The 71926-nt window shown below is 40.1% G+C and overlaps 1 protein-coding gene across 2 annotated transcripts; it reads left to right on the top strand.

The window, feature by feature from the left end:
* The first annotated feature begins 1035 nt into the window (after positions 1 to 1035).
* On the top strand, positions 1036 to 51522 carry TBC1D4 (TBC1 domain family member 4). 2 transcript variants are annotated; one of them, XM_061445265.1, is made up of 20 exons: positions 1036 to 1183; positions 6736 to 7338; positions 8679 to 8768; positions 12342 to 12446; positions 15006 to 15138; positions 16855 to 16946; positions 17691 to 17801; positions 18434 to 18553; positions 22301 to 22375; positions 23352 to 23578; positions 25372 to 25521; positions 33864 to 34024; positions 34947 to 35156; positions 39237 to 39395; positions 40249 to 40407; positions 40862 to 41106; positions 43901 to 44060; positions 46305 to 46474; positions 48830 to 49006; positions 49283 to 51522. In XM_061445265.1, the coding sequence occupies exons 1-20, from the start codon at positions 1148 to 1150 to the stop codon at positions 49508 to 49510; spliced, it is 3411 nt and encodes a 1136-aa protein (XP_061301249.1). In that variant the 5' UTR covers positions 1036 to 1147; the 3' UTR covers positions 49511 to 51522. The 2 variants fall into 2 exon arrangements, with proteins under 2 accessions (XP_061301249.1, XP_061301250.1); XM_061445266.1 differs by lacking the exon at positions 25372 to 25521 and having other exon boundaries at positions 1038 to 1183.
* The last annotated feature ends 20404 nt before the right edge of the window (positions 51523 to 71926 follow it).

The following is a 71926-nucleotide window of genomic DNA, read 5'->3' on the forward strand; positions in this document are numbered from 1 at the left end:
GCTCAGACTAGCAGCAGAATGAAGTTGATGGCAGGTGCTTATTACTGCCTGCTGTGAACCAGACTTTGTGTTTTCTAAACTGTGTTTTTAGAAGTACGCTAAGTGCAGGTGGGTTGTAGAAATGCTTAGCAGTTCAGTTGCTATTCTTTTCCCTTTGTGATAGCATTTCTCTTGGCTACAAATCCTCCTGATTTCTGTACAACTGAAGGTGGTCAGTATTCCTGCAGCACTAAGTCAGCTGATGGAGAAAAATTCTTATGTTCCAGTTTGTAAATATCTCCAGCATAAACAGTCAACAAACTGTTTGTGTGACTGCATAAATTGTATCACTGTGGGCTGGTCTTTCATCTCTTTATTGGAAAGATGCATTTTTAATGATGAAGACTGTTGAGTGGAGCACTGTCACCAGTGTGTGAAGCAGCAGACTGCTGTAGATTTAGAAGTATAAAAGGTTTGGATGATCAGTACTGTACTAGCTGCATGGCAGTAAAAATGTTTATAGCAGTTAAAAAAAAAACAATATTTTCCCTCTCCCACCCTTCTTTCTGGTTGAGAACAGTTATTGGTATCTGTGCTTGGGCTGGCATTTGAGTGTGTTTTTCTGTAAGATAAGAACTTTGCCTCGGTGTCGAGTGCCTGATACGTAACAGGATGTGATATGTGACTTATTTTGTCTCCGTTGTTTGTCACTGCTGTGGCTGTTAATATCTAAGCAGTCTTGTGGATATACAGCTGGATGCTAAATGAAAGGAGTCATGTCCAATTGCTCCTAATTTTGTCTCACATTGGGCTGGTTTCTAACTGGTAGATGTCAGATTCTTCTAGTAATCAGCAAGGAGCAGGGAGTTGATTTCTGGACAGCATCCTGTTCCTCTGTTGTTTGTTTTTAAGTATCCATAGCTGGATCATGAGTGGGTCTCGTTATTCAAACCCAAGGCAGCGTGGGAGCTTCCAGCCTGAAGTCGGGAAATACTTGGCTCCTGAAGTATAACGGTTTCTGTGATATCATGAGCTGACCCTGAAGAAATGCTACACCACCACCAGCCCTTTGTGAAAAGGGGATCTTTCTGCACTTGCTTATCCCAGGAATCTGTTTCTGAGTCCTCATGTTCATGACACTGAAGTTTGGTGACTGTTTTGCTTGGACATGCCTGTGCTTCTGAACTGGAAATCACACGAGAAGGTACTGACTGCTCCTAACGTGCATGTGGAGTTCATTCATCTCACGTCTGTGTGGTGGAAGGAGTCTGACACTGCACCTTGCATGGTGAATGAGTGAGAGGGTCTGAGCTTCTTACTTGCTTTCAAAATAATGGCCTTGCTAGAGCTGCTGCCATTAAGTAGCCAGATTTGTCAGGCTTGTTTGTTCGATTAGTTCTTCACAATCATGCTAATATTTATAAGCCTTATAATATGAAGAGGGACTTTGCTTTGTTAATAAATTCCAGACTGAAATTTTCCATGTGGAAGCTAGAAACAAAGTAACAAGAGCTACAGCTTCTCTGCATAGTAAAATTATGTCCACCTGTGGAAATAATGATATACAGCAAGTGAATTTCGTTCTTTGCTGCAAGTTCTAAGTCTGGGTTAAACTTGAAAGCAGTGCTTGGTAATTACCACAGGAGCATTTGAATGCTATCCTTCCAGCAAAAAGGGGAGCTCCACCTTTGTTCACTGGAGGCTGTTGTAAATTCAGAGGGAAGTTTTGGGTTTTTTTTGAATGCTTCAACTTCTGTCACTTCTATTAAAGAAAGTGTGGAGTATCACCATGGAGATACTCTGCCTACTCTAGAGTTGTGACAAACTGTTCTGGTGTTACACTGCAGCATGCGTAATTTAGTAGGCTTGATAGCCTCTCTGTTTTGGAACTTCAGGATACTGGCGATAAACACCTCACAACTGAAGTTTTTGGGGGGGGGGGGGTTAAGGCGGGGTTAATAAAGTTGGAATTAATTATAACAAAAAACTTGTTGCATGATATGGGAAAACCTGAGAAGAAAGCTTTCATTTGGTGCTACTTATTTTCCTCTAGTCCTCCTTGGTTTCTCGCTTTGGTTTTAGTCAAGTCAGATGAAAGAGCTTGGATTAGTTACATCAGTTAAACTGATGTTTCCAGTGTCAGAATACATTTCTATGTTGAACACAGTGAAGTTTCTTGATGTGTGGTAAACGGTTCTTGGCAGTACTATTCACATGGATAATGTACTATTTATGGACGAGGAAGGTGTTTGCTATTATGTATTGACCCTGTTCTAGGTCCAGTCATAAAAGGACAGTACTGGATGGAGCCTGTGAACTGCGGAGCTGGAATTAACAGATCTAGGGTATTAATATATCTGTCTTTGAGCCAGGGCTAAGTGCTGCAGCCTTATTCTACACAAGCTGGCCAAGTGGATGATATAGAGCAGTAGCTCAGAAGGTGTACAGCCAAGATCTTGGAGGAGGAGGGGCAAAGGGAGTGTGCAAATGGAATAGCTTGGGGGACTATTTTGCTAATATTGATGCTGTCATTAGTTTCAGCTTATCAAATGTCTGCTGCTTGTAGAAAACGGAGGTTGTGACAGAATAACACCTGTCATGATTTACATCTGACATTGTATATTCAGAGCTGTATCTTACTGTACGTAGTGCAGAACTTGACCAGTGCCATCTTTTCTGGTTTGAGTACAGCTCTCTTTACTTATTGAGTCACCACATATTGAATGAGATTTAATTGGGTGAAGAATGATTCATACAATCTTAGGCTACTCAAATATGAACAATAAACTTGATTTGGATTCCCAAGTGTTGGTTTGGGTTTCTTGGTGGTTTTTGTTGGGTTGGTTTTTTTTTCCCTTTAATTAGACTTATTCCATTTTCCCTGGAATGAAGTAGTGCCTCTTTAATATCATGGTGGAGCTCTTCTTACTTGCCACTTAATTCACAGTATTGGTTGGTTGGTTTTGTTAGTGTAGTTTTGGGGGGAGTGAGTTAGAAGGGGGTTGGGGTTTTTGGTTTTTTTTTGGGGTGGCTTGTTCCTCCCCTGGTTATGTTCCCCCCAGGTTTTGGAGTGTTCCTCACAGTGAGGCGAAACAGTAATATCACACATCTAGTCTTGTACTTACAGTATCCACTGTCTATCCTTGTCTTTTGCATTTGTGGGAAGTTTGATACAGAACACGAAGAAGGAGCTGCTCTTCTGAGTTGTCTTGGCTTTATTCAGAGATTTAGGAGTTCCTATGAGCGCTGTTTCAAGGATCTTAAAATTCACATGTCACTGTTGCCTCCTGACAGGCATGTACAGTCCTTGACATCCTGGAGGGGAAAAAAGCTCACCTGAAGCTCTCACATTAATTTTGTTTGGTATCAATTTATTAATACCTGACAGACTTCAGCATGCATAATGATGCTGGTGTACTAGAGAAAGCATTGTGTGCTGTATTAATGTGAAAACACATTAATAAGTTTTGACTGTTTCAGGAGTCTGTCTTCTTAATATTACTTAACTGTTTTCTAAAACTGGTTAAGGAACTTCATCCTGTCCGTTCAGTATTTTAAATTTCCATTGTGCTTACTGTCTGGTCTAACTTTGCCCCACACTTTCAACATTAACAGCTAATATCCAAATCTAAAAAAAGTTACACAACTTTGATGATGAAACTTTTGTGACTGGGGTTTCTTGATATACGGAGGAGCAAAATGTCAAAACCCAAGGATATATGCCAAAGAAATACGTAAAACCACATTGGGATGGTTGCTATGCTTGAGAATTGTGTAACTTTTCCTGTGTCTTGCATGTCAGGAAAATATAGTTCAAACTGTTGTTGAGACTCCACTTGATCCCAGTTATGGATGAAGATGGTGAGGTCTAACAGTACAAGCTGGCACATTGTCAATCACTGGGCACACCATCACTGGTATACAGATATTCCTGTACACCAAAGACCAATAAAGCCTTGTGTATGACTAATTGCCAAGCAATGTTAGTATCTGTCTTGCATCTTATACTTGAGGCTATTTTACACACCATACTATCTAGAGGATCCATGAAAAAGCTAACAAGCATCTGGAACTGGTTCTGAACTGACTGATGTTTCTTATCAATTGTGATATCCCTGTATTACATTGTTTTCTTCTCTATGTGTGTGTAAGAAAATTATTCATAACCACAGAGATTAAATGGTTCTCAGTTTTTCAACTTGATTTGTCATTTTCATTCTGTGGATAGGTAGAACAACAGGAAAAATGAATACTGATGAGGGTGTAAAAAAAAATTATAATACAGCCTGTAAAAGAGGCTACCTAAACAAAGCAGGGAACATAAGGATTGGTTGGGCAGTATGAGCTGAAACCTCTGCTCTTATGTTAGGATCCTTCTGGGCTGAAGTGAAAATACTGTAGTGGTTTATGTGGGAGGTAGAAGCAAAAGCTGCGCAGGGATTGTGAAATAGTAATTGTGGCTCAAATAGTAGTGTCTGAAAAGCATGCAGAGTCTGGAAAAGATGAAAATCAAGTGATAAACAGCAGGGTGGTGGGCTGTGAGGTTTTCTTGTATGGAGTTGCAATTACTTAAAACTGTACGTATGTTTGTGGGGGAGATCTGTGACAGAGGAGGGGATGGGTAGGGAATCCTGTTGCGGTATACTTGATAGTGTCTTTTCTCTAGACTGTTTGGAGATCTGCTGGCGGGGGTATAGGATGTGTTAAGAGGCTATTGGGCATTATTGAAAAGATTTAAGATTTCCTTCGCTAGTATTTCATCTTAGACATGCGTGGCAGAACCCAGTTATTGGCAGGGAAGTGATAGTACACTTTTTAAAAAATCCAAATTAAACAGCTGACATTGTTTATTCTAACTGATTACATGTAGAATTTGTGCATTATAAATAGAATTTTTGTATGTCACTGTACTTCAAATAGAAATGTAACTGGATTGTTCTGCAGCAGGTTCTGGATCTAAAAAGGGAAATCTCAGTTAAAACACAGCTAGCTTGTGAATTTTGCTAAGATAGAGAGCTAAGGAGTTTAAAATCTAGAGCTTCTTTAGCACAGACCATAGAAAGAATAAGAGGACTGATCATTGGGGAAAGAGCTGCATCTTGGGATATGAACCAACATTATAAAGTAAGTGAGAATTATCCATGTTCAGCTGAGCTGGAATGGCTGGGAGGAAACTCACTGCGGGTGGTCGTAGGGCAGCAGCCTGGTAGCGAGAATGAGTGGAGATTAAATACACTCTGCTGTCTGTGTCCTATCAAGACTAACTGTTAGCCTCTCTGAAAACTGAGCTGATGATGACATCTATAGGGATGAAAGCCAAACGGTCAGTAGATCTTAGGGTAATTGAACTTCATTTTTCAGTAAATGTACTATAAGCAGATTTGAGCTGAATGCCCAGTGGATGAGGAGGGTATAACAAGAGATGGGGATTAAGATGAGGTAATTTTCCACTGTGACATGCAAAAGTATTGGTATATGAGATCACTGCCTCATTAGCAAGTTTCAGCTGGTATCATGTGACTGAAAGTAAGAGATACTGTAGGGATCATGGATTATTTACTAAAGTGTGGCTTCGGTGTTATCTTTTCTTAATAGAAAAATACTTTGAAACAAATTATCAAATACAGATATGGTTGGAAGCTGTATGGAATACAGAAGTTGTTGATTGATTGCATTGGATTCAGCGAGTGTTGAGTTTCTCTTACAAAAAACATCAGATAGTTATTCTCTCTGGATCTCGTTGTTGCTAATAACTTCACCAATGCATGTAATGTGATGTCATTCATTATCCTTCCAGAGAAGATGAAACCTGGTGAGAAAGGGGTTTGGTTAAACAGAGGTAGGTACTGTCAAAAGAGCAACTGGAATTACTCTGATCTGCAGTCAATAAAGTTGGTAAAGGAAGGCAAAATATGTTGTTTAGTGAAGGCAAAATGAAAAAGGAGCTCACATATTAAGTATGTTAATACTGAAGGTTGACCCTCCCAAGTTGATTGGGATAAAATGGAGGAAGAACCACATAGCCTTAAAAGACAGGGCTGAAATCATGAGTTTCTACTGGAGGTGTGCAGTTTGACCTTACAGGGTGTAATAGGAATATGTAGGTAAGACTGATGGAGGACAGCAGAGATTTGGGTGTGCTGCTACACTGCATGATGACCAAGACAGTAGGGAAGTGAACTGTGTCAGTAGGGTAGATGGGGTGAGGTTTTTGTAGCAGATAATAAATGAAGCTAATTCAGTTATACGTGGTCCTTTGGTATAATTTCCGTATGCTTGCTGCCTGTATTCCAGAACTGTCAATTGAAACTGGTGGGATTGCTGATCTCTCTTTCACAGAACTGTTTCCACAGCTAAGAATGGAATATCTGGCTCTGCAAAAGAAATCCAAAGAAATAGCGATGACTCTGTGCAAAATACGTCAGCAAGAGATGCTGATGTGGGAAGAGGGCTACACAAAAGAGAAGGCAGTCTCAGCTGGGAACATTTATCAGTAGACCTTCTGGTAATTTAAAACCCTGTGTTCTGAAACAGGTTCTAGTAAAGAATTAAGGAATCATTTGCTTTGCTTCCCATGCATAAATTTTCTATACAGAATTTAGAATTTACTATTTTTATATTTTCAGCCAAGAAACTAGTGGTAGCCGACTGAAGAAGTAACTTGTGTGAATATTTACAGTAAGAAATGTTTGATGTATCACTGCGTGTGCTATCTTACTTGTGGCTGCTAACCAGACTTCTGGTATTGTCCTTTAGGTTCCCGATGTCATCAGCAGCATAAGACAAGTCTCCAAAGCAGCACTGAAAGAAGATGCCAAGCCAAGTAAGGATAGTGAGGATGCCTTCTATGACTCTCAAAAATTTGAGGTCTTATACTGTGGAAAGGTCACAGTGGCTCACAAGAAAGCTCCCTCCTCACTAATTGATGACTGCATTGAGAAATTCAGCCTTCATGAGCGCCAGCGCCTGAAACTGTTAAACGAGCAGCGAAATAACGAGTCAAGTTTGGACTTACCCCTGTGTGAAGGAAATGCTCCAGCTTCTCCATTGGGTAGCCCATTTGAGGAGCTGGACAGCCCAAATAACACTGGAGGGCATGCTGTGATGTTTACAGTCGGCAGCCAGACCAGCTTGGCCAACCTGGCCAGCACTCGTGGCTCCTTTCCAGAGCGAATTTTAGAGGACTCTGGCTTTGATGAGCAGCAAGAGTTTCGCTCCCGGTGCAGCAGTGTCACTGCAGTTATGCAAAGAAGGGTTCATGACGCAAACTTGAAAACACAGCCACGCAGGAGACACGCAAGTGCACCCAGTCATGTTCAGCCTTCCGATTCTGAGAAGAACAGGACAATGCTGTTCCAGGTGTGTACTCGGATGCACAATTTTATGTTGGTTTTGCACTTTATCCTTCCCCATGCAGTTTGAAGCTGAGACAGGTTTTGTGAGATAAGTAATAGGGCTTCAGTATGGTCTCATGATTAGTCATAAATATGTATCTGTTCATAAATGCTTGGAACACAAGTAGCTCCACTTTCTTAAGGAAGTCGCCTCGACTCATGATCTCAGGTAAACTTTAAGAAAAAATAATTACATATGAAGTAATTATTTAGAGGAGCAGAATGTCTAGTGAAAGAATTATTTTATGTGCAGTTCTGGTTTGTCTGTACTGGTGAGATCTAAGATATACGTGAAAAAAGTGAGTATACTCAGAAAGAGAATCAATGAAGACTTTCATGCGGACAAATCCTCTTTTTTTGTCCCATTAGAAAGAAGCTCACAACTTCACATAAGGCTTTCACAGCCTTATGTTTGAGCCAGCCCCTTTATGGTACTGTTCATCTTGTCTTTCTCAGATGAGTACTCAATGTCTATTCCCAGAAGCTTTCTTCCCTCAGACCTCATGGTTATTTCTTCTCTTGCCTGAAGTACATTTGACATCATCAGAGCTTCTATTGAGAAAACAAAAGGACACTTGAAGGAGGTGACCCATAAAAGAGAAGATCTTTGGACCTTAAAATAATGGGGCTAAATGCCTGGATTTTGTCTTCTCATTTGTTTTAAAGATCATTCTTGCCTTTTAGTCTTTTGGAAAAATGCTAACTGAAGTGAAAATGCATTGCCCTTTTGAAAGCCACAGATATCACTAGTAATGAAAAGGATTTAGCTGAGAAACTCCCTGAAGTCTATGGAACAAGTTCCATATGCCTGAGAAACAGTTTGGGAAAGCTGAAAGATAGCTTGCTGCAGAAACTACTCTTTTTCATCCAGAATTGATACAAAACCAAAAGATCAGGATAGTTTCTCAGCTGATCTATGGTATAGTTAAAAAAAAAAAATTATCTTAAAATTCTGTTTTTTATTGCAAGTTTTACTCTAGCCACATTGTTTAGTAAAGGTTTTAGTATTGTCTGTCAAATATATGATCTTTGGACCAAACTAACTCCAAAAGAAAAGAGGGGCAGGGAAGCTGTCTTCTTTCCGAGCCTCTTTCCTATTCAGCTGGTCTTGCTGAAATATTCTTACTCAACACAGGATGAATTATGGCACCCTCATTCCTACTGAGTAAGCTGTTGTGCCAAAGGTACTCTTATGTAAACAAGAAATGGTTAGATTTGTGACATTTTTGCTGCTGTTAGTGTTGTGCCTCCAAGGTAGTGATATATTAAACTTATTTTTCTCCCCTCCTTACCCCTCCTCCCTAGGTTGGAAGGTTTGAAGTTAACCTCATCAGTCCAGACACCAAATCTGTTGTGCTTGAAAAGAATTTTAAAGATATCTCCTCATGTTCTCAGGTAAGCATTAATATAAAGCAACGTATAGATCATCAGGAGAAAAGCAGTTTATTTGTTCGTCAGCTGGATTGTCTTGCTGGTCTATACATAGCTGAAGAAAAAGAAATTCGGAATTCTTTTTCAGCATTCTTTGCTGTTTTCCTTTATTCAGCCTCAAAGGCCATTTTTAAACAGTTTATCCTACCTAAATTACTCTGAATGAAAGTAAATTGCTGTAAAAGAGATAAAGAGGGGGTAAGGATTTTGAGCAATTGTGACTAATGTATCTAGAAATCCTGCATGAAGTTTGATGCATCAGCTTATCTGGGGAGTACAGCTGAAAGAAATTGTGAAACTGTGATTGCTTCATGAACACTTGCAGCAGACTTGAAGTACTGATTTACATTTACAAGAGTATGAGTTATTATTCAGATCAGGGCTTTCACTCATCTGGTAGCAGTTTCAAGTAGATACTGCACAAAAATAACTCTCTGTCATTCCCCAGAAGCTTAAGTACAGAAAAGATGTATGCAAAATAACCAGTCTGAGCTGTGGTAGTGGCAGCTTTGATCATTGGTCAGAAAACAACGTATAAACTATTCTGCTTTGGGAGGGCATTGAATATGATTTTGGAAGTAGTTTAATCTCCATTTAGGATGTCCTGAGTATGCTGTTTCTGAGCAGCTAAGCTCCTGAAAGTCTCTGTAATGAAAGGAGGGAAGCATTGGACCAGCCCTCCAGAAAAACAGCAGTTCAGTTGCATCCTTTCTTCTGGAGAATATGGCAATAGGTGAACCTAGCTATGTTAAGTAATAAATAGATGTGTCTTGCAAAGTTAAAACCCAGGGCTGAGGGATTCATCATTCTGTCATCTTGTTCAGCAGCTTTTACTTTGGGCACTTTCTCTTTTGAGGTCTTGCCTTACTACCTTTTTTCATTCACCATGCACATACATCACTTCAGGCCTCCTTAAACATTGTTATTCTAGTTTAAAATACTCCTCCTGGCATGCTATAAACCTGTATTTCACCCCTCAGTGCTTTCATTTTAATGCTGATAGCAAATCTGCTCTTGCATGACTATGGTGTCAGTGCTAATACAAAGTAAGAAGTGGTCAGTTCTTGTAACTCAAGTGGAGTCTTGAGCTACCAACTAAAGGTCTAGGCCCTTAAGCTGACTCTGCTGTTTAACTACAATTTGTATTATTCCCGGTAGAGAAAAAAGGCAAATGCAAGTATAGAATGGGACAGTATAATCCAACAATGATGTATTAACAGCTTTATAATAAATACAGATCAAAGAGATTCTTAAAATAGTGGTATGGAAAACAAAATTTGCAGACAGCCTGAGTCTTCTCCCATTTGGTGTCCTGAACTGAATAAAATTGACACTTCAGCTTTACATGCTGAGCTCCTGGGTTGCATATCCATATTGGTAATAGTCAACAAAACAGTCCTAAGCAGGTACAGCCTTTGTTCTGCTGAATTTAAAGTGAGGTGGAGACCAGCAAGACCATGGCAGACCTTCAAGCCCTGACTTTTCTTCAGTAAAATAACTGTGTACAGTACATGGTGTTAGGTAATGCTGTGTGTTGGGCTTCGGGGGTGGAGTTTTTCACTCCACCTCTTCACTTTCATTTGAAGCAAAGCTTTTGTTATTCTGCACACTTGAATAAATCAAACAGGCACTAACAATACTGCAGGGGGGTTGGTTTATTTTTTTCTTAATGCAAAACGGCTACTTTAGAGAAGTTGTTTTGTTGTTGTTTTTTTTTTAATATATTCAATAGAAATGAAACATTAATTCGTTCCAGAGTAAGGATTTGATTGCATAAGCCTCATCAGTACTTCTTTTAAGAACTTGGTGCTAGCCACAGGGCTTCTCTGTTATGGATTATAGAGCAGTGATTTACTGCGTATTGTGAGACTGCAACTTAGGAATGTTTGTTCTTGTAAGCTTTACAAACAATGAAAAGGAGATGTTCTGTTCAGCTAGCATTCTGGATTCTTTTAGTTTGGTCTAATAAAGGTATTTTTATTCTATAGCTTAAGAATGGTTGATCTGTTGCATTCAATTCATTATCTACACTCCATGTAATTGTCAAAGCCGCAACTGTAATTGATGATAAACCCTGTGTGTGCTGTCTAAGCTCAGGTGTCAAGCAGCTGTACAGGTTTTCTTGCTGCAGCCTTGCTGACCTTGAAGGAACCCTGAACAAAAAAGCACTTTGCTTTTTTGGCATGCCAAGTCCAGCCACCCTCTGAAAGAAATGTGGTGGAGTTAATTGAGGAACATACTGTGTTACTTACACTTCAGTAGTGCAAGTAGCACGTCCATCTCCCCCTCAAATGTTCCACAGAGACTGAGAAGTCAGACAGGAGTAGACTTGTTCAGGCAGTGTCAGCAGCGAGGGAACTGCCATCTCACTGAACCACCTTTATTAAATATGGCTTCCTTACAAAACAGAGGGAACAGTTCACTGTTCTATAGATCAACATTTGTGTATACAACTGTACTTTTTTGAAGACTCCTGTCACAGGAAAACTATTCAGTTAAGTCAGGATTAGAGTGGACTATGGTAAACAAATGAAATTTATGCCATCTTGGATGCTGTCTGCATCTTTGTTTTGTTTAAGTAGCATAAATGTGACTTTTGGAATTTTGTTTTTAAAAACTACAGCATGCCATGACAATATGTTCAGTCTGTCACGTACTGCATTACCAGTTTTGTCTAGAGTGTTTTCTGTAGTGACAAACAAGTTGTTTTGCCTCCTCCCTGGTACAGGTGTTTTCTTTGGAGATGGATCCAAGCAACCAAGTTTCTGTTGTATTTGAACTTGAGGGATTAGGCTTTCTTTTGGAGAAAATCTGCTATTCCCATACTCAGATGATAAAAACATTGGCAAAAGCTTTAACAATAGTGAGTCATGTTCCATGAATTGGGACTGGGATTATAATGCTTCTTAGGAAGCAGCTCTCTTTGATCTTCTCAGTGCTGTTTTTAGCAAGGCAACGTTCCCTGTCAAGCAGTTAGACTAGGATCTTGAAAGAAAACATCAGTAGTAATGTGTAGTAAGTCTTGAAACTTCTGGTATGTTAGTCTCAAAGAATTTATCTAAGAATTTGGTTGGAATTCTGCATGTCACCACTCCTTCCCTGCTCTTTTTGGTGTAGTCCTAATTTGTATTCCAGGAAGACAAAGATCTGTTGCTACTTTGACACTGCTGCAGTCCCATATTTTAGCGTGGGCTCATTACATCAAGTTTTTACTGTAGAGGCCATTCCAAATACAGTCTAGGACTCTTTAGTTCACTTCCCTGAAAATCCAGTTGTCTTAATGGAAGACATTCAGGCCCAGGTGTATTGGCATATAACTTTTATTTTGATTGTGGAAAGAGTTTTATGTAACTTTTAAATATGAAGAGCAATTTTAAGGATAACTGTTGTAAAATACATAATTAGGAGTATGCATTTTTAATTTCTCAAGTTTTTCTGTTGGTAAGTGTTGGAGTCTGATAACTATTTTTAGGATCACGTTGGAAACTAAAACTATTTATAAAATAGTCCACTAATGCTGTTTTTAAACTCTTTCAGGGTATAAAACACGTCGATCACTTTGGTTTCATTTGCCGGGAATCTGTTGAAGCTGGGTTAAACCAGTATGTTTGCTATGTGTTCCAGTGTGCAAGTGAGTCTCTGGTAAGTATTTATTAATGATCCTAACCTTTCTGTCGGAGAATGTCTGAGGTATTTCCTAAATGTCTGTTATTCTGTCTGTTATTCTGCTGTGTAAGATGAGCCTCAGTGGTTACGTCTTCTCAGGTGTGAGACCTCAGTTGTGAATGTGGAAATACGCAATAGGAAATGCATACTTTCTGCTGATACGTAGCCATATCCCGCTACTCTGCTGATGCATATATCAATAACAAATAGGAAAAGATCCAGATGGATGGGTTCACACATGCAGACTGACAGCATGTTTGGTCTCTGTATTTGATTGTAACTCTTGCATTTCTAATTGTCGAGACACTTGGTTCTCCATTAAACATGTAATGTATTGAATCAGGAACAAAGCTGATGACAAAACCCAAACATCCTTTTCAGAGTAGGGTTTAAACTACTGGCTGATCTTGTATGTGGCTTTAGCCTGCATGTGGCTTTAGCCTGCATGTGGCTTTAGCATATTTCCTGTAGCGTTTTGTTCCTCAGGAGAAGAAAATAGCAGCATCTGATCAGAGAAGAAGAAAACCGTAATATGTGTGGGTGTGTACAACAGTAAAATAGTCCATTGGATATTTGATAAAGGATGTATCAAGCAGTTGAAGTTCCAGGTGCCAGTGACTTAGTTGCTACAGACAGTTTAATAATGTGAGACACAGGAGATTTTGGCTACTACATTTTTACTTTAAAGCACTGACACTTTAAAAGAAGTTGGTTTCTGTTCTGAAAAATGTTTGTTCCTGATGGCTGTGCTAACTGCTGCTCACTTTTTTCAGCTAAACTTAAAAATCACTCTTCTAGCTAGCTGAAAGCATAATTTGTTGATCCATTGACTAGCTTGAGAGTGAATAGTATTAGATCGATAAAAGTTAAAGCAGCTGACAGCCTTGGGTATGCAATGGTAGCTGCGGCTGCACTTTTATCAAAATGGGAGCTTATTATGAAATCAGCCCAGTCTTTGTACTACCAGAAAATGTTACATCTGACCTATTGATAAATCTGACCATGCAAAATTGAAAGACTTTTAATGTGGTGTATAAAGAAACCATGTTTTTATGAACCTCTTTACATATTTTAGTATTGATATGTGTAGGTATGCCCAGTTTGCAATGTAAAATAAACATTCCTGAGCTATTTTAAGATGCAGTCTCTTGGACTCCAGCAGCAGTTTGGCTGTGGCAGGGCAGAGCTGTAAAACCTAATGCTTTCCGGATTCTGTGCTGCCAAGCAGGCTATATTGGTAGGCTTGTGTATATTTGCTTTGAACCTCGCTACAGTTTGTGCCACAGTTCTTACGATTTTAGGGTAGTCATAATCCATATGCTTAGCACTGTTCTGTGGATCTTTCATTTGAGAGGCATTGTTGCCAACTTCAAAAACATCTCAAGCCTGTATTGCAGGATGGGTATTCGCTGCTCAGTGCCCTGCTTTGTTGGTGAGAAGAGGGAGCACCCAGAAATTACTGGTAGTGCTTAAAACTGTGGATTTTTAAGAAAAACAATCAAACAAAATAAAACTCAAACCCAAACCAAATAACTAAACTTATTGACACAAACTGATTCAAATTTATGTATTCAGGTCCCTGTGCCCCCTGTCCCTGGATGCCAGACCCTCAAAAAAGTCTGTAGGTTTTCAGTGTTCGACTGCATAATTCTGTTGTTAAATATTTCAGCTTTCTTCTTCCTCTTATAAAGCAAAGCAACAGGAAAGAGCAAGGAGCAAATATTCTGAAGTAGAATATTGTTTTCTTTCCTAAGATTGTCATCAAACTGTTGTCTCCTCCTTTCCATGCTAATGCAAAGACTAAACAACATTTAAGAGGCATTGTATTCCCCTAAAATACAGAAGACAGGAGAACTCCAAGTGCTTTGTATAGAAAGTCTGGGAGCATATTTGAATGAGTTTGGAAAAACACTGTCTCCTTGACCTTTCTTACACAACAGTTGAGCTTTTCCAGTGCTGGTGTACGGGAACATAGTACTGTGTATTTGTGATAGTGGCAGAGGAAAGATTAGGGCAGACTGCAAGGCAGGTTTTAACATAAGTGATTAAACATAAGTTGGTGATTCTAATGAAGCTGGTAGCCTGTACAGTAGTCTGGAGAAAAGTGAACTGCTGTGGGAAGCTCCCATCTGCCAGTAGGATGGGTCTATGGGGTTTTGCGCTAAAATGGTACAGTGGTAGGAGAAAAATCATTGAGAGGAGCATGTGTAGTTCACAGGAGAATTTTGATGCTAAAGAAAAAGAAACCAATGTTTTTTTTATTTAGCCAGCAGCTTTTTAAGACTGCATCTGCTTGCCCAGTAAGCTTGAGTAGCTGCAGTTATGTACTCAAAATGATGCTGTCTGGCTGAACTTTAAGATGGTGAGCATCCACAGAAAAGGTAGATAGCTGGGAAGATAACCTGGATCTCTAGAAGACAGCAAGCGAGTTTTTTGTTTTATTATAAAGCATCTGTCTGTGATGTGATTTATAAATCTGATGTGTATGTCATGCATTTTTGTTTATATACTGACTTTTCCATCCTTCCCTTATAGGTTGATGAGGTAATGCTAACCCTGAAACAAGCCTTTAGCACTGCTGCAGCTCTGCAAAATGCCAAGACGCAGATTAAACTGTGTGAGGCCTGCCCTATGCATTCATTGCACAAACTTTGTGAAAGAATTGAAGGTAGCAGATGAGTTTATTTTCTAATAGTGTTTTTCTGATCATTCTAGAAGAAATTATGTTAAAGCGTGTGATTTCAACTTCAGCAATGTAAGAACAGAGGGAAAAGTATCCCAATAAGCAGCTCTTACCATCAGTTTGCACTGTCTGTAATCAAGTAGATGTGATAGCAGTAACAATATTGCAACTGAATATAGCATAGCTTCTGTTTGTAAATGCATACCATTTCATCATCATACCTCTCTCAAATGTTAAGCAGATCAGAAAAATCCATCAGTTCACCTTCCTGTGTGGAACTGTTTTTTTCCTTCTTTCTGTTTATTCGCTTATACACTTCAGAACCTAGTTCTGTTATGGAGAAATAAATGATTAAGTTAGGAGATTAATATCTAATAAAGAAAGTTAAGGCTTCAAATATAAATAAACAAACCTTTTAGTTACTCTGGAAGTGAGGTATGATGGAACACATCCAAAAGAGTCTTGCAAGATTGAATTAAAAATGAAGTCAGTAGGAGGATCCTATTTTTGCAGTTTCTCTGCTGTGTCTCCTTGCAAAGTGTTGTATGCAAAAAGAGCAAGTATGTTACAGTAGTCTTGTCTTTTCTGGTCTGGTGATGATGGTGTTGGTAATTGCCAGTTCTCCTGTTCATTAAAAATCACTATTGCTATTTATCTCCCTCTGGTGGATGAAAAGCAGAGTATAAAGTCTTAGTGGAGTGAAATGCTGTTAGGTTGTGACTGGTATTTTCTGCGCTTAAGAACAGACCTTCAGAAGTGGTAAAGCTTGGCTGGGAAAGTCTTCTGCAAAGTAAAAACTACAGAGGCTGTTGTATAAGACAGTGTAAGTATCCTGAATGAAGGTACTTGCAAGCCCGGGATAAGTAGCCAGTATCAAAGTCTTTTCTAGGGTAACAAGTTGATTACTGTAATAGTAGTTTCATGAAGTTTGTACTTAGTGACTGAAAGACTTATTTTAGTGTCCTTTTGTTTTTATCCATCTGCTTTGTTTAGAGTCTAGAAGTTTATCATAATCAAAACCTACAGTTTCATGACTTTGGAAAAGTCTTGATCTGTTCTGTCTCCAATTTTCTATAAATAATATCTACCTTGGATGGAAAAAAATACAGATTTTCATCTGATTTGGGGGTTTTGATTTTCCCCACGGTCTTTGGAGCTTCCTAGAACATGCTTTGTAAGCAAGCATGTGTTTTATTGAACACCAGAAATTCTTTCATCTATTCTTACAGCTTTTATGTTGTTCTTGTGTTTAAAAGTGTCTTCAGTTCTCAGGTATGACCTGTACCCTATCCTTACCTTGGGTAGAAATGCATCTAAATTTTTCAGTTAAAAGCATCTGAAAACTTCTGAGTATCTTTTGCATTGAGTGTCTCTGTAGTTACATTCCTGATCTGTTCCTCTCTTCCTCCTCTCTCATACATTTGTCAGGCTTCCAGCTGTCAGTGATCTCTTTATGCTAGGACATAAGACATCAGTGAGTCCACAACCTTTTACACAGGAGCCAGCCACTGCTTAAAGAAGGAAGACAAAACTATGTGGTTTAGCAAAACCGGAAGTATTTTGAGTCATTGATACAAATGTCATATGTTAAACATGTATAAACTCAAATGCAGGCTTCTGTCTCCTATAATATTTTTCAAAAATTTTTTTTGAGAGGTCATTTTAGAATCTAAAAGCTTTAATGTGCCTTTCTTTTCTCAGGACTCTATCCACCAAGAGCCAAACTTGTAATTCAGAGACATCTGTCATCACTAACTGATAATGAGCAAGCAGACATTTTTGAACGTGTTCAGGTAATACATTAAAAGCGTTCTTTCAAATTTGAAAAAGACCATGATAAAATGGACTAGATGTTTTTGCTAGGTTTGTTATGTAGTTGATCTAAAATCTACTATTTTTCCACCAAACATCACGCTGAAATAGCATGCTCCAACCTAACCTCATATGTGATACACTGCTATGGGAAAAGTTTTGATTTCCAAGTCTGCTGAGATGCTCTGTGTTCATACCCAGAGTATTCTTTTCCTTCCCTGTAGTTCTTCATCTGTAAACACATTTCCCTACTTGAAAGTGATCTGGGACTGAGTTAAAAGCATGTGAGACATGCAGTTATCAAGAATATGTCTGGCATTTTCAGAAGTCGGGTTTTTTCTACTTATTCTGAGGCAAGATTCTGATCTAAGTAGATGTATTCAAGTGGATGAAATATATAATAATTTAGGCTTCCAAAGGCTACACTCGTCTCTAGCTACCAGAGCAAGGGAGTGGCTGCTTGGTTTTCCTGGGTTTCCTGTTCCATTTATAAGGCTATCCAGTGGCAGACAACCTTAGAAAACAAAATGTGTGGGCCTAAGCCTCCTACCTCTCCCTAGCCTGTAACATCTTGCATGTGGAAAGTTTTGGTCTATTTTGCTCAGGAGTATGAAGTCACACAAACAGTAGTGCAATTTAACACAATGATAGTGGAATCTAGCATCTGGCATATCAGTATCTTGACTTGAAAGACAACATTTTCTTTCCTTTGCTGTTACTGACAGAAAATGAAGCCTGAAAATGACCAGGAAGAAAATGAACTTGTGATCTTACATCTACGCCAGCTCTGTGAAACTAAGCAGAAAACACATGTTCACATTGGTGAAGCACCATCGGTAAAGCTTATTTTTGTATTATTATTCTCCTTCCTTCCCCTCTGCTAAAATGCAACCTTGAATATTATCAGGCTACTGCTGGAGTTCATCACGGATAGTTGAAGCTGCATTTTGTAATTAAGAGAGGACTGTGAAAGAGAAATTGTTTGATTAATAGTGGAATGCTTGTTATTTTAAGCTTGGGGCACAAGAAGAGAGGGAAGAAGGACAACCAATTATTTTTAGATCTAGATTTCTTTACAGTGTGAGGATATTTCTTCTGTCCTTTCCCTTTCTTCCTGATCTTCACTCCCAAACAGTTATTTCTGGGGAGAATAAGGATGAAGAGGACATTGGTTTCATTTTAGACTCCAAACTTATCTAGCAAAGGAAATGGGTAACAGTACTGTTAAACTGATACGCTTTTGCAAGATAGTCTTTAGGGGTGGAGTGTGCTTTTACCTGTGTTTTTGGGGTGGGGCATGTGGGGGCTTTTGTTTTGCTGGGATTTTTTGTTTGTTTGTGGTGGTTTTTTTTAATGAAGGCCATGGGTATGTTGTTGCTATGTAATCTGGTTCAGCTCTAGTCTTTGGAGGTCTGCAATTGCAAAAAGAATTGCCAAAGCTAAATTGTGTCCTTGCTCATTTCGACAGACCTTTTCTAACAGTGCCATTCCAGAAAGCACCACCAGCGGTGGCAGGTTTAAACTTGACGTTCTGAAAAACAAGGCCAAGAAATCCTTGACTAGCTCTCTGGAAAATATCTTCTCAAGGGTAAGGTTAACAACGCGTTGTCAGCAATTCTCTCAGATATCCTTGATAGTAAAGATCTATCAGATTTTTCTGGGTTTTGGCTTCAGTCTGATAAACACTTCATGAAGTGATATCCCTGTTGTGAAATCTGAGGGTTACAGCTGGGTTGCTTTTGGCTTAACTGTGCTATAAAGTTTATGTTAAGGCTGCATGTACAGAGGGAAAAAAAGATAACTTTCTAAATAATGAGCGTTCATTTTAGGTGCAAGTGAGTTAACTGAGTGTGAGGTGTCCCTGCCCATGGCAGGGGGGTTGGAACTAGATGATCTTAAGGTCCTTTCCAACCCTAACTATTCTATGATTCTATGATTATCAGATGTGTTGCTTCAGAATCCTGGGGTAAAAGCTGGACTTGATGATCTTAAAGGTCTTTTCCAACCTAGTTGATTCTGTGATTCTGTGACCACTTGCTGCCATATGAGCCCATTAAAGATAAAAAAAACAAATCCGGATGGTTGCTTGATCCCCTAAAGACATGTTATGTTTTTTTGAAAGTGTGAATGAATGTGTCTGCATAAACTAGAAATCTTTCTGTTCAGAGAAGCAATGTCTTACTTCTAATAGCTAAAATTGCTCATATTGGTCGCAAAAAATCTTTAGGAACTAGTAACAAATTTGTCCTTTTGTGGAAAAAAAAAAAAAGGCAATAAAAAGCAATACACTTAAAAAGTGAGTGGTTCTTCATTTCAGTGTTGCTAGCTAAGCATGATACTGAATTGCAAATAATTACTGGAACTCTCTTCTGTTAAATAGCTTTTTAAAGAAGAGGTCTGAATTGCAAGTTCTGCTTAATGTTCCCTGCTCAGTAGGGAGTGTCCTGGAAGCAGAGAAGAGGCACATAGAGGGGTAACTGAAGAAGGCTGGGTGCCTGGGATCCAGCATGTTGTTACAGAGAAAGTATGATGAGCTATGAATACTGGATGGAGAGGTCAAACTATAATTTTGAGCAGTGAAATTAAGTTCCTTCTGCTAGTGATTTTAAAGTACCGTGCTAAATCATGGTCTAAGTTGCACTTATCCTGCAGCTTATATGGGCATGTCAAAGTAATCTACAAACATAGAATGCCACTAATGTTCCCTATAAAGTAGGCAAAATACTATTTGCTGGGGAGAATCCTTAGAACTTATAGTTAGGTGTGAATTTGATCTAGGACTGAAGCTAGCATTAAAATTCTTCCGGTCAAATCTGTCCTCTGTTGTATAAGAAGTTCTACACACTAGGGGCTCAATTTGAATATGAAAAGAGAGAGTGCATGGAAAAGAGGGCAATGATGGTCAGATGATCTGGATAATTTCAGCAGTCTGGAATAGCATCAGATGGTGACAGCTATAGTCATGCCTGTGCTGAGTCTGATTGCTTTTCCACATCTAAAGGACATGTGACTAGAAAGTGCCCAAGCTCTGACAGTGGGTCACTAACCCTGTGGTGGTTTTGGAACAGGCATACATCATTGGGAATAACCTAGTAAGCAGCCCTGCGATATACAGACATAATAGCAGTCTGATCGTGTCAAGAAAAGTAACTTAGATGAAATGCACTGCTTAAGTTGAAGAGTCTTTGAAGGGAAACTGCTTATATATTGGTTGGTTTTGATGCAGTATGTTCCTTCTCACCAGGGTCACTGTGACATGCTGCATGTTATAGTGTAAGGGTCTACATAAGTCCATGATTGAGTTCATGAGAAGTGGACATCCCAATCTAGTTTAGGGCAATTTTAAGTCTGCTATTTATGAAGTGGACTTGCTGTTGTCTCATCTTTAACATGAACCTGCTATAGATCAGGAAGAGCAGTGCAATATAGTGAATCACGGTACAGGTAGGGGTTCATTCTTGCAGGTCCATTTAAAGGTTACACCGTGCAAGACTGAGAAAAAAAATTACAGTGCAGTTTGACCATTAATCACTTGGTTAGAGCAAATATGTACAAGTATCTCTGTGTGTGTATACTGTGGGTCATGTTCATGCATGTGTTATACAGTGACTGTTTTGACAGTTCTCATTCTTGATCAAGCTATTAAAAGCCTAAGGGACTGTGGCTAATTCCTAAGGTATTTAGATATCAAATATCTATTGGTGTGGTGGATTTTCCCCTCCTTCAGCCAGCTGCAAATCACATGGTATTGATGTAATAGGATGCTAATTATGTATAACAACACTTTATTTTAAAGTACCTTTAGTAACAAAGAGACCAAGAAAGAACTTCAGGTTTTGTTTTTTAAAGTGTGCATTCAGCATCTTTTTGTAGCTAGAAAGATAGAAGTACAAAAAAAAAAAGTCAGTATACATGGGAGAGAGATGCAGCCTCAATCTTAGCAAAATTAGAAATAAGTATATAATAATCAGATATCTGGGAAGACATTAAGTGGATGGCTTCTTAGCTAGATAAATAGCATCAAGTGACATTTTAAGCTACTTGAATACAACTCACCATAGGGAAACATACTACGTTCTGTGTTCTGGCTTCACTCAGTCCCAGAGGAATGTCACTTTTTCACTTGTTTGTTTTGAGGGACTCATTTTATTTTTGTCAGGTTTGAACTGAAAACAGGCTGTGGCTTCCTAGTGAGATACCTCAGAAAAATAAATATAACCTCTCTTTGACCTCATGAACAGATTTCTTCCAGCCTATGCTGCACTAACCTCTCTGTTGATTTGTTGGGTGTTTTTTTCTGAACCAGAAAGTCCTTCTTACAGGGCCAAAAGTGTGTTTTTAAAGCTAGTGAGAAACTTCCAAGTTATCCTTTGCTCTTGTTTTATTGTGAGGATCAGTGAGGAGATGCTTTAGGCAGATTATTCATTGGTAATGAGCTTAAATGAGATAGTGTACTTAAAGAGCACTCTTAAATCATGAAAATAAATCTTACCAGGAAAAAGTCAGCTAAATAAATACTGCTGATGTTGACAAAACTTCCCCTGGACTTGCAAGCATACCAAGAGGAGCTCTGTCTATAGTTTTCTTAAAACCTAGACTATTTTTTTCCCATATAAAGTACTGAAAGCAACTTCAGCTGTCGAAAGTGTCTAACAGCATGCATCACCAGTGTTTCGTGGGAATTAGGAGTGGAAGGTGGTCAAAAGTACTGCATCTCTATCTCCTTTTCCTGTGAAACCAGATGACTGTCAACAAGTTTGGCAAAGATCTGCTAACTGGTTGCTGGCTAATTTGCCTCAGGGCGATCTACATTATAATTAAAAAGTCTTCTTTATATTTGGTGCTGTTTGGCTGGATTTGCTGCTAGAGAGCATTTTTTTCCTCTCTAAAGTGTTCTAGTGCTTTCCCTGCTTTTGTCCAGGTGGACTTAATTTGTCTGAAATGTTTAGATAGAGGCTAAACTCTGTTGAGATTGTAGTATGTCAAATGCATCCGTTAGCTGCAGTGCAAGCACAGTACTGAAGTCTGGAGCTTTGAACTCAACTGTTTAAGCCAACTCAGCTATTTAACTTAAATGAATCAGGAAATACTCAGTTGCTTCAGACAATAGAGCTACAGGCTTAAAACTCCTGGGAGCAAGCAGGGAGAAGATACAGTTTTGCCACCTGAAGATGTCACTGCTTGTACAATCCAGTTCTAGCCCCATGATCTGCGGTCTTACATCAGATGTGTCACGTGCATGAACTGTCCTGTGTTCACCTGCACAGCTGTTGCCATCTTTGTTTAACCTTCAGAAAAAAAGACCAGATGAAGTTACTCACCTTTTCTCTTGCAGGGAGCCAACCGAATGCGAGGCCGACTGGGAAGTGTGGACAGCTTTGAGCGCTGCAACAGCCTTGCTTCTGACAAAGTATGTAAGGAGCTTAGTTAAAATTGGCATGTTTGCAGGCACGGGTGTTAATGAAGCGTAAATTTGGCACTCTGCTTCTAGCTGAAGGAAGTAGCACAAAGCACATCAATTTACAAAACTCGAGATTTTCCACAGGGAGGTGCGTAGGAACGCTGGCATATATGTTGACTTGAAGATTCAGCTTTAATCTGTGGTTTGTTTGCCAGCCCTTTTTTTCTACACTTCTCTTGTTTTTACGAAAAGCAGGGAATTTCTGGTCAGCTTTTGGCTTGTTTCACTAAGGGAGTTAAAAAGGTCATATCGTAACAAAAAGAAATGCTCTCAAGGTTAAGAATCCTTTCTGTAAGTTGCTTTAGGGAAGTAAGAATTTTTGACCTAAAACCAGCTGTTGAGGATGCAGTCTGGGGCGAGCGGCCAGAACTGTTCACTTTCTTTTTATTTCCTGTTTTTAATGTTGTACCTCACGTGAGGATTGATTGCTGGTTTTCCCAGGAGGTGAAGATTCTGTTACGGTTTTCCTGCTACAGTTACTCATAAGCTGGCTGTGTAATAACAGTCTCTCTTCCAGGATATCGCTATGACGGCACAGGAAGTATGCTCATGATATGTCGAGGAAGCTAGCTAAAAGCAGTTTCCCTACTCTTTCAAATTCCTGTGTTTTCCTGATAGAGCCAGAAGTCTGGTAGGAATGCCGATCCATGTGAGAGGATGCCCGGAGTAATTAGTATGTTGTTTGCGTTGCATATACATATTTATTCCTCCCTCCTCTTTTTTTTTTTTTAAGAAGAGCACTGCTGGTTTGGAGTAAATTACCAAAGGATGTCTGGTTTTGGTGATAATTAGCATACAATAGGCCACGACCAAGAAGGGGGAGAGGCTCTGGGTGCCCCAATGCGGCGTGCAGCCGGTGGGGTTAGGCAGGAGCTGTCGCAGGGCGCAGAGCGGCAGGCCTCACTCTGCCAGCACTTCCTTGCAGGACATCTCACCAGGCGATTCCCCACCAGCTACTCCTCCATCGTCCCCCGTATCCTCAGCCTGGCAGCCGTTTCCCGAGGAAGGCTCGGACTCCCCCCAGTTCAGGAGACGTGCACACACCTTCAGCCACCCCCCATCCAGCGCCAGGCGCAGGATAACCTTCCAGAACGGGAGGTCCCAGAGCGTCCGGTCCCCACTGCTGCGGCAGACCTGCGTCGAGACGACAAGGTGAGTCACGGCGTGCCGTGCCACGCGACTGCTGCCTCCTGCCACTCACCTCTCTCTTTTTACAGAAGCTGCTTCTGCACTGCTATGGGTCCTAGTTATTTATTTATTTTCAGCCTGTCTTATCTACCTCTGGGTAGTTTGGGGCTTTGCAGTAACTTGCTAATCCCTGAATTAGCAATTCAGGAGAGTCATCGATCCAGTGAATTGATTGGTCTGCTAGATGCTGGAGCCCATCTGTTTATTTATTTATTTGCCACCTGTGAGCTGAACCTTTTTGGCAGTCAGGCCTTTTGGAGAAGAGGTCCTCACTGCTTTTAGCCGCAGAGATGGTGGCCCGACAATCTTATGCCAGGATGAAAGAGGCACTGACAGCTTCAAGTGTCTGTGTGTTAGCCGAAGCTCCCAGAGAGTATGTCCAGAATTAACACTGATGAGGAATTTCATGGAAGGACTGAAGGATTAAATACTTCCACTGAACTGTGCGGCATGCCGTTTCCCTGTTTGCCTTTCTGCACAGCTTCCCTCTGTAACTTCTTTCCCCTTCCTTTTTGGAGACACTCCAGCTATTAAGATGTGGAGGACAGTTCTTCAGGAGTTCCTTCACTCAGTCAGGAGAGGTCCCCACAGTTCATTGTGGGCCTCTTTGGTTGCAGTTTCTTTCTCTGCCTCTATCCTGGCTATTTGCAGTAGATGACCAATTCAAAACAGATTGAGGCACAAAGGAGCTGATCTTTTTCTTTTGGAGGAGCACTTTCTCCAAACTACTCATGTGCTTCAGTGCTTGACTGCAATTTCACTTTTTAGTCATTCTAAAAATGACTTTAAATAATAACTTCTCAGCCGTCTGATGTCTAGATTAAAACATAAGTGTGAATGCCACACCAGCCCGTAGAGAAAAGCAAAAAAGTTTATTCTGTTAAAGAGAATGGAAGAGGGTGAAGGTTAAGAAGCCAGCCTTGAAATAGCTTTGTTACATTGTGTTTCTAAAGAGATAAATAGTGTGTTTTTTAGTGAGATAAGCTTTGGTTGGTTTTTTTGCACTTACCATGTTGTATGCAAACAGGAAACCCTGACAGCTCAGACTGAAGGACTTGCTGACTTCACTTCTTTGTAGTAACTTTTAAGAAGTTGCTGATTAAAGTAGCATCATCAGCAGATTCTCAGTCAAAACAGTTTGTAACAACTTGTTTCTAGGCTGGGACTTTTTCTTCTTTCCTAGTGAAGATTAATAAAAAATGTTAAGTAAAAGAAACTGAATTTTTATGTCCTCCTCCAACATTTGTTACTATTATTAAGTAACGTTTAACTGTGTCATAGGAATATCTTGATTTAAGCACTTCACAGAAATGTATCCAAAAATACAGCATTTAAATAATCTATACTTTCTAATGTGTTCTAGCAATACATGTTATTAAAAAAAAGCAAGAGAAGACTGTAGGGAAGAAACAAAGTGGTTCATGCTACTGGAAGCAGATTTCTAAGAATATTTTCTGAATGTTTCTGATTCTTTATTCTGACTATGCCTTGAGAATAAATAAGGCTAAAGAAATAATGTGGTCTGTCTTTTCTGCAGTTTCAGTGAAATGTTTCTTTAAAGAAATCATCTGTAATAGCAAAATCAGTATCAGCAGGAAAACTGCCCAGTAGTGCACTTGATATATTTTATCTTCTGGGAAACAAAGTTATTGGAAGCCAAGAGGAGGTACTTGGCCAGTATCTTTCATCTGGATGTATTGTTGTTGTATCCAAATCCGTGCTGACCCATGTGCTATGTTCTCTTGTTGCCCGCACAGTCCTGTTGTTGGGGTTCGGCGCGCTCTCAATGAGAGTGAATCTGCGTCACCTGGTCTCCCCTCGTCTGTCTCTGCCCCTTCTTTCCTGAAAAGCTTTTACCAGGGCTCAGGAAGGTTGCTCCAGCACTCAGACAGTGACTTCTTTAAGAGGTGAGGGCATTGTCTCCTGCCTAGTGCTTCAGTGCCACCAGCTTAACAGGATGCCCTGTGCAGTGCAGCTCATGGGATGTCTTCCACTCTGCCCCGTGCTCCTGCATTTCTAACAGACTTCTTAAGTACTTGATGCAAATGGACAAACAGGCTTTTGGCAAAAAAAAGCCTGTTAAAAATAGAGGCCTGTCTGCTGACATCTAGTAGCTGTGACCTCTTTCTGTTCCACCGTTGCACATCTGCTGCATTTGTTTGCCACTTGAAATGCAATAGGTTTTAGGAGTGTCACGCCAATTTAATGCTTTCTCTGCTGAATGCAAACCAGCATGTGTTGCTGAGATCACTGGCATGTGAAAATAAGCCATAGCAATGTGAAGAGTGTACTGTACTAACGTGGGATGCCTGTGCATGAGGAAGGGGAAACACCATGTTAGCCGGATGGTACTAGCTATGAGATGTTTAGAGAGAATCATGAAATAACTTCAAATTGGAGTCGGGAAGAAGCAAAGATACAGGAAGGCCTTTCTGACATCAGTGTGAAAGACTCAATTATCTAAATGAAGTCACACTTCTTACAGTAAGAATAGGCTGTCTTTCAGGAGGGTACTTGAGGAAACTGCCTATGGATTATCTTTCTGTAGTAGGCCTGTAGTGACTAAGGTGGAAAGTTTTGAACTTCATGATGGGTTTTTTTTGCATTTATATTTCTCTTTTGTCAGTGAGAGCTCCCTTTTCCTTTGTCAGTCTGTCCTTGTTCACTGAACTATACTTGTGTTTCTGTTACTATTCATCTCTGAATGTAGCTCTGCTCTAATCATTCCCAACAGAAAACTGTGGAGTTGTAGAAGGTGCTTTTGTCACTGTTTCTCCCTGGAAATTGACGGTAGAGATTTCATTTTTACCAGAACCGAAAGTTGATGAGATCTGGATTCTGGGTGTAATTAGGACTCTAGGGAGATCTTCAAATTAGAAGTAATTCCCAGAAGATCATTGTGTTTCTACTTAGGTTTTATACTATACAGGTTTCTGATACCAGGTAATCTTCAATTTGTGCAAAAACTTTTGTGAAAACTGTAACTTGCTACCTATAGATCTTGCTGGGAGCAACTGGGCCTGAGCTGTCATGGTAAGCAAATTGCAGTGTTAAGGGTGAAGTGTTGGTGTCTAGTTGGGTTCATGAAGTGAATACATCAAACACAGAAAGAAGCGTCAAATGAATAATGCTGATGTGAAAAGAGTGACTGAGGTAATAAAACTGTCACTTGAAAATGCCTAATGGAGAATAAAATTTATTGTCCAGCTGTTGGTGGCTGAAACTCTTTAAACTTTCCCTGATTCCCTGATTTAGCTTGCAAATATGTGTTGTGCCATTAGGTTTATAAATGTTTAAAAATTGACATTTTTTATGGTGTTTGGGTTTTGTTTTTTTTCTTTGGATATTTTTCACAGAGAAAACCTTCTATTCCAGTAGTGAGGTGTTAGAATTCCCATGTGAATGTATGTTATGTTGGAATTGTGTGTCAGTCCTTTACAATCTGAAGACTACAAGCTGTTCAACTGTTAGGAACCCTAATTAAAACTTCAGTGCATTTTCCTTTCTAATCATGGTTACTATACATTCATAAAGTGTATCCTAGCCTCATTGCACTGCAGAAAAAATCTTTATAGTCTGACTTTCCATATCATGCAGCTTTGAGATTACACATGAAACAGCATGCAGCTTTTCTTGGTGTTCTGGTGAACTGCAGGATCAGAGACAGTTTCAGTTGGGATTAATTTTAGAAAGATGTTTGATTTGTAGCAGTCAGAAAGGCCTATGCAAAGAGCATCAAGCCAGGGTCAGCTGGGCAGCTGGGTGTTAAGAAGTAACTCTGCTTATTTTATATGTGTCATTTATGTATTGGCTGCTGTAGAGAAGATGATTCTGATCCATGTATATCACATTTGGCATATGGTCACAAACTCAGAAACTGAGACTAAGGTGTTGGAGATACAGGGTACAGTGGCTCTCAGCTGATTGTAGACATCTTCATCTCATCTCATCAATGGGGAGAAGTTGGTGTGTCTGCAATAGAGTTTCTCTTATCCTAGATTGTCTTTAATATTGTGACATTTACAAAACTGATCCTGCCTGTATATCTACCTGGACACTAATACAGCAAGATGTGCCTGTCATTGGGAACATTTTCATTTAGAAAGCATGAATCATACCCTAAAAGTGTTGTGACCTCCATTAAAAAGGAAACCTCAGTTGACTTGCTAGGGTTTAAATGTCTGTGTTTGAGATACATAGAGCCAGGAGAAAAAAAAAATATTCTCCAGATAAGTTCACTGTGGTAAAAAAAAAATAATCATTTTTCCTCAATGTTTGTAGGAAAGCTGAGGTTTTTGGGTTAAATTCTAATGTTCGCTACTATGATGATTTATGTGGAAGAGAGAAAACAGCAATGTTTTCTGCTTTAAGGAAGGAACTGTATAGTGAAGTTGGGCATAAACACAATATTAGTAAGTGCCTTCAGTATGTTTTTACTGCATTGTCAATTCATTTATCTAGAGAGAAGTCTAGGGTAGAAGTGGTCTGCATAATCTTGGCTTTTGACAAATGTGTTGTACTGCGTTTAATATTGAACACAAGCACCAGTAAGGATTATTAAAAATATCCTGCCAACATGGAGGTAAGCAAACAGGAATTTGAGAGCATAATCTGTTTTTGAACTTTCATTCCTGTAACTTCTGGAAATTCTGGCATTGATTCAACAGCTACTCCTGAAAGCCAGGCTTGTGGAAGAATCTATCTGGGGTTTTTAATATAAACATAAAAGAACCACTTTTAAAAATTTGATATCTTTAAGCATAAGTTTGACTAGCCCACACTGTTTGTTCATTACATTGTTATGCAAGGATAGTTTAAGCTGCTTTATCACCACTTGAATTTAAACAGATTGCTTTTTTAAAACAGCTTCATTTCTCATGAAGAAAGTAAAATACTTAGGGATGTTCTTCAAATAAAATAGCAGAAAATAGTTATTCAGAATAAAAACATGACAGGAGTGAGAACTAAGAGAGAGGTGTAAACTGATCGACTAGTCCTTTTTCCTCCCAGAAAGGAGAAATAGTTCATCTGTTTCACTTACATAAGGCTTCTACCACCTAAAGTCCTAAGAACTGAAATACTAGCTTTCTGTACTTGGACTGGGAGATTTTGTACCGTCACGGCCTCCAAATTGCAAAGTTGATTCAGTTGCTCCTTAGAGCAATCAAGAGAAGAAATTTGAATGAAAGAAAACTAGGCAAAAATGCCGACCTTGTCATGAGCAGTAGTAGTATTCTGGAGTCAGTTGGCTCGCATGTGCTCAAGTGCAGAATAATTGAGATAAGTATTGTATAAAGACTTCACAAGAAAAAGGGTAGCTTTATGCGGTTTTGAGTATCCATCTTTGGAAGCATTTTAAAGAACGGTTTTGGGAAGAGATATAGGTAATTGAAACTAAGCAATAAGCATGTTTATAATCTGAGCAAGTTTTTGGAGTTTCTTCTTCCCTTTTTTCCCCTTTTTTATTCCTTCCTCTTTTTTTTCTACCCCTAAGCTAACAGTCTCATGTTCCTACTATGCATTATCTGATAGTATAGTGAATGGGACGATGCTTTGTTGAAACTGAGTTGCAATTACGTGGGATAAAACACTTAGATGATCAGTACTCTGTACTCATGAGTACTTCGGTAATTGCTTGCAACAGCTTAAAGGATTAACGTACAGCCTGTGTTGCCTTCGCAAGGTGTGGCGACCTGGTTCAGGACCGGCACGGCGACCAACCCCAGGCTGCTTGGGCCATCAGCTCACAGACACCAGTGTGGTGGACGGCAAATGGCGTTTATTACTTCGCAACACAGCGTTATATACTCTGGGTTTACAGCGTCACTTCTGTCTGCTTACATCACAAGCTACATACTATTGGCTATTAAACAGGGGGCTCTATCTTGGGGGCTCTATCTTTCCATACAGCGCGATATCTTCTGGCCGCCAGGCCCTAACTACCTACAAGCCTGAAATATTTGAGGCACTATATTGAATTTATAGCTTTTCACTTTCTATTGCATACAAGCTGATGGGTAAATTTTGGTTTCTGTGTTGGGTCAGGAGCATAGGCTAAGTAGCCTTATGGGGAACCATTATTCTTCAAAGTGAACTGTGGTGCATTTGTCTTAAATATAGAGTATTGCGTTGTCAGTGTTTTCCAGAGGTATGATAAGTGATTAAAATAGGAACAGTAAGTAAAATGAATTGGAAACACTCAGTTTTGTGGTATTTCTCTATTGAACTATTTGGCTTTGCCCTTTCATATGTTTGTTTTACCAATCTCAAGTATTCTGGTGCAGAAGTTGTACCATAATCTAGATGTCATTTTCTTAAAATAAATAAATAAAAACCAATTCTTGCAATCATGTCCTAGTTTGCAGTTCAGTTCTTAAGTATCTCTTCTGTAGTTCATTAAGATTTTATGTACTGCTGTCTCTTAATTTGCAGTGCATTGACTCCAGTGCGGTTCATTTTGCTCAGTTGCTGGTAGGTTGCAGCAGGACAGGAACTTATGAAAAGTGGTTGTTTTTGTCTTCTTGGAGGCTATGTCACTGTATAATCCAAGAAATACTCATCCTCTGCCTTGACTCAGTGTCTCAGCTCCATAACCCACAGTTTATAGAGTAGTTAGAGATTTCTTGTTGAGTTGGCAACTTTTTCTTAAAGTGGAAAATGTTATTTAAAAACTGGAATTAATTATTGGACTATTTCTGCTAGTTGATCTTGCAGTGTGTTTCACATGTAGATGTTTAGGCCTGTGTGTTGTCAGAACAGGGTCTTTTCTTAAGAATTCTTAAGAATTCTTCCTGTGAGTGTTGAGGTTCAGTATCAGTGCCGTGACAGGAAATCTGTGAAAGTCTCTGTTTCCCCAGGTTGGGAGGTAGTGAAAACTCTGCTCTGCTTTTCAGTAGCAATGACTGAGCTCCATTTAAGAAGTTGCTGTTGTTGTTTTGGAGTTGCTTTTGCTCACAGTCTCTCCTCTTGCATTAATAAACATCTTCCTATTGCAGGGAGTGATAGCTAATGGTCAGATATACTTTTTTTTCTTTTATCCACACCCTGTTCAGAGGAACTGAATGAGGTGTTGCTGGCCTGTCTGAGCAGAGCAGCTACTTGCCTGGCTGCTTAAATCCGCAGCTACCTTAGAACCTGAAGTAATCTTGCAAGTATGACAAAAAGTGAAGCCAGCCAGTTAACTTGATGTATGAAAGATGGTAAAGTCTAGGGAATAAGTATTGTGCAACTCCTCTTTCAAGGTGGGGAATATGTAATTGAATTAACTCCTGTGTTTTTTTGCACCAACTTTCTGAACTATTTCACCACAGGGTCGTAGACACTGCTATTCTACTCTGACTTCTTCCTGCTTTTACTCTGTAGGATATTGTTTCACATCTTCAGATCTAATATTAAACTAGGACTTGGTCTGTCTGTCTTGAAATTATGAAAATTCTTAGCTCCCTTTCCTAAATCTTGATGGGTTCACAGGTACCGTTGCCTTCCATTGAATATAGGAAGATGTGTGCATGACACTTTCAAAAGCTTTTCTCTAATTGCTCATCAGACAGCTCTTTGAAAGAGGAGTTAATTAATGTTAGCTGCTTAAAATAGCAGGGGAATTTTAGAAGGGAGGGTTTAATAACAGAAATACCAGTCCTCAGAACTGTATGATCTGCACACTTCACAAGGTAGCACATGTGACTAACTTATCCCACTGTAAACTCTGTGGCTTAAATGATGTGAACAGCTTTCATACCCCAAAATAGCTACCCTCTTATTCTGACTTTCCTGTAAATTCTACTACTGTAAACTGAACACTATTCATAGAATCATAGAATAGCTAGGGTTGGAAAGGATCTTGAGATCGTCTAGTTCCAAACCCCCTGCCATGGGCAGGGACACCTCACACTGAACCCTGTCACCCAAGGCTCTGTCCAACCTGGCCTTGAACACCACCAGGGATAGAGCATTCCTAGGACTGTCTCTATGTTTAGGAGCACAGTAGCTGAATGTAGGTTTTTGTACTTACCAGTAGAAAGAAAGCATTCCCTTGGTATGTAGCTTCCATTTAGTCAGCCTTGGGATGACTCAGTTTTTGTGTTCTTACACGTGATATGTAAGACTTGAAACACTGAGAAGAAGTTCCATTAGTTATTTATAGAAATGTGAGCTATAATGATTACTATATCCAAACTCAATACCTTATTTCCAAGAGTTGTTGGACTGAAATACCTTTGGGAAACAGCACCTCTAGATTCAATATTAGTTTTGTAGTCTTTGATTAGCTAGCACAAGCAGTGGTTACCCCATTACCAAAGCCTGTGTAAAAGTTAACTGAAGAAGATTGTCACAGAGTTTTCTGTTGCTGTTTTGGTTAGTGCAATATGGGGCTCTACTAATAGACCAACCACTAATAGTATGATGAATAGGGAACTGAGGCACGGTAGAAAATAAATCAGGAGTAGAGAATAATTCAGACTCTCTCTTATCCAGGGCTTCTAGTACACAGCACTGCTTAGGTGGTACCTAATGGTGACCAGGTGAACTTAAAGACATGATTATTTCTCTGCCAGGTTATGGAAGCGTGGTCTGATACCTGTGTATGATACTGAATGCAGTTTGCTCACTGAGGCTTACAGATGTCATGGAGCTGTTGTAGATCATTAGCATAGGGACAGCTTTGATTACCAAAAAGGCCAATTTTAGCTTGGTGGATTGTCATTCAACACAGAGTATGTGATATGAAAAGTGCTGATCAAGATGGTGTTTCTCATAGACTGGTGTAGCTGATACTTCATAATCTGTGTCTCCTTTAGTCCAAGCCTGATGTGGGGAGATGGGCTGCAGCTGGCAAACTGTGATCATCTGCAACTGACTGGCCGCTAAAACTTACCGTGTTAGGCTTCCCTTTCATCTAGCTCTTTCTAGGGACTTTGCACTGTAGCATGGAAATTCTTCACAGCATGAAGGTTTGAGGGTAGCTACTGCTGTGTTGATTTAGCAGTTTTCCCTTAGAAGAAGTTGCAGACCCAGCTCCCCATATTTGACACTGTCTTCCCAAGAAGCCTGTAGTTATATGTGACACTGTTGACATTGCATGGAAGGGTTTGTGGCAAATAATCAATGTACCCACTGCTATGAGAGATCTGTGCATCTGTTTCACTAACACAAATGCAAAATGCTGAGATATTTCTGAAAGTGGCTCACATACTTACAAAAGTTAAATATCCTCTCCCTGTCCTGTGGCAGTAGTCAGTAGAGAGGTGTGCTTGGTGTCCTCTTAAGATGACCTCCCAGCAAAGCTTCCCTGTATCCTCTCTTTACCTCTTCCAGCAGAATAAGCTGCTATTAAAATTCTTGTGTAAATATATTTGTACATGACAACTGGGGAGGAGATCAGCTGCTTTCAGGTCATCGTGGGGTGAACTGTATAATACAAGAAATACTCATGCTCTGCCTTGACCCAGTGTCTCGGCGCTGTAATCCATATAGAGTAGTTAGAGATTTCTTGAATTTGAATTAGCAACTTTTTCTTAAAGTGGAAAATGTTATTTAAAAACTGGAATTAATTATTGGACTATTTCTGCTAGTTGATCTTGCAGTGTGTTTCACATGTAGATGTTTAGGCCTGTGTGTTGTTAGAACAGGGGTTTTTCTTAAGAATTCTTAAGAATTCTTCCTGTTTGCAGAGGCTCTATTCCCTCATCCGGAGATGCTAATGAAATGCGGGGAACGTTGGGCTTTAACTGTGCACATGAATTGTCCACTTCTTGAAGCATATGGAAGAGGCTGCATGAGAAGGCCAGAATATTGCCTTCAGTGCAATATTCACCTGTGAGCTCATCACGCCATTTAAAGTGGCACCAAATAGAGTGTTGTGCTCTGTTAAAGCAGCATCTTGTGCTTTTAGGGGTATTACATCAGATCGCCCCTATATGACCAATGTGTGGCAAAACAGAACCTTTTCTCTTAGCTTTCCATAAAGTTTAGCTTTTATTCTGAGCTTCCAGCCAAACACTGTATGAATGCTATGCATTCTTCTTGGTGTTATGTAATGCAAACTTCACAGCACTGTGTTACAGGGAAATAATTGGACACTTCCACATTCAAGGTGAAGCTCACATACAGCACACTTTGCCTTCTAGAGCTTCCCAGCAAATGCTCCTGCAGGGTTGGTTGACCATTAGATAGGCTTAATATAAGGGTTTTTTTTCCCTTCCAAAAATGACTGACTTCGATCATCTGATCTGCTTTTTCTTTCCTTCAGTGATGGGGAGGGAAAGAAAAGAACATCAACTGTCTGCAGCAGTGAATCTCTAAATGCTGCGGGGGCTGCGCTTACACCTCGCCGCATCTCCTGGCGGCGGAGAATATTCCTGCAGGTAGCTTCACCTATGAATAAATCTCCTTCCAAGATGCAGCATCCAGGTCTGTGTGTGCTTTTAAAGAAAATAAACAAGCAGTTGTTACTGAATAGTTATTACTGTAGTGAACTGCAATGTGAAAATATGAAAGGGAGAAGGGAAGCAGCTTAATACAATATTCTTGCTAGAACCTCACTAGAGATCCATTGTGCTTAGTGGGCTGTAGGTCTCTGCTGGCTTGAATAGAGGATTCTGTCATCAAGATCAAATAAATTGCCATCTGCCATGGCTGCACTGGTAGCAAGGAAACGAAGAACTGCCTCTTGCTGACAAAGATATCCTCTTTAACAGTTAGCAAATTTTTACCCTAGCCTGCTTACATAATGCAAACAAATGGTAAATTTTTTGCCCTGTCTTTGTGCTGCACACAGCACCTGTGGAGTGTGTTAATAAATCTTACATCTTTAGGTCATTTAAGGTAGAAACCCCTGAAATATCTGAAATCCTGCTGTGTTGATAAAGACCTGTTGGCAGGATTCCCAACCATAGGTAAATTACAAACTCTATATTTAGTGATCATAAGGTGCTGTAGCACTCCCTACAGTGCACCTTAGCAGTGTAGGTGGAAAAAATTGCTTTTAGTATAGAAGCTGTAGTAACTCGTAGGAGTAAACAAGCTCAGCTGTAGAGGAGACTTTATGGATAAATACCTCCTTGTAACTACAGAAGGAGCTCATAGGGGAAAGAGTTGAAATACTGTGTGACCCTTTAGTTAGCTTCATTTCACTTAAATGCAGCTTTGATTTAAATAAAACACTTGGTTTAAAAATAATTCTCTACTGTTGAACTGCATTTTCTCTGTCTTTGGAATCAGCACCTCACTGCTGAATGTGGAAGACAGCTATTTTTGTTCTGTTGTGACACAGATTTTTGTGATAATGTCAAACAATCTGAGTTTCCTATAGTAACTTTCTGATTCTTTGCAGATGGTCATGATGGAAGTGAACTGTTACCATTATCGCCGCTTGCTCCACCCCTGGAAGAGGACCCTCTTGCTGTAGTACTGCAAAATGAAGATGGTCCAGATAAAACTGGAGAGAAGAAAAACTCAGAAGAACTACAAAGTCTGTGGAGAAAAGCCATCCATCAACAAATCCTGTTACTTCGAATGGAAAAAGAAAACCAGAAGCTGGAAGGTTAGCTATTTAGAAAATATCCCTAAAAACTATTATAAATTCTGCTACCTGGAGATGAAAACCATACTGGTGTTGGGCCCCTCAAACAGAGATGTGGTTCTTAAACGTTTTGGTTAACAGTGCTAGAAAAAAATGTCTTTTCCCAGTCCTTTCTCAGAGTCTACCAGGTTCTCTGTCTGCCTGCCAACTCTTGCTGAGTCACCTTAATCAAAGAAGAAAGTGATAACCTTTCATTTTTTTATGCATGTTAGGCAAAGGTTGCTACAGTCTATGATGTAGCTGACTAAGTCTGGGAATTTTGATGTGGAGTCAGGGGAACAGATGCCATGTGGACACTTAGGTATGGTAAACCTTACTCTCTGTGTCTTGTTTCAGTCGTTTGCAGCACATGGCATTTCTGTCCAGGCTTTCTGTCCTTCAGTAGCCACATCATAGTGGTAATTTATAAATATTTGAATCCAAATATGACTTCTGAGTGACTGGCTCTTGAGGTATGTCAGGAAGATCTATTTTTGGAAGCTGAGCACTGTACACTGATAGTTGATTGCTGTTCCTGAGGGATCTGAAGTTGGCCATGCTGACTTGTAAGCTGCTTGATCTTTTGCCTGATATTTCATTATTATGACTCTTCATGACTCAAATGAAAAACAGAATGCGGTGTCTATCCTACATCATAGAAGTTCTTCAGTATAACAGACTAATTGCTTTCAGTGCAAGTTGAAAATTTCAGATGTTCTCTCTGCAATTGCTGCCCTCATCTTCTCCTGTCTGGTCTATAACCTCATTATATGGTAGTCCGATTCTTCAAACAAAATTATCTTGTTAAGGTCAGTTAACTCTTTATCGTTCTTTAGTGATGCTTACTGAGAAGGCAGGGAGAGGAAAGAAAAACAGCAGGACAGGAGTGTTTCCATATCCCTAACAAGTCTTCATCCTTGAATGTGTTTCCTACACATGTAGTGTATTTCTCTCTGCACTGTCTCTACAGTTTGTCTCCCTGTGGACACATGCTTCTGTGGAAACCCCTAGATTCATAGGGAATGCTTTCAGAGAAGTCTCTTCTGACTTCAGCCAAAAATTTGCTTTTATTGTTTGTCGTGGTTTAAACACAGTCAAGTAACTCGTTCACTCACTTCCCTCCCTTCTTGCCCTCCCCCTACTCCCGGAGGGACAGAGAGGAGAATCGAAAAGAATGCAACTCCCACGGGTTGAGATAAGAACAGTTTAGTAACTAAGGTATAACACAAATCACTACTGCTACCACCAATAATAATAATGATAAAGGAAATAACAAGGGAAGAGAATACAACATCTCACCACCAGCTGACCAATAACTCGCCCCCCCAGCCCGACCAAGCTCTGACCAATACCTCCTCCAACCCTGCAGTCTCCCAGATCTTCCAGCTAACTCCCAGTTATATCCTGGGCATAACGTACTGTGGTATGGAATACCTCTTTGGTCAGTTTGGGTCAGGTGTCCTGTCTCTGCTTCTTCCCAGCTTCCCCTCCTCCTTGGCAGAGCATGAGGCTCACAAAGTCCTTGGCCAAACCAAAACATCATTGTTATCAGCTCTGTTCCCAAGCCGAAAGTCAAAACACAGCACTGCACCAGCTACCAAGGAGGAGAAAAATGACTGCTACTGCTGAACCCAGGACATTGTTTTAGCAAATGGTGAATCTACTGTTGTGGGGTGGGGAGCCTGGAAATCTGCTGTAGTGACTAGTTTTATGTTATTCTCCTGATAGTATGAGAGTATGAGCTGCTGAGGGACAAATGAGAGGTACTGAAAACTGTTAAATCAGCCTAGTTCCTTAAGACTCAGTAAGTTATTTGCATTCTCTGACAGAGATGTAGAGAATAAATTCTTCCTGCCTGATCATTCGTGGTGAAAACAGGAGTGTCAGCAGTGGAGACTTCAAAGTGGCACTCACACTTAAGCCCACATCATAGTTTGTGCTTCAGAGAGTATGTCTCCATTCTTGTATGCAGGTCTGTAAGTACTGCTAGTAAAACTGCTGCTCCGGCTAGCTGGAATTCACTATCTTGTTTTCAGAGGGTGAAAAGTAAACTTAATGCCTCTCCATAGGCTTCCTTCCTGTGGGCTATTGTAATGTAGGTCTTTTTATGGACAGGACATATGCAGAACTGATACATTCCAAACAGTGCTGGTTCAGGCAGTGATTGACATCCTGACATCTTGGGAATGGGAAATGTAAAACCAGAAATGCAGCTGTTTCTTTACATAAAGCCAGGTTCCTAGCTGTGAATTTATTCAGCTGTATATGACTGGTTTAAGATTGGAATTGCTGTGGAATTGGTTGTAGTGGTTTTCTGTTCATGTTTTGTTGATTTTTATTTACAAAATATTAATAGAACCTCTTTTCCTATTTCTTTTGCTGTCGAGGAGACTTGAATACTATTAGCTCTTTGTTTTACAGAAGGTAAGTTCTGTGAATTGCACCAACTTGCTTATATATATTTATTCTTTTTTTCTGAGACGCTATAAACTACTTTCTCCAGTAGATTACCTAGAAATATAAGAACTACAGAAAAGTAGAAGGCTACCTAGCAATGATTAGGAAGAACATTAACAAGGATGGTTGCAAATAACCAAGGGTGGCATAAGTAGGTAGGGCAAGTATGATCAACAGCCCAGTTTGGTGACTTTCACTAGGGTTGACTGCAGAACTACAGTACCTTTCAGTGAATTATAATGTGCACTTAATCTTGGAGTTCATTGTCACACTGAAATATGCTACTGTTGTCTTCAGCCTGTTGTGTACTGCTTATGAGAAGATGAAATCATACAGCAATAGGGTAGCATTTAAAATTGCCCCATTTGGACTGCAAATTCTTGGCTGAGAGATCACATTCCCATTTTTATAGAAGCATGCTGCTGCTTCTGCAAGGCCCCCTCTAATCTTGAATAGCTGCAGTCTCAAATGTGTAACATATAGTGTTGGAAATAATTTCTCACCTCCCTTCTGAAGTGGGGATAGGCAGTGATCCTATGGATTGATCCAGTATTGCCTCTATCCAAAGTGAGGTTGTATAAAAAACATGAATGAGAGTTTGCTTTCACCCAGAAGTAATGGTGGGGAAGGGAGCACATCTGTAAAAGAGTCTCCTGCAAGGAGCAAGTACTGCACGTGGATCAAGGCAAATTTGTGATAAACTCAATTGTGGCTTTCAGAGGTAATGTTGTGAAATCTGTAATTCAGTCCAATGATAATTAATCCTGTCTCTGTAAATTAAGACACGTTGAGGTCTTTATTCCTGTTTTTTACACCAGCATGGGGAATTGGAGTGTTTTTCTGCTTGTATATCATGTATAAAGAATAATCACAGTTAATTTCTCAGTAATGGAAATGAAAGCTGCTCCTCCATGAAATTAGGAGTAGCAGTGAAGCTTTATTTCAGAAATAGTGAGTCCTCTGGAATAAATATTTTGTGCCAGGTAGTCCTATGTAGCACACTTTATAGCAACATGAGTTTTGTGCTTCTGGATATGGTTCATGTTGGTTCATTCTCTTTACTTCTAGTCAGTCTGATGATGCCAGGTAGCAGTACCATGAGCTCTTACCATTCTCTTAAGGGACATGTGAAAACTGGAACCAGTGTGACAGACTTCAGTTTAGAAGACTTGCTTGCCTAAGTTTCTAATATAAATGTTCATATGTTTGGTACTTTTCGTACCAAAACACTCACAATGTTCAATACAAAGAAGAGAAAAAGGATCGAGGGTGGTGTTACAGTTCGAAGAAGAGCAGCAGATGTAGTAAAGTTGTGTTGAGTGTGTTTTTCTTCTTGACCCAAGCCTTAAAAAATGTTTTCACATACTTCATGAATTCCTAATGTTCATGGCACAGGAATAGAAGCCGTTACCTGCAGCATCTTACGACAAAAGACTGGCCCCATCTCAGCTATTCACTGATAAATGTAAAAGGTGTATTTATCCCTAGTCAGATTATCTAAGTTAGATACATCTAACTTGAATGGGGTTTTTGTATTTGATGTCTCTTGTAATTTCCTGATGTTCTGTTTTTTCATGTGCTCTTCCTTCGTGTTCTGTGCTCTAGCAAGCAGAGATGAACTCCAATCAAGAAAAGTAAAACTGGACTATGATGAAGTTGGTACATGTCAGAAAGATGTCATAAATGTCTGGGATAAGAAGTTACTAAACTGCAGAGCCAAAATCCGATGTGACATGGAAGATATTCATTCCACTTTGAAGGAAGGTATTTATGTAGGGTGGCTTTTAACTATGAAGCCTGACGATTTATTATTTTTGTTCCCTTTTGATACTGAAGGAAGTTTACCAGCAATACACTTTTTCCAGTACCACAAAGTAATGGAAAGATTGCCTTCTTTTTACAAATGCACCCACCTCCTGCTGCCAAATAGAAAATAGTTCTGCTGTGTCTGCAGATTATAATGTCAGTAGTGCAGAACCATGTATAGTCATACTCCTGCAAGTAGCATCTTATGCCCATGTGTTATTACAACATACACTGAGCTTCTGCAACTTATACCATAAGCTTCTGGTTTCTAGTCAGTTGGCTCCTTTCCAATTGACTCTGAGTTTCAGATGCTCTGATTTTACTTACTAAGAAGGCAGTAAGTAAATGTTTAATGTGGATTGTGCCCAAAATGTAGGGGAATCACAACCAAGCTCCAGAGAGTCAGAATGACCACATGTTGTAGAGTCTGGAATATGGTCTTTTAGTTGTTCTTTTTATCCTTGAGTGAAAGGTTTGGGATTTTGGCTTGAAGGAGAGCTTCTGTGGCCTAGCCATAGGCCAGAAGGGGAACCAGAGAGCTTTGTTACTATAATGTGAATGTAGAGCCTGCTTGCACCACTGTGCCCTCCTCCATGGAATCTCATGTCTGTGTTACAGATGCTTAAAAATAATATTTCATTGTAACCTGTCTGTCATTAACTGAACTGAATCAGCTGACTACCTGCATGGGGTCCTCCAGAGTGCTTCAGCCAAGATGATGTCAGGCCAAGATTATGACAAAGCAAATTCTCATGTTACAGCACTAAAAATATGCCACCACTTAGCCCTCTTGTTCTTGACTGTCCTGCAGGTGTACCAAAAAGTCGTCGGGGAGAAATTTGGCAGTTTTTGGCTGTGCAACATCGAGTTAGACACAGGCTGCCCAACAAGCAGCAGCCTCCTGACATCTCTTACAAAGAACTTCTCAAACAACTGACTGCTCAACAGCATGCCATCCTTGTAGATCTAGGTATGTCTGTTTGTAGATGGGAGACTTTTCTGACTTGTTTTGTGGGTCTTTGAGTGAAAAGACACCAGTCGTAATAAAAGCTTTTGCTGGAGATAGATGCTGCCTTATCAGCACCACTTTCTGTGTCATCAGGGTATGTTCTGTGTATGTCACTTAGTGTCCTCTAAGCAGATGATTTCTTAGGTTATGCTGTTTGTATTTATGCTCTTCTACATTTATCGGAAAAGAGAGATCAAGCAGTAGCTTCTGCAAGTTCTATGCAGATGAGAATATTAAATGAGCTCAATGAATAGAGTATAAAATCAGTGGCAAAATACAGATTGATCTCACAAAAGTCAACTTGCATAGGAAAGCAAAGAGAAATGGTTTGTGGGGAGAGAGCAGTGGTAGTTGTCAGATGGATCTAGGCAGTTTTTTGAGAAGAAATAAATCAACTATTCTTTCTTTACTTCAGGACGGACATTTCCTACGCACCCTTACTTTTCTGCCCACCTGGGAGCAGGACAGCTATCACTCTTTAATCTCCTGAAAGCGTATTCTTTGCTGGACAAAGAAGTAGGTTACTGTCAAGGTATCAGCTTTGTAGCTGGAGTGCTGCTTCTGCATATGAGTGAAGAACAGGCCTTTGAAATGCTGAAATTCCTTATGTATGACCTTGGCTTCCGCAAACAGTACAGGCCAGACATGATGTCACTACAGGTAAGTCAGTCCTTCTAAAGCAAACCAGAGTTTGAAATGAGCTTTGAGCTCTCAGAGGTTGCTCATGTTCTCCAGGGCCTTATGAAGCTTATTATGGTGTTTTGGAGGTTGTGAGGTGCATGCAGATATTATTATTGAACCCCTCTCTGCCTCTCAATTTGCAAACAGAGAAGTTCAGAACTTGCAGACTTTTCCTGTCACATGTCCCAGTCATCTTCTGTTTGGAAACTCTGCTTTCTCTGCTACTTTGCTCTTCCCTTTCCTCACTTCTCTCTCTTCCTTATGCCAAAATCCCGCTATACTTGCATCTGTATAGATGGAGTTTAAAAATCAATATGGTTATAATTTTCTTCAGTCCCTGAGCAATTAGATGTAGATTTTAACCTTGTAACTCCAAGTCGAATCAATAGTGCCACCCAGTGGCCAGTCAGTGTGCTCCACAGGCATTTGAACGGAGCTGCTCTGTCTTATCATTTGCACCTCTGTTTTCTCATTGTCCTTTGCCTCATCACCCTCAACACAGAGAGAAAAAGATGAATTTTCGATCATTTAGTTTGCTTATGAAACAATGAATTCCCTGCAATGTTAGTCTTTTAACAGCTAGATACTCAAGGCTGCTTAAGGAGACAGAAAATCTTTCAGATCTGTATAAATTTCAGGGTTTAGAGTTTAAGAAGTCTTTCACCTTAAGATGCAGCTGTCTGCTGAGTTAGATAACTGTATGCTATAAGCCCCTAATATTATAAAGGGATATATGACTGCTGAGTTAAATTTTGCAATCCACAGTGGAGAAAGAAAAAGCATAGGAGGCAGATACAAAAATCTGGGTTTTTTTTCTGCTCCCTGCATGGTAAACACAATTAAGTAAAAACTTAAGGGGGAGTTCAGTCCACTTTCGTGATCAGTCACTTCAGGTGCTTATTTGGCAAATGTCCAGAACAATAGAATAGATTGCAGTTAAATTGAATGTGCTTATTATAAAACCGAGAAGAGTGTTTTACTGTGGATGTAAGTATACTGTAATAAGTTTTTTGTGATGAATCAAGGGTGAACAGCCACAAAAAGCATCATTCTACCTCTTCCCTGTCTCATTTTCCCCCTATATGTGTTGAAGCAGTAGGCATCAAATTGTGATAACTGCATGGTTGTGGGTTTGGGTTCCCCCCCCCCCCCCCAAGTTGCTCTCTTAGTGTTTGTATGTTATAATGCAGTTGCAGACTTTCAGTAGCATCTGATGATTTAGGGGCATGCAGATGTCCAGGATTTCACATTTTGATTTAAATGAGTTGGAAACTTTCATTGTCAAAAGCTTTACAAAGAACACTTTTTTTAATTTTTAGAATGCTTACTACTTGTAGTACTGTTTGCCCTTTAAGTGACATGACCTTGCTTTTCCCACAGTTTGCTCCTAGGCAGTAATTCCATCCTAGACAAAAGTGCAAGTTTTGTCTGCTCAAGACAAATCAGACTACTGAAGATAGCCCTTTCTTTGATTTTTAACAGGAGTATAGCACTCAAATTCTTTTTCATTTACAGTACTGAAACACAAGTTTATACGCAGAATTAGCTTCTGTCCTGTAGGTGAAAAAAGTTGGATGTTTCTTTAGGATTATGAGAATTTACTTCTCTTAGATTTATAATTGTTGTCTGGAAAGAGTAATCATCTAGATCCTTAGTTCATAACAAACTCATCCAGTTGGTTTACTGCCTCTGTGATACTATCCTAATTTCACACATAAATGTGTTTCGTGGCGACTCTGTCCGAACTGTACTTAGTTAGTATCTTTGGCAGTTAAAGCAAGGACTCACGTGCATGCACAAATTTAGGTAATTTGCCTGATGAGAATTGATCTGTCTGCTTGCAGACACTGCTGACTGATAGATAGCTTCAAGTGCAGTCAGGTTTTGGTAGGGAAGAATCATGACCACTAAAAGTAGGAAAGTAGCTGGATCCAGTATGTCATTTCTTCATTGAGGAGTGGATTCACCTGAAGCATAAGATACTGTTGACAGCAAAATTGGACCTCACAGCTAATCAATGTATGTCTCTTTCTCATATTCTGCTGAGAGAAGCATTGCCCTGTGCTGTGAGTGACTTACTGTGGAATATAAAATACCGAAACAGCAAGGAAATGATTTGCCACAGAGCGATATTTTTAGCAGTGAATAGAAACTTTTAACCACTTTGCTTTTCAACCTTTTGCAGGTTGTGTAGCAGCACTTTTTGCATCAGTATTTTAAATTGCTCTGGACCACTGGCATATGGGAGGTGTGTTGGAAAATATGTATGTGGTATCTCTATTGACCCACCACATCTAATGTATTCTGTGGGTACAGAAGCTGTCTAAAGTGATGATTGTAACATAGGAGCTTTAAAAACAGCAAATATAAGGCCAGGTTTCAAAGGATGAAAGCTGAAATGTGTAAATTTAGCCAGAAATAGTTCAACCTACTTTCATTGTTGCAAGACTGAAAGTTCTGGTTTGTTGATAAAGTTAGATCAATATATTCTTTTCTTCCTTAAGCCTGTGTAACTGAAATGATACTTCATTAATAAGCAGGTTCAAACTGTTGTTTGTTAATGATTACAGTGTTGGTTTCATTATTTAGGTGTGGGTCGTTTATGCATGATCAGGTATCCCTGGAGGCCCTAGGCAACAATTAATCATCATTTTACAGTGCCATTTGTACTTTTAGTTTCCCTCAAGTGAAATGTGAATGGTTTGGAAAACTGAGTAAAGCTAAACTTTTCTTTCTCTACTTTCTTCTCCCCTAACCCCCTCATGCACTGTAGATTCAGATGTATCAGCTGTCAAGGCTTCTTCATGATTATCACAGAGACTTGTATAATCATCTTGAAGAAAATGAAATCAGTCCCAGTCTTTATGCTGCACCATGGTTTCTTACACTGTTCGCATCTCAGTTTCCATTAGGATTTGTAGCCAGAGTATTTGGTAAGAAAGTTTTTTCTATTGCAGTAGTAAACAGAACAATGTTGTCCATTGTGTTTTTTGAAACTCTCAGGGAGTAGTTTTCTACATACTAGGGACATTTGAGGTGACTGTTGTGGGTGGAAAGTAGCAACACTCTTCGTGGTGAACTGTCAGCTCCTCTTCAGAGAGCATTACCAAAATGTATTATTTGAAACAGACTTGAACAGTTAAATATGTCTGCTGTTACTAGCCAACATACTTCTGGCTAATAACAGTATGAAGTGTGAACATCAGGAAGTTTATTGTTGCAAATGTATTTTACGCATCAAGCATTCAGTTTATGTCTGTAGAAAAGTTCATCTTGTTGAACTTGCAAATGGAAAAAAGAATGCATTTATTTTCAAGAATGAGTTTTTGAATAACTGATTTTAAAGGGCTTTCTAGTAAAAATTCAAGTGAGCTTGAATATCAAGGCTGTTTCAGGTACTCAGGTATATATTGAATGTTTTCCTAGCCCTCTTATTCCATTTTGATAATTTTTTCATTATATACTGCTCTTCAGATAACTTCTAGTACAGAAGCTTAAATATTGATTGTGCCTTACAGTTTTTACCGTGTCAGCATGGCAAGTACTTGATTTTGTATTCTTCTGTTGTCAATAAGAGCTGCAAACTTAATCAAATGTCTACTAATACAGCTTTTTTAATTATTTCTTTTTGGGTTTTGTAAGTTTTACATTAGTAAACTGCATCAAGAGTCCAGGAGCTTATGTACTTCCTCTTAAATCAGACCGTTATACATTCGTTCTGTTTCATATGACACCTTTTGTTTTGTCTTAAGAAATTCAGCCCGTCTTTTGTCTCATGTTGTATTACTGGAGTGTGTTAGGTTTTTGATTTGTTTGTGGTTTTGGGGGTAAGAGAGGTTTGGCTGGTTGGTTTGGGGTTTCTTTGTTTCTTTTTTTTTTTAACGTAGTGATTTCTCCATTACAGAGGGTTTTTTCCCTTTTACAGCAGACTTTTTCTGACTGCTCTTTGGGTAAACAAATGATTGGTGTATCCATTTTTCAGATTGGTACGTCTCTTACCCAGTGGGATTATTGGATTCCAGGCATTTGAGCATTTTGGGGTCTTTTTTCCTTATTGATTTGCTTTCCAAGCCTAAAGTGTAATTTGTTTGTTTTCAGTAGGCTTTAAATTTGGAACACAAGTTTTTTAAGGGTGGGGAGGGTCAATGTTCATTTCTCTCTGCAGATGAGCTGAGCAAGGCATGTTCCCATTTTAAAACTGAACTATGTTGTTGTACTTCCTAATGCTTTAGGTTCCTGTATCATCAGTGTCTTATAGGCCATTCTCACATACCAGAAACAGATGGTTAATGTCTACCCATCACAAATTATATACTTGTATTTATGCTGTTTAAATGTGCACTGGAGAAGGGAGACTTAGGAACTGTGTACAAGTGAGATGGCTGTCTCACCAATGTCCTGGTACTACCCACTGATACTGGATTTGAGTGGGGATGATCTCTCATGATCAGGATCAGAAGCTGAGTTTGTTCAGTTGCATAGCCCTGCTCTTGGTAGTGTGACAGATCCGACAGCACAGGAGGCTTATTTGAACTGCTCGTGTGCTGCATTCATCTCAGTAACTCAAGTCCACCACTGCTACCAAGACTGCGTTTCTAGTTAACTGTGATCAAGATTCCTGTTTCTATGCACTCTCTCTACTGATTTCTGCAGAGCCTGGACTTTTCCCTCACGTCTATGTAATTTAGTTCAAAGTAAGGGTTTAGGGCTTAAATTACAGCCAATGTGATCTCTACCATGAATTTCAAAAATAGTATGATTGGTTATGGAATCTACATGACCGTTTCTTAAGGACTAGCTTTTGCCTGTAGGAAACAGTATATTGTGTTGTGACCCACTTCCCAATTGCTTTTCAGTCACAAGTGCACTTAAAAGGTTAGCAGCTAGTTAACAGTCTGAAGTCTACAGTAATCAATAATGAAATGCTTATTGCAGATAAGCATTACAGACATAACAAGTATGCAGTATTTTCTTTAATGCTTTCTCATACCTGTAAGATGACACAAAGTACTTTTATATGCTTTAACCTCCTACTGAAATAAGACATGAAATTGCACATCTGAACTGGATAAATCTGCAGTATGATTGATTAGAAAGAAAAACATCCAAGCAAATATGCATATTTATTCAATGACTAGCTCTCGTTTTCAAGATATTTTAACAATTTTCTTTTTTAGACATTATTTTTCTTCAAGGAACAGAAGTCATATTTAAAGTAGCATTGAGCCTACTTAGCAGTCAAGAAACATCTATAATGGGATGCGAGAGTTTTGAGAACATTGTTGATTTTCTTAAAACCACTGTTCCAGATATGACTCAGCCTCAAATGGAAAAAATTATTACTCAGGTAAAGTTGCTTTTCTTTTTACTCCTCCCAAGCCTCCACCCCCTTTAGAATCACACCTAAGGTATATATAAAAGTCTTCTCAGTATGTTCCTTTTGGTTTGAAATGCAAAGGTGTCATCTTGCCAGTAATTTGTAGAGAAATAGGATATGAGCTAATTTCAGTGGGTTTTGAACTGCAAATTTGGCAAGACTTTAGTTGCAACCTCAAGGTTTAGTACAAAGGTTCTTTTGTGTCCTAGCTATTGGGAAAACTTGACTTTGCTTGTAAATTTCATGTCACCATCAGAAGAATAAAAGTAGCTTGTTTTCCAAACCTAAACCCAGCTGTTGCTCCATGCTACCATTTATGACTGGAAGCACAACTTGCCATAATGGGAAGAGGCAGCATCACAGCAACTTCTCCTGATCCTTTAAACTTCCGGGTGCACAGGGCCGGTGTCCTTCCATAGGAACTTTTCTGACACCTCCAACTTAAAATCCTACAAGTCAGCCTTGACCTTGGAAGGATCACGTTTGGCAGGTGCTTCATGCCAGTGGTGCTTCATGCCTGTTAGAACTGATCCCTGCCTTTCTTGGGAAGGAGTACTGCAGTAGTGTTATTTCATCAGTACCATTGCAACTTTGTGACAAAGAGTGAGGATGGAAGATAAACAAAGAGTTACAGATCCTGATTTAGGAAAAGCTTCTTGTGAAATACTGTCAGAGGCTGGGATCTTTATCACTCTACATCATCTGCCTCTGCACTGAAGCTGAAAATTGAAAATAAGCCTCTGTTTAGTACCTTAACTATGAACCTGTCAGCAGTTTTCCCCTTTCAGGTGGCAGTTTGGATATAATAGAAGAGCTCTAGAAAATCATCTCCATATACAGGAGTGCAGTTGACACTGATGCATTCCTGTGGCTTAGTTAACACCTGAACCTTTTGTGTACTGTCTGTTAAGAATCTATTTTTAGTTGACATCAAAATCTTCATTTCCTCATTGCACCAATTGTGATTGCCACACTAACCCTGCATCAGGCACTTCAGTGTCTATCTTCACAACTCACTGATTCTGGCAGTGATAGAGGTGGTAGTTCAGTGGTTTTTATACTATTAGAAATTAAATCTCTGTACTATGGTCTGCACGAGTTCCAGAGCAATTGTGCTGTGGCAAACATGATAGAAGTGGCTTCATGCAAAGCCAGGCCTGATTTAGGAGAGAATAGGTTACGTTGCCTGAGCGGAGTGGAAGTGGATACATGCAGGTCAGATCAGCTCTGAGAAGAAGGCTGCCTGCTTGCCTGTGGTGTGGTCTCTTGCTGAGCAGCCTTCTGGTTCTGCATTCACATGTAGACTGCTATATTGTACTGCTTCTCCCTAGGCCGGCTGCAGGTGGAGTTGTTTGGCTGTCACAGTGTTGTAATTCTCAGGACTGTCTTATGGTGGATAATGAAAAAAAAATCAGATGTTATGTGGGACTGTAATACACAGATGAAGAATTTACCAGTTAGCTACATAGAGGAAAATGACACTTGCCCAGCTTGAACACCATATGTAAATTGAAATTTTACCCCATTTGAATTACCTGAAGAACACTGAACACAGTGCAGAACTTGTTTTGTGGGACCTGTGTTTGTCTTCTGTTGGTGTAACGTTTGTGATCTCTAGAACAAGGAACAGAATTAATGTCAGTGTAGGCATCTTTCACTTCCTAGCCTAAACTATTTGGTAACTTTTCAGAAGCTGAGAGGCTGTGACTAAATGTATAAACAGATAAAAGTCATACTGTCCCATCAGTGTTCGATGCTCAGTTCCATAGTCTTCACAATGCAACACAATACAAAAATAGTGTATCATCTTCATGCAGAGACAGAGCACAGGGAAACTGTAACCATGAAGGGTGTTTTTATAAAAGACTATAAATTGGCACTTGGAGTCAGGAGATCCAGTTTTGAGGGTGACAGCTCCTATATTATTAGTTTTCATTGTGTGATCCTGCTCCCATCGGAAGCTGGTGAGACTTGAGTTTAAAATTTTTTTCTTGAACTTAATATTTCTGAGCAAATTAGACTTGGTCATGTTATAAAATTCTTGGATTAAATAAGACTTTTCTACTGATACATCTCATAGTAAGAGATGGTATTTGGTAATTGTAAAAATGATGACCCAGTTCTAAAGTCTGTGATTTATTCTGGCTACAGTAAGAACTCTAGATGCTAAACTGCTCTTTCTGTAGATTTACCCTTAAAATACTTTCTTTGAGAGGAACAGGAAAAAACATTGGAGTTAATCCAGCAGAGTTGCCTCTTAGCCAGACATTCACGTGGAATAAGTGCTCTCTGCTTATTTAAAAATTGCTTTTTCTCTTATGATAGGTGTTTGAGATGGATATCTCAAAACAGCTCCATGCCTATGAAGTAGAATACCATGTGCTTCAGGATGAACTGCAGGAAAATGTGAATCCCTGTGATGAAGGTGAACCTCTGGAGAAGCTGGAGAGGGTAAACAGTCATCTGAAGAGACAAAACATGGATTTGTTGGAGAAGCTACAGGTAAATGACTTAAGACTACAAACTCATGGAGAGGGAGTTTCTATGATTCAGCTAACAGAGTGGATTTTTTAAATGCACGAGATGTCTCCTAACTGCAAGGCTTTATGTAGTTGAGCAGTTCTCTCAGTTACAGTGATTTACTTGTTAGACATATTTTTTAACTCCTTTTTCATTCCTTGGACTTTCCCTTCTGGATTTGGATTTCTTTTTCTGAAAATATCTCTACCCTTCAGTTATTCATTTCATCTCAATTTATTATCATGTTGTTATTTATAGGTTGCTCATGCTAAAATTCAGAGTTTGGAATCCAGCCTGGAGACTATTTTGACTCGAGAGAACAAAATGAAGACTGCGATTCAGTCCCTGGAACAGGAGAAGATAACTTACCAAAAGACTCTAGAGCAGATAGTGAAGTATTTGCCAGCAGAAGCATTGTCTGACTGTGAACTGCTCCTGAAGGAAATTAACTACAACCCAAATAATAAAATAAGGAGTAAGCCATAAACCAAGGTTTTCTAGGCAGCATTTCTTCAAAATAAAGGGAAAGAACAGTTGAATATGCTGCTTTCAAAGGACTTAACAATAGGCAATGGTATTATCCAAAACTAGTGCTGGGACACTAATAGCTACAGATGGGCCTTCAAATGTCAGTATGCAAATTCAGGCTATTAATTTTTTTATGATTATGTAAATAAATCACAAGGGGAAAATAAAGGATTTTCATGTGTAATTATGATGAGTAGATGTATATTTGGAGTTGCCTAAAGGAAATGAGAAATTCAAGTAGTCAAAAAACCAAGATAATGGTGATCTACGAATTCACTCTGGATATGCTTGTCTTGTAGTGAAACAAGGATAGAGTGTCTTTATATATATCTATGTTGAGTAATACTTGAAATAAAAAAAAGAATGTAATTTTCCCTCCAGAGCAGCATGTTTCACATCTCCTGTGGAAAATCTGTGGGAACTCATGCGTGCCTCTCTTTTAATTCTGCTGATATTGTGTGCACAGACCAATTAGCAGAACAAGTATCATGACTTGGTTTGTACAGAAAGAGCTCTAGTGCCATCCGCCGCCTGGGCTGTACCAGTCAGCATTGTAATTCCACATGCATGTTTGAACTGGAAACAAAAAGCATCATGTCATAGCTCCACCTCCGTAACTCAGAGATAAGAAATAGGTATCTATACACACTCGCAGAACTTGTAAAGGCAAGAGCTAATGGTGACTGCTACTTCCATCCCAGCCTCTTTGCTTCCACCTGTCCTGGGGCTGGTCATGATGACAGGAGGAAGGAAGCAAGGCTGTGGAATGGTATTTATTCTGATGTTAATATTCCGCAGAAGACTTGCTGTCATAGGAGTTAGGCATTAAGGGTTTCTCATTTAACCAAAGAAATATTGCAAGTAGCCTTGTCTTATTGTAGTGGGAGCCAGGAAGCTGTTCTTGAATTTTATTTGAAGAGAAAATTGAGGCAGGTTGCAGAAAGTTGAGCTTAAGTGCATGAGAGGGGACCAAGCAAGTTTCAAATATTATGTACCTTTCAGTTTTCACGCACGCAGTCAATATACATTTCAAAGGGGATTCTGAAGTACAGGTGCAGTTTTAATAATGCTTTCCAGGCTGTTCCTGGTTTAATACTGCTTTGTGGTCTTCTTTTGGAAACAGAAGTCATGAATTTGTATGTTCTGAGCAGAAGGTGAGGTAAGCTCTGATTATTTCAAGGGAGAAAGTGTATTTATAAAGGTATAAAAAGATGCATATAGATTTGACAATGTCTTTAAGTGGAATTTTTGAGAAGGCTTAAGCAAATGTGTAATAGACACGTGTTTTGGAGTGCATGTCTGAACTGTTAATTGAGTGTTACAGTGGCTCCTTATCTCTTACCTTTTATACTGTATTTCAGGAAGCACTTAATCTTTTTAGTAAGAAAAACAATGAAGCCAAGTGCCAAATCCAGCAGTGTCTTTATGCATAAGGTTGTCCAATTTAGAAAGCAAGGACTGAGTATCACTGCTTTCTAAGTTATGCTTTATGTTAACATAAAAGTGAGGAACAACAATGCTGAGTTGCTGCGCGCTGCTCTGGGACTTGGGGGCTTGGGGTCTCCTGGGTTTTTCTGTTGTTTTTTTTTACTTCCACCGTGTTTTATTTGATTACAGATACTGATTTACTTAACAGTCTTTGTTTTTACAGTTGGGGTGAAAGGTCTTAACACTGTGTATAAAATTATGTGGAATCTGTTTAGGTATTTCAAGAATATTGTATTGTACTAGGTGGGAAAATGCCAAGTGGAAAGGCAGTTGCTTGCAGTTTTGTTCAGAGTGAATTTTAGCTGATGTGTACATACCAAACCAATCCCAGGAACTGCAGTAGCGTGTGTTACAAAAAAGCAAGGTTATTCAGATACAACTTTTTTTTTTTTAAGATACACTGAATGTGCTTTATCCTCCGTTTCACTTACAAAATTTTTCATGTAATGCCTGGAGAAATTCCAATAAATGTCATTGCTGCATTTCCTATGGCCTCTGGCTGGTTTTGTTATTCTATATTTCAAATAACAATCTTAGTAGTACTGTTTATCATAGAATCATAGAATAGTTAGGGTTGGAAAGGACCTTAAGATCATCTAGTTCCAACCCCCGTGCCATGGGCAGGGACGCCTCACACTAAACCATATCACCTAAGGCCTCGTCCAACCTGGTCTTGAACACTGCCAGGGATGGAGCATTCACAGCCTCCCTGGACAACCCATTCCAGTGCTTCACCACCCTAACAGGAAAGAATTTCCTCCTTATATCCAATCTAAACTTCCCCTGTTTAAGTTTGAACCCGTTACCCCTTGTCCTATCACTACAGTCCCTAATGAAGAGTCCCTCCTCAGCATCCCTATATGCCCCCTTCAGATACTGGAAGGCTGCTATGAGGTCTCCATGCAGCCTTCTCTTCTCCAGGCTGAACAGCCCCAACTTCCTCAGCCTGTCTTCATTCGGGAGGTGCTCCAGTCCCCTGATCATCCACGAATGATGAGAAGGACCTGGTTCTAGTTTCTAGTTGTGGGGAAAAAAAAAACCTACAGGATTTGTAGAACGACATGGAGAGGATAGAAATTCTTATCAGGGAAAATAGACTTACATTGGTCTTAGCTGAAGTTTAAATTGTTAAAAGGTTTTTTTTTTTTCTGTAGCAGTTCATTTAGTATGTATGCATATTGAGAACAGTAATTTGATGAATTCTAAATTGTGCATCTAGCATGGGAGGAGGAGACCGTATCAACAAGTAAGAATCAATACAGAAGTAAACCCACAAAGAGCCAAGTGCCTCAAGACATCAGGACATTTGTGATGGCATGTGTATTTTGAATACAAGTGTGCCTTGTACCTGTGCATCTCTAGGGTGTCTAGCTTGAAGTCTGCACTCAAGCTGATATCCTCCAGCTCATCTTCAGATGAATAACCAGCAAGATTTACCTAGAAGACTGTGAGTGACGTATGTGTTTGTGTCCATGTGTTGGTTTCTCCATGTCTATTGTATGGATAGCTTTACAGCTGTTCTGTTCTGCCTGCAGTTGATTAACACTAAGGTGCAGTGTGCTAGAGACAGAGCTGCAAGGGTATTTGCTTGGGAGAAGGAATGGCTCCTGGGTTTGGACAAATTGCTGGTTTACTCCCATAATTTGTTTTTGTGTTTGGAAAAAAGTTTTCTGAATAAGGCTATTGTTTTACCTGAGGTAAGCACAACAGTTCTTTCAGGTTTTGCAGTCAGCTAGCAAAGAACTAGCTTGGGCGGAAAAAGTATCTGCTTTTTTCAGGAATAGCTAACTTAGACTGGTGCCTGCTGGCAAAGGGCTTTTTTAAAAGTCTGGGAACACATCCATCCTTTTAGCTAGCAAACTAGCCTGTAAATGAAGAGTACTGCTTGCCAGGAATACGGTTGAAATAGGTCAGTCTGGTAAGAAGAGCTAATGTAGGGAACTCTCTGGTGTTCACATCTTTTATGGACAGAAAACTCAGCCAGAAAGTTTTCTTGCTTTTGTCTTGAATTTTTTCTCTCTTAAAAACAAAAGTATTTATCTCCTAAAAAGAACAGTATTTATTTAGGATACCTTCAAGTTGCATTTCATTCACTTTTCACTAAAAGAGCATTAGATTACACAGGGAAAAAAGTAGTTTCCTGGTAAAGGACTTGTGCCTGTTGAAGACCTGACTTGAAATTAACAACTCTAGTAAATCTGAAGTGGGTTGATTTATGCCCTTTTCAACATGACACTGGTTTGCTTAATATCACTACAAGAAAGCCAAACATTTTACAGCATATGAAAGAATTTCAGCAGTTTGGTCCATGAATTTGATACTACTTACATGATCCAGAGGGTCTGCATTTAGATGCACATAGGTATTAGTGTGAATAGCTTTTTGTGTGTTGAGGTGAACAACTCCAGGGCACTGTTAATATTGATTATCCACTCGGTCTCTGTAGTCATAGACGGGTGTTGAGAGGCACGTGCAGGCTGTAACATGTCAAGCCTTACGCACACCATCTGTTTGAAGAAGTGTAATTGATTCTGTACTGCTGTAGTTCAGCTTTTACTGTCAGTGTTTACCACGGAATGCATTTAACGTATGCTTTGCCTTCCTCAGTCTTTCTAGTGACTAGAAAGAACAAAATTTAATGTTTGTTTCCAAAAAACCATATTGAATGCTTGGCTATATCCTTCCTCCAGACATCTGGTGTGCAGGGGATAGAGTTTATATGCTTAAAGTTTAACATGTTAGCTCATGCTGTCTGAAAGCATATTAAATGCAGCAGTGACAGTAAAAAGCTGGGGAGTAAAGCAGAAATTCCTGCATGCCTTGAGCAGCTAATGGCTGTGTGCTGACTGGCTTGTAATGAAGTGTTATCTGGACAGATTAGTAGTTGATGTGTTGTTTGGTTTCATTTTAACGTTGACCTTAGTTCTGGGCCAAAGGAAGGAGATGGTGGTGCTCCTTTCTCAAAATGTTGTCTTGGAGTTTCCTTTGACTTGAGAAGGTTTTCCGCTCCTTTTGTTGTTCTCTTCAGAACTCTCGTTCAGCAACCATTCTTTAACAAGGAAATCAGGAATTACTCATATTCTTACCACCTCAAAAAGTACCTTGGAGCTTATCCAAACACTTCCAGTATTCCAATTACAACTTATTCAAGTCTTCACTCTGGTAAAAGAGAGTTAGAAGGTTTTAATATATTGGTTTTATTTTTGTTAGTGCATGGTGAGAGATGACATAAATGCCATACATAGTGTCCTGCCAGAACATACATGGGGAGAAGTATTGAGTGATCTTGTGCTTGTAAAATGCTGCACTAAGAGATGTTACTTTTTAGTGTGGGACGTAAGTCTGTATCTGACTTCAGAACAGAGACCTAGTTGCACTGGTTGGCTGTACTCTGTGTGGCTATCTGTCCAAATTATTACTTCAATTGCCTGTGCATACTTCGTATTTGGTGTAGCAGATATTTAGATGTATATGGCCATTTTTGTCTGAAAAGTTTAAGTGGCTTGTATCATGCAGTTCTGAGTGTGAGTGTAGCAGGAAGAATGGTGTATAGTGTAAGTAAGTTCTCTTCAAGTCCAGAGTAGCCATCCAGCTGAAAACCTTGTTTGAGAACATAAGAAACATAGTGAGGAAAGAACTGGTTTGAGCCTGTAATTGCTTTTCCCTTGGCTGGGCAAGTGGGTTACCTAGAATAGAATCATACAGTATATTAAGTTGGAAGGGACCCATAAGGATCTTTGAGTCTAGCTGCCTGACCCTTGCAGAGTTCAGGACTACCTGAAACTAAACCATATGACTAACAGCATTGTGCAGATACTGTTTGAATTCTGACAGGCGTGGTGCTGTGACCACTACCCTGGGGAGCCTGTTCCAGTGGCTGACCAACATCTCGGTCAAGAACCATTTCCTAATGTCTAGTCTGAACTTCCCCTGATGCAGCTTCATTCCATTTCTTGCTGCCCTGTCACTGGTCATCAGAAAGACCAGCACCTCCCCCTCTGCTGCCCACCTTGAGGAAGCTGTAGACTGCAATGAGGTCACCCCTCAAGCTTGCCGTATCCAAGCTGAACAAGCCAAATGACCTCAGCTTCTCCTTGGAAGCCTAGCCCTTGAGCCCTTTCACGATCTTCTTCACCTTCCTCTGGACACACTCCAATTGTTTGATGTCCTTCTTATACTGTGGCACTCAAAACTGTACACGGTAGTGGAGATGAGGCCACACCAGTGGGACAGTCAGCTCCCTCAACCAGCTAGTGATGCTGAGCTTGATGCACCCCAGGACACAGCTGCCCCTTTGGCTGCCAGGGCACACTGTTGATTCATACTCTCAACTTGCCATCGACCCAGGCCCCAGATCTCTTTGCAGGGCTGCTCTCCAGCCTCTTGTCCCTCAATATGTATGTATAACTTGTTCCAGACGGAGAATCCAGCTCTTGCTCTTGTTAAGTTTCATACAGCTGGTGATTGTCTAGCTCTCTAGGCTATCTGGGTTTTTCTGTGAGGCCTCTACCTTTGAGGGAGTCCACAGCTCCTCCTAGTTTACTATCCTTGGCAGTCCTAGGAAATAGAGATATGCAGGGCCACATTGTGAAGAGTAGACCAGGCTAGCTGGAGCCTCAAAACAGCCCTAATAATACTATGGAAAGCCTGGCTTGTTCAGTGGGATATTTCCATCAAAGTGTAGGCCTGATGCTGACTAAACCACTGCTAACTAAAACCTGATGCTAACTAAAACTAAAACCCCAGTGCCAGTCAGCGTCCCATCAGTACTTCTCCAAGACAATGCAGGACTAATTTTGCATGAAGCTGCTGGACCGTCTACACTATCATCTGCAGCACTCAGTAAAGGTTAATTTTTTAATGTGTTTTTGCTAGTGATACAAAAAATTAGCCATATATTTTTTGTGATCAATCTAGTAAAGTTTGATGCTTCATAAAAAATCTTAGTTACTAAATTTGAAACTGAATATTGCCCACGAGGTGTCACTGTTGCTTTTGCAGGTGCAGCTTGTGTGTGTGACTCTGTAGTGGTTGCATGGCAATGCACACGGTGAGCAGCACACTGTGCCTCTTTCTTCCATAGACGAGAATTAACTCATTCTCCTGCCTGATGAAGCATGATGCTCTCTTTGCACACTGTTTGTAATGAAATGCGATGTTTGTGGTTGAAGACTTAATTGTAATGAGGGGACTTACTAGATGATAAACACGGCTTTCTCAGAAACGGATGCCTCAGTTGCAGCGCTCTTGTGCGAGAGAATTGTGGAAGCACTTTTAAAACCTACAACAGGCATACTGTCCCCAGCAATCTCTTTCTGGGTGTCTCCTTTTGTACTGTTCTGGTTGCACAGGATTTGTTTTTATGTCTCTTGAAACCAGCGTTGAGCTAATATTGTCTAACTGCAGTCCAATTCTGAACTTATAATTCCCTTTTTTTTTTTTTTTTATAAGTCTTCCTTGCATGCCCATTTCCCCATGCCCACTCTCAAAGAATAAACTCTTCCTCCTGGGTTTTTTTTTTGGTTAATCTCACTAGGTTTTCAGTGATCAGAACAAAAATAAATGACTTTCTCCTGTTTTTCCCAGAGCTACAGAGAAAACATGATTTGCTTCTTCAATTTTCCAGTTAACACTTTTTCCCTCCAACAGCAGTGCTTTCAGATGTTGCATTTGCTCTGATACACAGAGAACACATTCAAGATAACACACTGTTCCAACCACCAAGGCACAGCTGTTCTCAAATACATCTGGACAACAAGCACAAGGCATGTTTACCTCCTGACCAGAGCCTAATGTTCAAACCATACCCAGGTAATTATGGCATCAGCATTTCCATGGGGACTTCTGGGCATAAACAAAGAGACCACATCTCTTCTACAATGCGTTTGCATTTCTAAAAGCACCAAATTATAGATGGGCCTAATGGGTTAAGGGTGCTTAAAGCAGGGCCAGTGCACTTCATGTGCAATATACCATCATTTGAAAAGCTATCGCATTGTGAAAACATCATTCAAGTGCTAATTTAAATAATACTAACATCTAATATGAAGGCATGCTCTGACATTTATAGGTTTAATGTCTATTTCTGCACTCTACAAAAATAGATGGTCTGTGGGTGGATCTATGATTATTGTTGTGCATTAGCAAGGCAAAAATTGTGCAGGCAGCTGGTATTATGCCTGGGTAAATATAGATGAGGGAGAATCTACAGAGTAATTCTTTGATGTCACATTTTTGTTTAAGAAATAATTAGAAACAACGTTAATGTTGGCTGTGTTTAAGGCTTTTGGAGAGGGAGAGAAGATCTTAAAAATTTGATGACCAGGTATGTCTCCATCCTGCATAGCCTGGGGTTCCAGTAGCTGGGATTCCTTGCTGAGCAATGATAGCTGTTGAGGCTGGATGTGTTGCCAAGCCATCATCACAACCAAAATTTTTGATGTTTGTGTCCTCTGCCCTTGTGGTAATCCTGAAAATTTCAGAGAGCTTTGATGGGCTGAAATGTTGGAGTTTTTTTTCTGACTCCTGGTTATTACAGGTTGTGGAGGAGAAAACGCAGCAGTCTTTTGGGAAGAACATCATTTTATCACTTTCTGGCTAAAATAAGTGAATGCTACATGGTCTTTCTTATTCCAAATGGACCAGTGAAGGGAAACGAGGTATGCTGAACCACTGAATTGCTCACAGTGGTGTAACTGCTATTAGTAACAGACTTGTGCATTTCTATAATAGGATATATTGGAGGATAACTTCCAGTAGTTTTCTAATGGTCACCAATAGGTAAAGTTCTCCACAAGGATTTTGGTTCCTCTTTTCTGTGTAAGAATAAACTTGACATAGTGCTGCAGTAAACCTCTTTGTAGGAAAGGGTTGGGTGATTTAGTTATATCAATAGGTGGGGGGAAACATGACAGTGCAGTGGAGAGTAGCCCAGCTCTGACACTTGATACTCTTTTTACAGCCTAACCTAGGCAGGTCCCCATTGACACTCTCCTTTGAGCAAAATGTTCAGACAAGTAGTAAACTGTGTGTTTGTATTTTCCTCATATTTTTCCAACTTTATATCCTCTGCAGAAGTGCAGGATCCTGCTGTACATCTTTTCCCTTTGGGTCAGCTAGTCCCCATGTGTGGAGTCATTCCCCTCCTGTTTGCATTCTTCACAAAGGCTGAGATCACTGACTCTTTTCCTTGGCTTGTGAGCAATGTTCTTGCCAGCCTCAGCCTGCTGGGGAAACACAGAGGTCTGTGTTTTTCTAAGAAGTGTATTTCTGTCAGCCCAATGGGCAGTAGTATTACTGTCCATTTCTTGTGAAAAGCAGAGAGCCTGGTCTGGCAGTTCCTTGGTGTTAGTTCATATGTTCCTGCAGAAGCTATGTGCAAGCAACACAAGAAGATGCTTCTTATGCCTGCCACATCTGTCTCCTTGTTAGAAGTTCAGGGTTTGAATGACTGTAACACCCCTCATATGTGAAGGTGTTGGAGGGTTTTTTAACTGTCTCTCAGTGGAAGTAAGCCTGATGCAGTCAAGCAACCCTAGAGGAAACTTTAGCTGGGGAGGCTGGGGATGTGTGAAGTAGTTGCACATGGGAGGACGGGAAGAAATGGAATTATGGCAGGAAATTATAAATTAGAGGTGACAAATACTTCTGCTCTAACAGCAGTTTATTTATGCCAAAGCACATGATAACATGCCAATTTTTGAGGATTTCTGGCTTCTTGACATTTGTCCTACTTACTTCTTACAAAAAGCACCACCTGAAATGATCATAGCATCCTAGAGAGCCAAAGCACTAAAATAATGCGAAGTTGCTAAGTGGAGAACCATGCATTTTGGAAACTGTATTTATTTGTAATATAACAGGGCCTAGGGAGATGGTACAACGTAAGTCTCGTAAGGCAGCAAAAGATGTACAGTGTCCCAAGAAACTCACTGTTAAAGAGGTGAGAAAAAGGGTGAGTGTGAGTTTGTAAGAAGAACAGCATGGCCCTAGGGCAGCAGTGATCGGTTTTGGTGGACGTACAACTATATTGTAGATACCTGATTTTAGAAGTGGGAATGTTTGGTTTAGCCTTCATCAAGCTTTCTGGCTCAGCACTGACTTTATAGAGACAACTCCAAAGAGTAAATCTCATTCATCTAATTTTGATATCCACCTTTCTCTGGCTGTGGTGGGTCCTAAAGCATTTGCCCATTCCATTTGCCCATTAGTTTCTTCTCTCCCACCCACCCCAAATACCAGCAAGAAGTGAGGAGGTGTGATACCTCTTTTCTTTCCCTCTATATAATAATCTAATAGTTAGCACAGTTGTTAAGGAAGTGAAAAGCCTCATTTCTGGTCTGAAATGCATCCTGGAAAAATTGCAAGTGGAAATATGTAACATGGACAACATCCACAGCCTGTTTGTTTATTCTTATACTTAGAGATTCAAATAACGAGCATGAGTAAACTCTCAAAGCATCTCAATTATTGACTCTCTCTCCCATTTATGGCATGCTTTGAAGGAAATTATAATGAACATGCCATTAAACAAAACATGAACCCTCAGGCTATCTGGGCTATGACAGATCCTCTGCTCCTTGGAGCATGCATGAGTCTCATTCCCTACTCCCCTGTGTGAATCAGGATCCTGATAGGACTTTCTGGCCCTTCCTTGCTCCTGGACCCCAGAGCTGGGGTCTCTAGCTGCCATGTCAGGGAGGGCAGAAAAGAGAGAAGAGGGGATTGTGACTCCGAGACCTGAGGCGCTGCTGTTCTTCAACTGCAGTGTCATCCAAGTTAGCAGGCTTTTTTCTTTCCCCTCATCCCAGGGGAGCTGCAGTCTGAAGAGAGCCTCAGTGTAAGCCTCTGAACACAGCAATAAACTGTAGTCCATCCTGTGTGTAATAGAAAAATTAATAGCAAAGAAACTTTCCCTGGAGGTCCAAAGAAAGGTAGAGGAAAAGGATTTGCTGCTGCAGATGCCTTAAGTAGGAAGAGCGTGCTGAAGTTTAGGGCCTGGTTCAATATCTCTATCATAAAATAAATGTGTGCTCAACTACCATCTGTAGTGCGTGCACAGTAGCAAACCACTCCAAACAGCTAAAAGTGTAATGATGGGAAAGGAGGAAGAGAAACAAAAGGGAAAGAGGAAAGATGTATTGAAGGAGAGAACAAGGACTGGGGTTGCACTGGATATGCGAGAGAAATCTGTGCCACTTTTATTTGCATGCTGAAGTTGCCTGTGCCCATGAGGTCTAAGTCACAGATCAGGTTGGTGATGCCACCCTTGGGTTCTGCCAGCAATCCTCTACTCTATAAATGTGTCAAGATATTAATGGTTACCTCCCTTTCACTGTAACGAAGAAGAGAGGAGAAAGCACTTACAACCAAATAATTAGTAGACCCCAAAACAGCCTGAAGGCTCCCACATTCACTGCTCCCCACAAGCAGGATTCTTTTTCCCATGTGAAACAAGCCATAGGCTAGGTTTTTGCCACAACACCAAAGGCACTTCAGCAATGAAGTGAGTGAAACTTCTCCCCCTTCCCAAAGAGCAAGTTCAGCACCATTTAAACTTCTGAAATCCAGGAAAGGAAGAGGTGAGCTTTTGAGTGAAGATCCAGTGCACAAAACCCCTGAGGCTTGGCCTCTGAACTGCAGGTGAAGGGAAACTCCTGCTTGCAGAAAAATCCAAACAAGGACCACATGACCTCCTTGGGGTTGGTGCTTTGTAACCCTCCAAATGCAACAGCATCCATATGGTCTGTTTGTTGTTTGGTTTTTTGTTTGGATTGTTTTTTTTTATTTAATGTTAACATATACATTGCTCTGTGCATGTGAACAATAGATACAGTCTCAGTACAGAGGGCTCAAGGGTGTGTAGCCTATTTCTTTGATTTTGCAAAATGCACTCTTTAGGGGTTGAGGAGCAGTTCCCAGCTGTCACCAGCTGTTTCACAAGTCTTTGCAACTCCCTGATGAAGGCTAAGATAGGGCTGCTGGGAAGCAGGAGCAGGTGGCCTTAAGCAAAAAGGGAATAGGGACTGTGAGGGCTCAGGAAGGAGAAGACATCATCAGTGTGGGAAATAGGCAGGAGGCAGTTGGGGGCATCAAGCTGGGAGAAAGGAGAGCAACTTTTCTTCAAGAAAATGGGTGGAGGAGGCAAAAATCCCCAGAAGTGGGGAAGCGTGCATGTGGGTTGCGGAGGAGGTACCAAGCAGGGCATCAGTGTTTCCCAGATGAAGGCTGTGAGGTTCAGCAGGCTGTACTACTACTAAAGATTAAAAAACGAAAGAAAAAGATGGTCATATCTGACAGCCACCAGAAATGTCACACAATGAATAGGAGTGCTTGAAGACGGTGATTAAAACATCCCCTGCTCTTTCTGCAAAACCCTCAAATGCGAGTGAACTCAGCAGAAAACAGTCAAAACTATTACTCATTCTCTATTTTGTTTCCATCACTAAGATAGAAATATAGCACTAAAAAAAATAAACCTGCCAGATTTTGTTTATTCCTCTAACAAAGAGAGTTACGGGTGCTTGCTGCTGCATTTTGGGAGACTGTAAAGACTAATGAATCCGAAACTCAGGCTTTGTGTAAACTTACAAAATATACACAATGATAAACTTTTATAGAACTTCGTTCTTAATCTAAGAAGATCAGTTGAACCACAGTGCTGTTTGCTGTAGTGTCTAATTGTTATCATCTTGATTTCCATATATATTCTTTCGAGAGACTCCAGTTGAACGGCATGCCCACACAAACCTGAGTTTGCCTGGCACAGACGTGAGCTGTCACCTCAATAGTGCTACTAAGATTATTCCTTAGAAACTGATGACTGGGAGCTAACATTAATGAGGATTATTTTAGTGTATTGAGACATGACTCAACTTTCTTAAATCCAAAAGAGATTGGCTGTAAGTGAATAATGACTGCTGCTAGAAGCAGGATTGTAAGGGAAGTACTGTATTAAGTATGCAATTAAATGCTTCACAAAATACTTAATAGAATATATACTTACTAAAGTACATACTGGAAGAGGATAGTCTTGCCTAACTGGAATAGTTAGGTAGGGACAGAAATTCTCTGCCTTGGATGTCCTTCAAACCACAAAAGGGAAAGTGTCATTTCAAAGCTAAGGAAAGGTGGTGGGTTAGAGGACAGTTATTGTCCAGAATACCCATGTGCAATGTGAGGCACTTATTTGGGTGTTTCTATGCACTCTCTGCAGGAGGGGAGGAGTGGGAGACCTCCAGAGGATAATCCAGACCTTATGCTAAGTTTCAAGTAATTTGGTCTAAGACTGGAATGATCCTCTGGAGAGATCTCTCTTGTTCCACTGACTTTTGAGAAAGTGTTAAATTAATTGGGTGTGCCTAACTAAGTTGGGTAAACCCAGGCCTAAACGAGGGGATTTCCCTCTTGTTGGAATGGTGCTGCATTGCATGCTGTGTTGTGGCTGGTGAATACCTCTTGTGTCACACTGTACCCAACAGCATAAAGTGTCTACCTATAACTCATCTTACTTGCACCTGCTAGCAGAGCACAAGGATGTGGTTAAGGTGTCTCTTCAGGGCAGACCCTGAACATGGAAGAGCTTGGATGTTCAAGGAACAATCACTAAAATGGCTAGATGCTTAGAACCGGGTTGCAGACAGCCCAGCACTGGCATTGCAGGTTGTTTCAGTGTGGAGTCCTACTGCAGGAATGAAGGTTTGATCCCAGCCAGGACTGATGCTGGTAATGTGGTTGCACTGGGAAATAGTGATGAAACACCTATGTGCTCTGCCATGTGATGGTGGGGTTTGGTTCTGAGTGGTTTACCACATGGGAAATTAACAATTCTCACAGAAATTCACCTTAGGTTTCTAAATGAAAAGGTACGAGTGTGTGAAGAAGTATTAGCAAAATACTCATTGGAGTTAAATCTCTGCTTCTGTCATAGAATTTCTGTTGGCTCTGGATAGCAGCACTTACCTGTGGTGTTCAACACAGCAGGAGAAAACCGAGTAAATATTGCATAAGGATGAATGCCAGTATGTTATGCATGCATTTTTAAAGGTATGCTGTATTACTGCAGTTTATTTAAACAAAAGTTTCTTGCTCTGGAGTATGAAAGCAGCGTAGCAAAATGTTAATTATTTCTTTTATACTTTTTTTTCTTTTTTAACTTTAATCATCTTTCTGTATTTCAGGGCTGGAATGTAATCATAAAAGTTAACATGGCTCTTCAGATTGTTCTTCTTTCTGTAAGCATGGCTTCATAATGGAGATTTAGTGGGCCGTAAACAGGATGTCGTATGGTGCTCTCTGTCAAAAATTAATGATGGCAATGAAGATTAAATTATTCTTCCGTGAAAATACAGCACATACGCAGGGAGATGTTTGCAAGCAGGCTTAAAATAGGCCATTCCCTGAGGACAGCCTGGGGAGTTTATTGGCTGCTCCCTATTCCTGGTGAGAGTCTGGGTCTGCCACAAAGGGGAGCTATGTTTAATTCCTGCAAAACCCTGGGACACAAAGGGAGGCTTTTGTTTTAGTTCCTTGCAGGTGGAAGCTGTAGGCTATGGTGCCTGGATAATCTGATATTCAGCTACCTGCAGTGTACTCCCATTGCTCCAATTTGCACTGCTGGCCTCCTTTCGCTGCCCTTCGTTGTCAGAGCTCACAGCGTTTCAGTCTGTGGGGATTCATTGTGAATTCAACTGTGCATGTTGAGGGAGGTGGAGGGAGAGGGAGAAGGGATTTTCCACAAATGGAAACTGAAAACCTGCAGCATATCTGTATGGAAAAGCTCCCCCTCCATCATCTGTTTCCCTCTTTTTCTCTTTTTTTTTTTTTTTTTTTTTTTTTTCCCCTAGATGCAGCATGAACATGTCAGTGGGAGAAAAAAATATTATGTTTCCCTGAGACAGGTTTGTCCTGATGCTGGCTAGTATGGATTGCTTGGTGTGCCAAGCAAAGCTGTCTCATGTGAGGCATGGTTTTCTGTAATGCAGCCCTCGGGAAGCCTGTGTGGCTGTTTTCTATTTCATTTTTTGGCAGTAGATGGCTGTCTGCCTCTGCAGAGGCTCAGCCCAGGCTGGAGTATTCCCCAAGCTGCCTGGTTCTACATTTCCCAAGCCTGTTTTCCATATTACTGCTCAGTAAAGATGTAAATATTAAGCAGAAGATTTCACGCCTTCCACAAGGGCACGGCTTTCTCTGTGAATTCATTCCTGGTACCAGGGAGAAATCAGGAAACTACATCCTGGAGGGAAAACGTCATTGTGACCTTTTATTCCCATGTGGAAGAGCTACTACCGATATTTCAGCTCAATGATCTTTGTCTTCTCACAGCTTGAGCAATTACTGGTTAGGATCCTGAAAAGCATCAGGTTTGTGGATTTTTACATTTTTGAATGCCTTTTTGATTTTTTTCTTTCTTTATTTTTTTTATTCCCCCATCACACCCTGTGTGTTTCCTCATGTGAATCCCCTTGTGGGTAGATCTTTGTAACCATATAATTCTTTGAGCTGTCTAGACCTCGGAAAACACAACTTTTCACCTTGTTTTTGAAGCCTGTAGTATAAGAAGACAATGTATTTGTGTATGCTTAGAACACATGAGCATACACAGAAGCAAAAGGGGAAAAAGAGGTGACTATGGTACCAAATACATCCCCTCTCATGGAGAATGTGGTCCTTTTTTTGGCAGGAAGCAGCTCATTTCAAACACGTACTGCTCCAGACCTTTGGCACATGCAGATGTATACTGAATTGCAGCTGACACTTCAACCCTCCCATGTCACAATAGCAAAGCTAAAATGTGTCCAACATGTAAAAACCAACTATTTCTGTCTCTTTGCAAAGATCTCTGCTCCTTCAATTACTAGAGTATTTCATGGGGAAAATTACTTCCTTGATAATCTTCCAGTAAGCAGTGCATATTTTTGTTGCTGAGGAACTAGCTGAATAACATAAATCAACTGGTAAAGCTAACACAACCAGCATGCAAACATGTGTTTCTGTTTTGACCCATCAGTTGGAGATTACCAGCACTGGCTCCTGCTTTGGGGCAGAGATGACCTTTTCTGCCATAGGCAAGGGAACCTGGCAGGGCTTCTCAGGTTTGCCTTTCAGATATGCATTCTGTACCTGAGTAGATGTGTGGCGTTTTTGCTGTTGTTATTCTTTGATAGGGTGTCCTTAATGAGATTTTTTTTTTCCCCTCAGAAAAGTAGATTTTACTTCATATGGTAAGACATGATCCTTGGCTCTTCCACTTTTACTAGGAAGAACTGGTAACTGGAAAGTAACCACATAGCATGGATTGTCCAGAAGACAAAGTTAGGACAAAATAGTCCCCCGTGCCTGTGTGAGTGTTGCCCATCACACTGTGTACTCCTGCGCTATATGACGGGCAGCTGCCTGCTCTGATTCTCATCCTCCACCACACGCGCATTTTCACACTTTCCTGTTCTGGTCACTGTACTGAGATCTCTGCTACGGCTTCACAGTATGTGTTTTGCTTCTCTGGATTCAGTGGGTCTGATTAAGTCCTTAGAGTTTTTTAGCCATTTCTGTCTCTATGAGTGCAGGTAAGGTCTAAACCACCTCACAATAAAGTCCCCTCAGCTCTGGCACAGATCAGGGGATTTGCCACCTGCTCTGTATATCCAAGCAATTAGCAGCAGCTTCCGCAGCCCAGGGCTGAAGATCTGTGGGCCTGGGACAGAGATCAGACTTGTGCACAGCCGATGGAGAGAGGATGGCAAAGTGCTCCAAATGGTAGAATGAAATGGAGAAGTTTGCCGCAGGTTTCTGCACGGCTGCCTCCAAATGTTGCTTCAGTCTGGTGTGGGAAAGGTAAAAAGATGATCAAAGTTGCCGTTTGTGTATCACACCTACTCTTCAGGCCCCATTTCCATTAGTGTTTTATCTTACTTGAAACTAAACCCAACAGTTTCTGCAGAGGGATGCCTGTGGGGCTGTGTGAGGACCTTTGGGTTTAAATCCCATCCAATGGTGAGTGCCTGTCCAAGAGTCCCTTTACCTTACCTTGCCTACTTCTGAATAGGATGGACTGTTTGAGTAACGTATTGGCATTTTTTGTAATGTCTGTCGTTCATATTATGTCAGATAGCAACAGCAAGAGATGGGGAACAATTCTGCATTTTCAGATCACTCATCTGTATTTCTTCACCCATCTGCTGAATTGACTTGAGTTGGGGATTCTTGCCACCAAATCCCCAAGAATGGTCTATAAGCAAGTAAAAGACCAGCTGAAGTTTTATAAATGCCTCCTAGTTTTTCTCTACCTGCAAATCTGTTCAAGAAGCACGATATAAGGGGTAGCATAGCTGCTGCTCACACTGGCATCAGGATGTGGGCATTTACATTGCCTCCTGGATTTTCCAGATCACCATTGGAGAAGTCAGCTCTGAAACATGATTAAATCAAATAACATTTTATTTAATAAGTCATCTTCCTTCTGGCATAAGTCAATTAAGTGATCTTGTCTAGACTTGTAATGCAATCCCTCTGGAATCTGGCCAGGGAAAGGTATTAGCCATATTAAAGGCAAAGACTTTGGACTTCAGCAATGTGTAGCTCAGCTGAATCTATGAACCCAGACTTGCAGACTCCTTAACTGAACAAGTAAAAGTATTGTTTTCAAATAAACCATGTTGTTCTTTCCATTTCTTGGACATGGCTATCAGTGAAACTGAATTCTAACCACTGCTTCAAACCTGACCTACCCTGAACTGACAGTAGCAGAAAGTATGAAATTAGTTGCTAGTAACATAACAACTGTGACTGCGACAGAAGCAGCTCTGGAGAGGCTGCTGTCCTTCACTTACTATGTGTTAAAACAGAGGTGAATCCTGTCAAGAATGACCGGCCTTCATTAAATATCTGTTCAAAAATATTAATAAAGTACTCTGTAATGGTAGCAATGAGCATAAATAAGGAATAAAGATTTCTCACTGTAGAGAGTCTGCCCAGACGTGACAGTGAGTCTTCAAATTATTGGGGAGGTTGTGTGTATTTCAGGATTTTTTCTGATATTATCCTGTGTATTTCAAATAAGGCAGAAAAAATATGGATAGTTATCTGAACAAGGCATTCAACATCTGTCTTCTACTCATAATATTCAGTAATATTTGATTTTTCTAACCGTATGAGGAATCTAGTCAACATGAGAGGCTATCTCAAGACTAGCAGAAAACAGTTAAGAGGATATATTCTCTTTCTGCTCTAGCTTATTTCAGAGGAAAAGACCGTGAATATTTTCACAAGCTCCTGATACACTTGACTGCAAAAACATGTAAGTTAGAAAACATCTTTTTGCCACTCTATATTTTCAATGATTTTTTTTTCCAAGTTCTTAATTGAATAAAAAACAAAATATCTTTTGCCTTAATTCAATCTCTTTCCCCAGTTCAGTGAAGGAATTTTTTCTCGGTTTCTGTGTATAGTAATATAAAGCTACTCAATAAATTCAACTACATGTATTCAGGTGCGGTATAGAAAGGCTAATACAGCTGAGACATCACTCTTAATAACCTCTACTTTGTATCTGTGGTGGTCTTAGAGAAGTACAAAGGGAGATAGATAAATATATCTCTTCTCATCAGTACAGGCTATATTTGGAAGATCTCATGTGATGTAAATTTCCATTGTTAAATCATTGCAGGAAAAAAATCCACAACACAAACAACCAAAAAACCTTACGAGTTCTCAATCCCTGAAGCACTGACGGAAAATCGTGGTGTCCCACAGTGGTCTGTGGGTCAATGTGTCCTTCAGAAAATTGCAGATATCTTTGTGCAGCTTTGCAACGCTACAGTGAAACTAAGTGAAGGGCATTCTTTTACATTTTAGTTGCTCTTAAACCTCAATGAACCTGATATAAAACCAGGTCTATGTATAGGGCAGCACAGGCTGTCAAATGAACTAGCAAGTACATGCTGTTGTAACAGAAAATGTTTAAGAGAAGACGTCAAAGAGAAAACCGATCATTAAGAGTGGTGCCTCAAACATAACTGGCCAGTCTTGTTTGGTCCATTTCTCAGGTTTTACTGCAGAAATGAAAGCTGTGAACCTTCTTTAAATAAAGTTTGCTCATAAAAGGGGCATCTCCTTGCGTGGGGACTCTAAAATCTCCGTCTCTTTATTCTGCAGCTGACGAGCACTATGGCTGGTATATCTGTGACTTTGTTCTTTTAAGTGCTGCAGTTTCATTTGCCCTCTCTTCCCCTGGAAAGACGTAGATAAAGCATGATTGATTACATGCTTGGATCTACAGCAAACGATCTCATTAAAAATGTGGGTTTGGACTCATTCATGCTCAGGTGAGACAGTACAATTTAGAAGGCTTGTTAAAAATCCTCTTTCAGCTTATAAGATCATAATGAGCATTGAGGGACTTTACTGAACTTAAGGTTTTTCCCCAAGCATCATATTGTCTCACCCTGTCAGGTCCATAAGACACATCATGGGTACTGTGACAAAGATAGTCATCTGGAACACATAAGGCCCAGTGTGGATGTGATACTGTAGTTCAACACAGACCTTATCCAAAGTCCACAGAACTCTATGTCGTTATTAGTCCCAAATTTGAATTGTTGAAGTTGAACTTGGAAAAGCAGAGCAAAGGGACAAAAAACATCTCACTGGAAAAACAGGCATCACCTTAATAGCTATATGGACAGCTTTGGTTTGTTTAGGAATTCTATTCCTAATTAAGAATAATGAATAGTAAGACTTCTATTTATTACTAAGTCATTGGAATACAGAAAATAAGGCTGGTCAACCTCGTTCCATTACATGGTTCTCTGAGGGGCCAGAGTGTTTCACATCATAGCTTCAGATTTCAGTTCCTGAGCATTCAACAGTTCCTTCAAAATGTAGTTCATATTCAGGACTGCATTTGTGTTTGGTGATTGGGTTGAGTCCCATAAATATTGTGTACAAACACAAAAGAGAACAGTAACTTCTAAACTTACTATAAGAATAATCTTAGGGTTGTTATGAAAGAGTTAAAAATATTTTAAACATCTGAATTTGAACAAATTAATCCCACCTTTCTGATGTGATTGCAAATCATTATAATAACATCCAGATTTTTTTTTGGACTGCGAAGCTCTCTATACGAGGGGTCGGTATTGTTAGCCCTGTTTGGGCTGAGGAACCCAGGGTGCAGCAAAGGAACTGGCACAGCATAGCTCAGCAAATGATGGAAAGTGACTTTAACAGAGTACAGATCCCCTTCATCCCAACCCAGTGAACTTTACATAGGTCACTACGCATCACTATCCTCATTTTGTGAAGGGCAAGAACTGACCCTAAGCAGAATAGAAAGGCATAGGACCTGTGTCCTAGTTGGCATCCCAAAGGTGTGTCCCTCACCTGGGGCACTATCACTCCATCTTGGAGACTGTAGGGGCTCTTCTATTCCTCTTATTATTCCTCCTGATTTTTACATTGTCTCTTCTGGTATTTGTGGGGAAAAAAAAAAAAAAAGACAAAAGAAAAAAAAGAAAAGAAACCCCCAACCCACTTGGTTTTCTGAATCCCCACCAGACCATTATGCTGAGCTGAGCATTTCTGAATTGAAGCAAATCCAACTGCAGTGGCCTTGCCATAGGCACACCCTAATTAACAGCAGTAAATTCCATATGTTCTAGTCTTCACACAGGAATGACTGTTCTGTGACCTAAATGCTCTGATTTGTCTCATGCAGGAGAGTTTTCACACTGGAGGCAACCTCAGCTTGTGTCATTGTCCACATCTGTTTACCTTTTAGGTGGTTTATTTTCTTTCCCCTCTCAATCCTCTGTGGCTACTTTCAGAAGGATTTGTTTGCTTCACCAGGTATTTTTAACCCCACAGCCTGTTTTTTCTTTCTTCATCTCACAGTAAAGTTATAATGCTGAATTTACAACATGGCGATTATTTTCATGGGAACAAACTGTGGCATCATAAAACAGGATTATGATGACCTCACTGAAGAATCAAGCAGAAGCAGCCAGGCCCTAGTTAGGGAAAACTCTTTTTTAAACAAAACATGACTATCTGCAAAACCAGTAGGAGGTAGAGTCAAACTGCTGGTTGCATAAAGAAGTTTTGGTATGTTTCTCTGTATGCGCAAAGCCTTCTGGTGATGCACAGTAAATCTTTGAGAAACATTCAAATCCTGGAAGCTCTTTTAGTGCTTATTTGTAGTGTACTCTGTTGTATTTGGGCTGCTTTTTTTTTTTTAGCTGGGTAGGGATGGGTCTTAAAGTCTCCAAAGAGCAAACTTTCATGAGACCTTTCTGCTGCTGCTATAACTAATAGTATTCTGCTGAACCTCTGGAGCATAAGGTGTACATGATGCTTTACAGATTAATAAAATGACAAGTTTTCCCCTCCGGCTGCCCTGAACCATCTAAACAAAGCAGAAAACAAAGCTTGGGTTAGGCCAGAAATAAACTCTCCTGTGGTAGTTCTGTACTTTGAACTTCTAAATGAGGGCCGTTAATGATTTTTACTATTTGCTTTGGGTTTTTAGCCAGTTTCTCAAAATACTCATGCTCTTTTATAAGGCTTGACAAATTTCAGGCAACTCATGATGTGAATCCTACTCTTACCAGAACTGATTATTTCATCTTTTCTGCATTTCTTCTCTTTGGAAATCATCTCTAGGCAGTTATGGCTTCATCAGGGCAATTGATACCACTCAAATGGGTTGAGCTTGGTGCTCCAGAGCACTGGAGCTGTGTCAGATGGGGAGCCAAAACAGAGCTGAAGCAAAGTCATCAGGATAAATGATGAGGGGTTTGAAATATTGTCAGGCATCTGAAATTTTTTGACCAAAGCACCACATTCCTCTCACCCTAGTGTGGGAACAGGCTGGGGCAGGTATGGTGGGAACTTGGCAAAGGTCTTTCTCCCCCTTTTTTTCATGCATACATTAGGGCAGTCTCTGAGATGCTCAGACTTACAACAAGATGTGACATGTACAATATCATAAAGAAATAACCAACAGAAAGATGATAATATTGTTTTTGTGAATGTATGAACAAGCAGTGAGCAGATCACAAAGAAGTGGAGGATTCTTATAACTGGTTTTCTAGTGCAGAAATTCATCACTTCGATAGCCTTTGTATTCCTGACCAGTAATGGCTTTTCTTGTGTAGGAGAAAATTGATATGATATCTCTACCTCTCCTTAGACATTCTAGTGATAACTGTGTCTTATGTACTTGAGGATAGTATTAGGGTATGCCAATGCTGCGTATTGTATCTTTGCTTAGGGTATGCCAATACTATATATTGTAAACATACTTTGCAATTGTATCTTCTTGGAGTCAGTTGGAAATGCTGTGAACATCAAACCAGACTGCTCTTTTTTAATAGGGGTATTTTTTCTGTATGAAGGATCTGCCTCAGCTGTGGAGCCACTGGGGTTTGATGAGGTGTTTCATGGGACTCAAGCTAGCCCTCTGCAACAGGGAGGAATTTCACTCTGATCCCCTTTTTGTTAAACCCTATGAAAGTACAGCATTCAACATTTCCCTCCTCCCGGCTCTGTACCACCTATCTTTATTCTTTGCTAACTCCCTGAAGCCCTAATTTGCAGTACTGGAATGAAAAATCTGACAGGAACATATGACAGCTCTGGCCAATCTCTCCCCTTAGATGTAAGAAAGACAGTTAATAACCTTTTTAGAAGGATGAGGCAGGAAGTATGTACATATCATCTCTCTGTGTTAATAGGCTACATATGTGGCCCATCCACTGCATCTGTCTGGGGAAAACACAGGTTTCTGATGTTGCTAAAGGCTGTTATTTTCATGGCACAGCTGAAGAAGATGTCAGTGCTACCTTAGCCAGCTAGGTCAATCAGTCACCTGAAGCACATCCATGACCCATG

The sequence above is a fragment of the Pezoporus flaviventris genome, unplaced genomic scaffold (genome assembly GCF_033815535.1).
Source record: "Pezoporus flaviventris isolate CSIRO_AGI_PZ_B2104156 unplaced genomic scaffold, CSIRO_AGI_Pfla_v1 ptg000003l, whole genome shotgun sequence".
In the NCBI taxonomy this organism is placed as follows: domain Eukaryota; kingdom Metazoa; phylum Chordata; class Aves; order Psittaciformes; family Psittacidae; genus Pezoporus; species Pezoporus flaviventris.

What these genes read in the sequence shown, in the direction of transcription:
- TBC1D4 (XM_061445265.1), top strand. Translation starts at nt 1,148, where the DNA reads ATGCCTGTGCTTCTGAACTGGAAATCACACGAGAAG. An exon ending in GACAGTGACTTCTTTAAGAG is followed by an intron (nt 25,522 to 33,863) that starts GTGAGGGCATTG and finishes TCTTTCCTTCAG; the next exon opens with TGATGGGGAGGGAAAGAAAA. An exon ending in TTCCAAGATGCAGCATCCAG is followed by an intron (nt 34,025 to 34,946) that starts GTCTGTGTGTGC and finishes GATTCTTTGCAG; the next exon opens with ATGGTCATGATGGAAGTGAA.